Source organism: Mauremys reevesii, linkage group 3 (genome assembly GCF_016161935.1).
Source record: "Mauremys reevesii isolate NIE-2019 linkage group 3, ASM1616193v1, whole genome shotgun sequence".
Classification (NCBI taxonomy): Eukaryota; Metazoa; Chordata; order Testudines; family Geoemydidae; genus Mauremys; species Mauremys reevesii.
The window spans coordinates 7,443,528-7,504,475 of NC_052625.1; the positions used below are offsets into that span (position 1 = coordinate 7,443,528).

General features: G+C 44.5%; 1 protein-coding gene across 2 annotated transcripts; it reads left to right on the plus strand.

Moving 5' to 3' along the window:
• The first annotated feature begins 38,385 nt into the window (after positions 1-38,385).
• Positions 38,386-60,528, plus strand: LOC120402080 (GDNF-inducible zinc finger protein 1-like). 2 transcript variants are annotated; one of them, XM_039532461.1, is made up of 8 exons: positions 38,386-38,607; positions 44,809-44,910; positions 45,879-47,192; positions 51,320-52,249; positions 54,275-54,369; positions 56,338-56,505; positions 57,322-57,479; positions 59,548-60,528. In XM_039532461.1, the coding sequence occupies exons 1-8, from the start codon at positions 38,570-38,572 to the stop codon at positions 59,788-59,790; spliced, it is 3,048 nt and encodes a 1,015-aa protein (XP_039388395.1). In that variant the 5' UTR covers positions 38,386-38,569; the 3' UTR covers positions 59,791-60,528. The 2 variants fall into 2 exon arrangements, with proteins under 2 accessions (XP_039388395.1, XP_039388396.1); XM_039532462.1 differs by lacking the exon at positions 44,809-44,910.
• Positions 60,529-60,948: the final 420 nt, after the last annotated feature.

Consider the following 60,948-nt stretch of genomic DNA (forward strand, 5'->3'; position numbering starts at 1 on the left):
GGCCAAAAGTATAACTGCATTCAAAAAAGAACTAGATAAGTTCATCAATGGCTATTAGTCAAGATGGTCAGGGATGCAACCCCATGCTCAAGATGACCCTAAATTTCTGCCAAAAGCCAGGAAGGGAAGACAGGTTTCTTTCTCCAAAATTATTCTGTTCAGTACACTCCCCCTGAAGCTCTAGTAGAGGCCTCTGTCGGAGACAGGTTACTCGACTAGATGGACCATTGCTGTGACCCAGTATGGCCATTCTTATGTTCTGTTCACACAAGTAAGTGTATCAGAATCTGACCCTAAGTTAGTTTAACCTAGTCAGAGTTTTATAGGCTGCTTATTTGCATTTTATATTGATCAGTTTAAGCGCCACGTAAACATCACATGGTCCAAACAAACCAGACTACAGAAGTTGTAGTCCCACATCCTGCTACGTGGAAGCACATCTGCATTTATTGGTGAGATATGAGATGAAGAGAAAGTACGTGGTCTGAACAATCTATAGTGTGGCCATTAGGAGTGTGTTTAAATAAATTATTTTATTTTCAAAACAGTAAGAAAACCTGGACATTCACCGAAAACTCAAACTGGACTTTATCCATTGTTTAAAATATGGTAGACAAACTTATTTTCATTTTCCTACATCTCTGCATTTGTTGACTCTGGCCAGGATTGGAAGAGAAACTGATGAAAGGCTGTTGCAGTGTGTGAGGGGGCTCGACTCACTGCTGTGGTACCTCCTGCAGGCTGTCTTGGGAACTAGCTCAGTGCGCCAGTGCGCCGTCATCTAGTGACATCTCACCGCCATCACGTCTGCTCCAGGAAGCGCATTGTCACAACAAACACAGTCTCCTCTTCAGGACACAGTCCTCCGGCAGTGTCACCCTATTTTCTCCTCCTTTTGGGGGGAACCGTAGTCCATTGTCCATCCACTTCCTCGGCAGCAAAGGTGAGGGGGAGAACCAGGCCCATCCATTACTCCAGGTCCCGGCCCAGGGATCCTGTAGATGGCAGCTACGTTCTGCGTCCCCTCCAATCCCACAGTCTACTTCCCTGGGCCTTTTCCCCGTAGCCTCAGCACCTTCTCCGCCCTTGGCGCAGGGCCCCAGCATGTCAGCAGTCGACCGGGAGCTCGCCCTCGCTCCCCTGATCCTGCCCAGCATGGCTCTAGCCAAGGTGCTGGCTGCCCTCTGCCTGCAAGGCACCCAGTCCTCCTCCTCCCTCCCCAAGCTAAGCTGACTGACCTGACCTAAGGAGTGACTGACCTGCTTTGCCCTGTGGCTCTTCTTATATGGGCCTGCCCGGCCCTGAATGGCTGCTCCTCATAGCCCTCTCCAATTGGTTGTCTCCTACACAGCCTCCCTAGGGTCCTCTTCAATTGGCTGATTGTTGCACAGCCTCCCTAGGGTTCTATTAACCCTTTATGGGCTAGTAATGGTGATCTGAAATGTCCAGAAACACAAAGTACCAGAAGTTATTATTAATATTATAGGAATTCCTACAGACCTAGCCAAGATGGGAGCTTCACTGTACTACACACTGTACAAAGATTTAATGACACATCCTCCTTGCCCCAAGGAGCTTATAGGTTAAATAGACCAGACAGACAAAGGGTGCAAGAAAGGAAGGATTATTATCCCCATGTCACAGACGGGGGAATGTGGCTTAGAAAGATTACGTGAGTTCGCCATTTTAATGTTGTTATTTATAGTGCCTAGGATTAGGGGTCCCATTGTGGTAGGCACTGTACAAATGTACAGCAAAAGATGGTCCCTGCCCAAAATAGGCTATGACCTAGGTCAAGGGGCAACAGGTGGTAACACCAGATGTGGGAGCACAAGGTAATTATGCAAAGTGTGGGCCATTAATGGTGGTTTAGAATCTTGGTGGCTCCCATTGACTAGGACAATTGGTTGTAAATGGTTTTATTTACCTGCAAGCCTTCCTGTATATGTGCCAGCCAGCCCTGGAAGAATGAGGTCTTACAGTAACATGTGATCATATCACCTGAACTGGAATCCATCTTCTCCTGGTGCTTCTCCATTTAGAAGGAGGGGTAGGGACCCGGAGAAACAAAAAATTCCTGTCTTGTGCCAAAGATATAAAATGGGGTCGAACAGAACAAAGGGGGTGGCCAGTCATGAGAAAACCCCTAGTTACCACCTAAGATGTCTGTTGGAACTAACAAGGACTGTACCAGGGGATAGGATTGGGCCCAGACTAGGAAAGAGTCTAGTCTGTGAAAGAAGCTTATTGGAACATCTCTGAGGGTGAGATTTACCCGTAATCAGTTTCTTAGTATTAGGCTTTGACTTGTGTGTTTTGTTTTATTTTGCTTGGTAACTTGCTTTTTACAGTCTGTTATTACTTGGAACCACTTAAATCCTACTTTTTATACTTAATAAAATCACTTTTGTTTTTTGATAAATCCAGAGTAAGTGATTAATACCTGGAGGAGCAAACAGATGTGCATATCTCTCTATCAGCTTATAGAGGGCAGACAATTTATGAGTTTACCCTGTGTGAGCTTTATACAGAGTAAAATGGATTTATTTGGGGTTTGGATCCCACTGGGTGCTGCAGCTAGGTGACCTGCTGAGCAATTTTTGGGTAAAGTCTGCAGATTTGGGGGCGTGGACCAGACCTGGGTCTGTTTGCAGCAGGCTAGTGTGCCTGGCTCAACAAGGCCAGGTTCTGGGAAAATGAGCTCTGAGGTAATCTCAGCACATCAGGGGACAGTCTCTGTGTCCAAACCTGTCACAACATTTTCCAGAGGAGTGAATTTCTCACCCTTAATTATAATGATTGATGGCAATTAGCAGCATGGCTGCCATGCGGCTTTATACATCTGTGCACCTTGTCCTAGTCCTTAATGTGCTCATGAGAATGAAAGGGAGCCAGAAAATGTTAGTTCTGCCTAAATAAGGGCATTTCCTAGCAGAGGCTTCTTAGCCTATTAATGGGCATTGGTTATTCCCCAGCTCCAGGTGAGTGTCTTGAACTCAAATCCTTTTAGTCTAAAAAAAGGTGAAGCTAGTCAGTCGAGCCATAGTCACATAGATTCAGATAGCTATAAACTTTTCCATTGCCTCTCCCTACCAATGCAGCTTCTTCTTCAGTGGTTGTTTAAATAGCATGGTTCACATTTTCAGCATCTCCTAACAATACGGGGAGAAGAAATGCTACATTATGTCTAGACACTGTGCTTCCTTCTGGAGCTGTGGGGGCACTGCCTCCTTTTTAAGTGCTCCACCCCCCTGACCTCCAGCTGCAAAGGGCTTTATGTGGTTAGAGTGAATTTCACCAACAGGGAATAGAGCAGGGCCGATTCACCCCATGGGTGTCTTACAGAAAGGACTCGGTGTCCTTTCTGTACTTAACACATGAATGTTCCGGAGCAAAGGGGAATGTCCCACTTGTGAGTCAGCTGTCTGAGGTTTTGTGCCTTACCCAAATCATAGACACTGTATTAACTCGGCTAAGCATCTGCTGCTCTCAATTTTTTCTGACCCTTCAAAGTTCCCCCCAACCTGCCTTTACATGGCTATGAGTCTCAGTATTGCAAGCCCCAGCTGTTCAAAAGTCAGGAGTCAGCCCCCCAAAAATCATGAGACTGGCTTAAAAATAAAGAAATTGAAAAAAAAAATAGGGTGCTCTGTCTTTTGCCTTCTGGTTTCTCAGCCTTTAAGAGAAGCTCAGGTCACATTTTCAAGGTTTTCTCCACCACTGCGAGGGCTAGAAACTTACTTTTTTTTTTTAAGTGAAAGCTGAGATTTCCACTCCAAGAGCTGGGACTTCCAGGAAAAAAACCAACCACCAAATATCAGAAGACTCACATAATTGTGAGAGTTGACAACACTGCCATCTTAAGGACAGAATACCAGGCAAACTACACAGAACTTTGACCACCAAGGAGTTGCTATAAGCAAATGAAGCACCTAGGTGCCTCAAGTAAGCAAACCTCCTATCTCAATGCAGCCTTCTCTGAAATCACACAGGAAGGCAGTAGCTAATAGATCCAGGATTGAAGCCAGATCTACTGAGTCCCCATCCCCTGCTATAACCAGGACACCAGCTTCCCTCTTGTATTGTTGAGGTTTCTTTATTATTTAATATATTTACATTAAAACAGGCTCTTGCTGATGTGCTCATCTGATCCTGCAACTTTTTCTTCACCCAGAGCTGCAATTAGGTGTGAGCTTGAGCAACAGCATTAGGAGTTCAGGAGCAGGAGCTGAACTTTTCCAATGGCTTGAGGGGCAGAATCAGGAAGCAAATGAATTTCTAAGGAACAGACTTTTTTTTAAACAATCAAATGTGAAGGAGGGGAAAAATATGCAGCAAATGATATATGAGCAGAACAATTCTGTATTTATGGTTACATTTTCAAACAAGGGAGGTGCACAATTATGTGTGCAACTGCACTCCTAGGACATTCAGTGACTGCAGTTGTGCATGCAAAATGGGCAAATGAATGCACAAATAACGAGAATTGCATGTGCAGTGAGCCAGTTTGCACTTGCAAATGCAGCACTTGAGCCCAGGAGCTGTACCATGTTAAGACAGCAGAGAATATGTGCATGTTACACACCTAATTGGTTTGAAAATCAGGACCCTGTTTTCCTAAATGTTCAGTGAAGCAACAGCAGTTCTTCAGAGCATGTTCTGGCCTTACTCATGATCTAAGCTATAGGGTGGAAGCGAACTTCCATTTGAGGGTCACGTATCCAAATGAAAAAGAGGAAATTCGGGTAGAGCTAAATGAAATTCTATCTAGCATATGTACTTATCTGGTCCCCATTACCATAGTATCTGAGCACTTGATCTTTAATGCATTTACACTTGCACAGCCCTGTGAGGTAGCAAAGTGATATTATTCCCATTTTGCAGATAGGGAACTGAGACACAGAGACACTAAGTGATTTGCACAAGGTCAGGGACTTGAAGGGGGGGCACGTATCAGTGTCCACATCGCACTCCCCATCAGTACCCAGCCTGGCCCAGGGAAGCTAATGATCCAAGCAGTGGACCAAATTTGGTGATGAATCCTGGTCACGTGCCAACTGAGGCACGTTGCACATGTGCTAAGAAGGAGGAACTTGAAGTGGCATATCAGACTGGCACTTTAACCACTGCGTCACCCTTCCTCGCTCAGGTTTTGTTCGACGTAATGCCATCGTTTTTCCTCTGCATTGTTCTGGCCACCCTGAAATAACACCAGTGTCCCTGATTAAGCAAGGCCATCTGATGTCTGAACAAAAATCACTGTGGTCAGTGAAACAATGGAGGAAGTTCAAGAGTAGAGTCATCCAGCAACATTCCTATTTCCTCCATTATACACCCCACCTCGCCTGTCTGGGCAGGAGAATCATCTATGCTCCCATTTCAATAAAGAAGTCCCCACAACTTATGATTCGCAGAGAACCTCTGCTGAATCAGCAGGAAGAGGGTGATAGGGGAAAGATTCTGGCTCAAGCTGTAGCTCACGAAAGCTCATGCTTAAATAAATTTGTTAGTCTTTAAGGTGCCACAAGTACTCCTGTTTTTTTTGAGCAATGTGTATGTCTATGGCCATATCACCCTGAATGGCCCTAATTTTGGAAGCTAAGCAGGGTCAGGCCTGATTAGTACCTGGATGAGAAACTACCTGCTGGGAATACCACGTGCAACCACCTGCCCAGACTCGCCATCTTCTCCAATGTTTTTTTTTTTTGCTTAAACCATGTATAAGAATTTGAAAAGGGCAGAGCTTACACTTACCTTGCACAGAGTTACATTGGTCCCCAAGATGCTTCATCATAGACCATTTACTTCCAGTTAGTTTTGACCTGCTATTATTTTCTCATGTGTAACACAATAATACTTTCCACTTATGTAGTATCTTTCTTATGAGAACCCAATAATAATAATAATTATTATTAATAATAATAATAACAGTACCTACCTCTTATGTAGTGTTTTTTATCTGGAGAGCTCAAAAGCACTTTACAAAGGAGGGAAATATCATTATCTCCATTGCACAAATGAGGGAACTGAGGCACAGGAAGTGAAGTGGCTTCCCCAAGGTTATCCAGCAGCAGAGCGAGGCAGAGAAGCCATGTCTCAGTTCAGTGCTTAATCCACTAGACCATAAGCACTTTGCAAATATTAATTAAACCTCTCATTGCTATATGAATGCAGTATTATCCCACCCATTTCATGGATGGGTAGATGGAGGCCCAGTGAGATGTAATTTGCCCAAGAACACAGCATGTGAGAGCCAGAACTGAGAACAGAAACAGGTTTTGACTCCACCTCCCTTGTTTAATTACTAAACCACGTGGCCTCCTGGCTATTCATTAACTGGAAAAAGTCAGCAGCCTACTAGTAATTTTGCCCCTCATCGTAGTAAATAAGAGTGGTCCCTTTAGAGACACCAGGGATGAGAGGAAGCCCTGTGATGTATTTAAATTGAAGATTGCCAGTTAAAAGTCGTATCTTATCCTCAACAAGCAAAATGTGATTGGGGTTTTCATTAGTAGTTGTCTCATTTAAACAGATGGAGAAAGAGAGAAACCATGGCAGTGAAAGTGTAATCGGCTCGCTCATCTCTCGGCAGCTTACAAATCATACCACATCTGTCTTTGAGATAGTATAACTCACTGCTAAAGGGCGTTATGTGTTATTTCAACTGGTAACAGCCCATAATTGCTTTCGCTATGTGGAAAACTTGTGATACGACAGCATTTTTGCAATTCAGTCACACAGGAAGGTGACAAAACTTCCTTTCTGTTCCGGGCAGTCAGGATTTTGAAAGGAATATCCCAGTTTGCCAAGGAGTGGGTTCCCCCCACCCCTTCCAAAAAAGAAGCACTACATCAGGCTGAAAAGTTACAGTTCAAAGCAGATACAGGTATATTTCTGTCTGTAAAGGAGCAATTTTTCCTCTCTACTGCCTGAAAGAGTAATTGTTGCAACATTGTATTGATAAAGAAGTTAGTCATGGATATGAACATTGCTAAAACATGCTCTGTTTTACTATGTATACTTACATGGCTGCTGTCCCGGCCCTGGCTGGGTGAGCTCCGATTTGTGTATCTCACCAGGCAGCTGTGTTTGGACCCTCAAGCTGGATCCATGTGCTTCTAAGCTTGCTGGGTCTGTGCAGCTCCAGACACAGTCTCTGGTCTCACAGATACACTTCCCAAACACGGAGTGTTCGTCCGGTACCAGTTCTAGGAAATAGGAGCCAGCGGCCCTGGGCCTCCAGCACATGTGCTGACTCCCCAGTTGCTCAAGCCCACCGTCCCCAGAGCTCCACCCTTGTGGGTACTCCGGTTTATAGTTTAACCCTTCAGGGGCGTGTGATAGTTGAAACAAATACCCCACAGACTTTGTAGAGGACTTTCTACACAAATCACACTTTACTCCTAGACAAAGCACAAGAATGGCACGAATCTAGGCAAAATAATGAACACTTGTGTGCCATTCCCTCCCTTAGAGTACTCACCACTCTTGAGCGTTCTTTGGGTTTGGGACAGTGGCCTCAGGGGTCTCAGGTCCTCCCTTCTGCACCCCATTCCTCCACTTCAGTCTTCTCTTCCTGGTTATGGACTCTCCTCTCCTGCAACAATCTTCCCTTCATTTGTTCAAGTCCAGCAGTACAAAGTTTCCCCCTCTTAGCTCAGCGAGCATGTCCCTTTTTAACAGCAGCTTCTAGCTTTTGTCTTTGTCCTTCTTTTCTGATGGTGATTTTCCATTGCTCCCACCCACTGCAGACAACCCAGGGACATCTTTTTTCCCCTAGGCTGCAGCCTTCCTATTGTTCGGGTTAGTGACTCTTCATTGTTCCTGTCGCACCTCCCAGGCCCACATCTGCAAGGTACATGGCACAAGCCCTGATAGCAAAGGGCTGACTCACTACACACTGAGGCATTCAAAGATACAGTTGTTGCATAAAATTAACCAGAATTCATAAGCTTTACATAAGCACATTCCCCAAACCATGACAGCTGCCATTATAATAGTATCAGAGCACCACACAGTCCGTAATGTATTTGTCCAGCCAGCACCCCTATGAAGTATTATCATCATCCCCATTTTACAGGTGGAGAACTGAGACACAGACCATAAGTAGCTCACCTGAGGTCTCACAAGAGGTCTGTGGCAGAGCAGGGAATTAATCCTGGGCCTCCTAAATCCTAGGCTAACACCCAAGCATTGGAGCACCCTTCCTCAAAAACTACCTCTAGCCCAGGGATGGGCAAACTTTTTGGCCTGAGGGCCACATCAGGTTTCAGAAATTGTATGGAGGGCTGGTTAGGGAAGGTTGTGCCTCCCCAGACAGGCAGGCATGGTCCAGCCCCCTATCTGACCTCCCCCCTGCTTCTCGCACCTGATGGCCCCCCAGAACTCCTGCCCCATCCAACCCCCCCATTCCATGATGGCCCCCCTGGACCCTGCCCCATCCACCCCTCCTGCTCTCTGCCCCCTGACTGCCTCCAGATCCCCTGCCCCTAACTGCCCCCCGCCACCCCATCCAATCACCCCTCTCCTTCCTGACTGCTCCCCAGGACCCCTGCCCCATCCAACCACCCCTTCTCCCTGACCACCCCTGGACCCCCGCCCCTAGCTTCCCCACACCCCTAACTGCCCCCACCACCCTATCCAACACTCCCTCTCCTTCCTGACTGCCCACCTGGGACCCCTGCCCCATCCAACCCCGGAATCCCCATCCCTGACTGCCACCAGCCACCCCATCCAACCCCTCCTCTCATTCCTGACGGCCCGGCCCAGGACCCCTGCCCCATCCACCACCACCCCCACCCCCCCCCGTCCGGACCCGCCCCCGAACCACTGCCCCTGACTGCCTCCCGCTGCCCCATCCAACCCCTCCTCTCATTCCTGACGGCCCTCCCAGGGCTGAGTCAATAGTTCAATAGCAGCCCAGGCCCTGGGTCAGGGCAGGGCAGCAAGCAAACAGTCAGGGACTCAGGCCTTTAAGCAGGGGCTGAGTCAATAGTCAAATTGTCCTAGCCTCTCCAGGCCAGGGAAAAGGGGGGAAGCCTGTCACCCAAGGAGTGGGTGGCAGAGGGGACGCAGGCCCTCCCACTCCACTGCGTCCCAGCCCGGGGCCCTAGCAGCGGCAGAAACTCGCTGCTGTCAGTGGGGATCCTGGCCGCAACACACTGACATAGGTTCAGGCAGTGCTGCAGCCAGACTGGGGTCGGCTGCCCCCGGGCTACTTCCACACTCCCCCTCGTAGGGTACCTGGGTCGTGCTGGCGTCCTCGGCGGTCTCGAGCACCATCGGTTCCTCGGGGTACGCAGCGAAGGGCAGGCTCGGCTGTTCCTCGGGGTACCGAGCGAGGGGCAGGCTCGGCTGTTCCTCGGGGTACGCAGCGAAGGGCAGGCTCGGCTGTTCCTCGGGGTACGCAGCGAAGGGCAGGCTTGGCTGTTCCTTAGGGTAGCTGGGAAGGGGCAGGCTCGGCTGTTCCTCGGGGTAGCTGGGAAGGGGCAGGCTCAGCTGTTCCTCGGGGTACCGAGCGAGGGGTAGGCTCGGCTGGCCCGGTGCGACCTCCGGCCAGCGGGAGCCTGCTGCTGTCTCCCAAGAGGGAGCTCAGTCACAGACGTCTGGTCTCTCCGGCGGCTGGTTCTCCACTGAGCTCTGCCGGTGAGCTTTTATACTTCTGGGTTGGCACTGTGACCTCTGAGGGGCGGGCGCAGGATCCAGTGGCTCCGCCCACCTTGGTGTTAGGGCCGGTTCGTCCCTCAGCGGGGCTGTGGGGTATCCCACCGCCTCGCTACAGACCTGCTGCCAAATTGCTGCCGACGCTTCATTCATTCTTTGGCGCCAATTTGGCGGTGGGTCCTTCTCTCCGAGAGGGACTCAGGGACCTGCCTCTGAGTTGCTGCCAAAGAATGAATGAAGCGGCAGCAGCAATTCAGCAGCAGGTCCTTCCCTCCAACAGGGACTCAAGGACCCACCGCTGAAGAGCGTGGAGCCAGCCCTTGCCTCAGGTGCAAAAATTCCTTGTTACGGCTCTGCCCAGTGTGGTTGGGCAGAATTTTCCTACTCTTGCGTCCTCAACTTAAAAGTTTCTTGCTCTGAATAAATACAGCCTATCCTAAAATAACAACCTCTCAGCCACGAATGGAGGCTGATCTTTTGTTATATAGAGATGATGGTGGTATTGTTTTCTACCCCTCCATTATCCTCATGACAGCAGCCTAAAGTTTCAGGCATACAGGGCCAGATCCTCTGCTGGTGTAAATCAGCATAGCTCCATTAATGTCAGTGGAGTTATACTACACTTCTACCCCGATATAACGCTGTCCTAGGGAGCCAAAAAATTTTACTGCGTTATAGGTGAAACCATGTTATATTGAACTTGCTTTGATCTGCCAGAGCGTGCAGCCCTCCCGGAGCGCTGCTTTACCACGTTATATCCGAATTGTTGTTATATTGGGTCGCGTTATATCAGGGTAGAGGTGTATTCAACAATTTCTGGACAAGAAAAAAATCTACATTTCAACCAGCCATTATCTCACTTTTTATTGCTGTTGTCCAAGGATTACTTTCCAGATGAAGAACTAACTAACTTTTTTCCCCCATATATAAGTGTCTTCTATCAGGCATGTGTTCTGCAGAAAGCCATTGTAAAGCATCTTTCTTTTCTATCCACAGCCATTTTACTAACTTCTTTAGCGGTCCAAATTCTTGCATTTCTTACAGCTATGAAACAGTGAGATACTTACCCGCCCTGAGGCTGTGTGACAATGAAAGAAGCAGCCTTTTAAAAGATGACTGGATTGTTTACAAAGCCAACCATTAATGTCATCTTAACGGTTGATTGCTTAGATGACTATAACATTAAGGCCACGGTTAGCTGTTTTAAAAACAAACACCGTCATCAGAATCATCTGTACTTTCCCCAGCACTAAATGAACTAACAGCAGGAAGCCTAAAGTCACCCTGTGACAATGCACAGCTGGTTCTGTTCAAGAATGACATAACTGGTAAGTGGTAGAACCAGTGCTTAATTTGAAATGAAAGAGGTGCTGGCACTCAAGCACTTTTTTTGCATTCATAACTGATGCAGCCAGCCCAGAGGTCCCAGGGCTATGAGCTGCCAAGCTCAGCCCTGGCACAAATTAAGCACTGTGTATAACATAAAGCGTGAGTGCTATATGGATGGGGTCAGATATACATGTTATAAATCCAAATATACTTTATGGGCTTGGCTTGCTCCTCATCATGCTGAAGTCAATTGTTTTGCCGTCGTTTTCAGTGGGACTGGCTCCTTTATGTGCACAGGATCGATCTGTTTTAAAAACTGGATTCTCTACAACTTGACACCTAATCATACAGGGACCCTGAACGTTTCGGGCCGGGTTCTCTGCTGCACTACGGGGTGAAATGCAAATTGAGAGGTGGGGTGGCACAAAGGAGCTGGTTGCAGCTCTTGAATTGGGGGCCCAAATATCAGCATATTTTAGAGTCGCATTGGGTAGGTAGACTATGGTAGGTAGTAGAGGACCATTTGCCAGCTGGGAATTGCAAATTCTCAGTACAATTTGGCCACATCCCCTCTCCTTCCTGCCATTTCCCTTGAGCCATGGCTGCTTGAGGGGTGACGTAGAAGCCAGCTGCGATGGCTCCAGAGTCCAGACCAGTTGGGGACTACTCCACTGAGGGGGAATAGTCAGCTGGGGAGATCCATCCAGTTGACAGCCCATTTGCACCAGCAGAGCAACAGAAAGGGGCCATGGTGCAGGGAGAGAAACGGATTCATTTATTTTCTTGTAGCATTTTACGTAGCTCTATGTAGACACACACTCAGAAGTGTAATTTCACTGCCATCCAGAACCGCTTTGGTCAGCACTTTGGGTCCATGCAGAAGACTCAAGTTCAGCATCCCTAGGTCTGCTGCTGGCCAGCTCAGTGCAATCTTGAAAGCAAGGTCTGCTGACTTGCATAATCACCTCCACCCTCCTCTGGTTTATATGGAATGATTTTTTAAGAAAAGAAACTGAATTAAACGTATTTATATTTTTTCTAATGGAAGTGAAACCACCCGACACATAAAATAAATAAAATAGATGGGAAGGCAATTGTAACATCCAAGGTTTTTTCTCTTGTATATTAAGAAAATAAGCAGTGCCATGTGATCATGAACTGAGTGCAGAACCCAGGGGAAATAAAAGAAATAGCTTGTTGAAGCATATTTTAATTATTGGTTGATTGCAGATTGGATACAGCTTTTTGTTTTCATTTACTGAGCCAGATCCTCAGCTGCTGTGAACTGGTGTCGCTCCATTGGAGCTCAGAATTAGCCTAGATGAGCCCAATTCCTTGCTCATTTATACCTGTGTAAATCCAGAGTAATCCCCTTATAGTCAATCAATTTCCAGTGCTGTCAAATCATTATGAGATCAGAATCAGGGGCCAGATTTTCAGGCTGGTGTCCATCAGTGAGTCTCCATAGGTTTCAGTTGATCTATGCCAGTTTATACAAGGTGAGGATCTGGCCCCAGGTCTTTGAATTTTCAAGCACTTTCTTAAGATTCCCTATGAGTATATGTAGCATGTTAGTTAAAGAAGGTAGATACCAAAATGAGTGGACAAATCGCCATGGTTTTAGATAATAAATGAGGGTGTTAGTTTGATTCATTATATAGCTTAGTTTCTGGCAAGGTTTTTTCTTTTTAATTTGTAGAAGCAACATAGAGAAATGGAATAATACACAGCCACGAACGTGCATAAAACTACTTTGCCTTTCAGAAAAGGGAGTTCTTCCCACCAGGCCTGTTATTATATAAGGAATCTCCCTCCGTGAAATCCATCATCTTTGTGGGAATAGTTCCATCCCGATGTTTTCTGTGTATCTAGCATGAATCACACACTCTCGCTGTGCCTTTACACTAATGTTTTGAAACAAGTTGTCCTAATGCGTCAACACACCCAGAAAGTCTGATCTGTATTTTGGGTTGAAGTTACAGCATGTTTTCCCAGCATCATTTTCCAGCATTTAGAATAGGCTGCAGTGCTAACTAGCATCACTGGCTCATGTACAGCTGTCATATTCTGGTACCCAACAGGTAACATCAGGCTTCTGTGTATTTATTCTGAATGTGACCTCTTCATGACATTCCAAGGAGAAGCTTCCACTAGAGGAGACACATCCCTGGCTGTCATCATTCACAGGGTTACAGGAACACGGGCCTCTCATTCTTGCCCTGTTTACAGAACATTTCCTCAAAGGTCAGCAGCTCAGTGCAAGCGAAACAAAATAGTCTTCCAAGGAATTGTTTGATATTTATTAGAACAACTTGTTTGCCAGCCACAAACCGCAACATGGAAACAACCCACCCCAAAACACGTGCATACATTTACACTTTCCTTCTAGAATATAGATTATTATTCAGATGAGTTCACTGACGAATGAAGGCTGTGGCCACAAATTATTTCATTTTGCATTAGTCACCTTGGGTTCTGTTCCATTCCCCGGCTTTATGTACAATAAATAGGCTACTGGGTGGCTTTTTTTTAAATATAAATGAAAGAGCTCTGGTACCTTACAGGTATCAGAACCAACTCCTCAACTGGTGTGTATCAGCTTAGCTCCACTGTGCTGACTTACACCAACTGAAAGGTGGCCCACCAGTGTTTTGCTTTTATCTCTTGAAAAGCCGTTGGATCCCAGTTCAGGCACAGGGCATTTTTTGGCTTGAACGCGTGGCTGGGACTGGGAGGTGTTTGTCCTCTCTGCTGTGTGACCTCTTATGCGCTGTAAGTGGGGGTGTGCATCATACAGAAAACTGGTAGCAGAGATGGAGCCAGATTGTGATCTAATGGGCAAAGCCTGCCCAAATTGAGGGATTCTGTGATCCGGGGCTTTTGGCTCTGCCCCTTATAGAAATAAAGGCCAACAGTAAAACTGAAGTGCGCATCTAGGTTCAGATTCCAGCTCTCCCATCACTAAAGCTGTGAGGTTTCGGTTCAGGCCCATCTTTGGCCAACAGAGTTCACTAGTTGGCTGAGTCCAGGCAGGTAATACAACATGCACTGCCAAAGGAATAGCAAGATGAAGAATGTATTATAAGGTGCTCATTATTAGTGGCATAATTATGCCATACAGATTGTCCTGGAACTATCTGTTGAGCAATCGGAAAGGATTTCTGTATTAAAAAGGTAAATGTTTCTTACAGGAATAACTGATTTCCACTTATCACCATGACTGCTGCCCTTCTTTGTTCACTCAATGGCACATGTACACACACACACACACACACGTGTGTGCATGCACACACAGAAAAAAGTTATTAACTTAATTCATTTAATAAAAATTCAACTGGCACTAGGGTGACCAGATGTCCTAATATTGGGGGGCTTTGTCCTATATATACAACTATTCCTCTCCCCCTCCAGCCCTCTGCAAAAAAAAAAAAAAGTGTCCTGATTTTTCACACTTGCTATCTGGTCACCCTAGCTGTAGGGTTTTTAAGAGCCAACAACTGTTTTTGTTCTTCAGCTTTTTTGCTTTTAAAGTGGTGGCATAAGTAATTTTGTAGGCATTTATGTACTTGGGGATCTTGTAGAGGGACCCTGAATGGACCCAAACAACATAGAATGTGGGCAGGGCTGTCTGGTGAAGGAGGTGGCCAGGGCACCAAGGAGAGGTGCCAATTTGGGGCCAGAGTCCAACATCCTTACTCACCTTAAATAGGTTTCAGAGTAGCAGCCGTGTTAGTCTGTATCCGCAAAAAGAACAGGAGTACTTGTGGCACCTTAAAGACTAACAAATTTATTTTAGCATGAGCTTTCATGAGCTACAGCTCACTTCTTTGGATGCGTAGAATGGAACACACAGACAGGAGTTATTTATACATACAGAGAACATGAAAAGGTGGAAGTATGCATACCAAAAGGAAAAGTCTAATCAATTGAGATGAGCTATCATCAGCAGGAGGAAAAAAAACTTTTTGAAGTGATAATTAAGATGGCCCATAGAAGGTGTGAGGAGAACTTAACATAGGGAAATAGATTCAATTAGTGTAATGACCCAACCATTCCCAGTCTCTGTTTAGGCCAGTGTTAACTGTATCTAATTTGCATATTAATTCGAGTTCAGCAGTTTCTCTTTGGAGTCTGTTTTTGAAGTTTTTTTGTTGCAAAATTGCCACCTTCAAGTCTGTCACTGAGTGGTTAGAGAGGTTGAAGTGTTCTCCCACTGGTTTTTGAATGTTATGATTCCTGATGTCAGATTTGTGTCCATTTATTCTTTTGCGTAGAGACTGTCCGGTTTGGCCAATGTACATGGCAGAGGGGCATTGCTGGCACATGATGGCATATATCACGTTGGTAGATGTGCAGGTGTACGAGCCCCTGATGGCGTGTCTGATGTGATTAGGTCCTATGATGGTGTCACTTGAATGGATATGTGGACAGAGCTGGCATCGGGCTTTGTTGCAAGGATAGGTTCCTGGGTTAGTGTTTATGTTGTATGGTGTGCGGTTGCAGATGAGTATTTGCTTCAGGTTGGGAGGCTGTCTATAAGCGAGGACTGGCCTGTCCCCCAAGATCTCTGAGAGTGAGGGATCATCTTTAAGGATAGGTTGTAAATCTTTGATGATGCGCTGGAGAGGTTTTAGTTGGGGGCTGTAGGTGATGGCTAGTGGCGTTCTGTTATTTTCTTTTTTAGGCCTGTCCTGTAGTAGGTGGCTTCTGGGTATTCTTCTGGCTCTGTCAATCTGTTTTTTCACTTCAGCAGGTGGGTATTGTAGTTTTAAGAATGCTTGATAGAGATCTTGTAGGTGTTTATCTCTGTCTGAGGGATTGGAGCAAATACGGTTGTATCTTAGAGCTTGGCTGTAGACAATGGATCGTGTGGTGTGTCTGGGATGGAAGCTGGAGGCATGTAAGTAAGTATAGCGGTCAGTGGGTTTCCGGTATAGGGTGGTATTTATGTGACTATCGTTTATTAGCACAGTAGTGTCTAGGAAATGGACCGCTTGTGTGGATTGGTCTAGGCTGAGGTTGATGGTGGGATGGAAATTGTTAAAATCACGGTGGAATTCCTCGAGGGCTTCTTTTCCATGAGTCCAGATGATGAAAATGGCATCAATGTAGCGCAAGTAGAGTAGGGGCGTTAGGGAACGAGAGCTAAGGAAGCGTTGTTCTAAGTCAGCCATAAAGATGTTGGCGTACTGAGGGGCCATGCAGGTACCCATAGCAGTGCCACTGACTTGAAGATATATATTGTCACCAAATGTGAAATAGTTGTGGGTGAGGACAAAGTCACAAAGTTCAGCCACCAGGTTAGCCGTGATATTATCGGGGATACTGTTCCTGATGGCTTGTAGTCCATCTTTGTGTGGAATGTTGGTGTAGAGGGCTTCCACATCCATAGTGGCCAGAATGGTGTTTTCTGGAAGATCACCGACGGATTGTAGTTTCCTCAGGAAGTCAGTGGTGTCTCGAAGATAGCTGGGAGTGCTGGTAGCATAGGGCCTGAGGAGAGAGTCCACATAGCCAGACAATCCTGCTGTTAAGGTGCCAATGCTTGAGATGATGGGGTGTCCAGGATTTCCAGGTTTATGGATCTTGGGTAGCAAATAGAATACATCTGGTCGGGGTTCTAGGCATGTGTCTGTACAGATCTGTTCCTGTGCTTTCTCAGGGAGTTTTTTGAGCAGATGGTGTAGTTTCTTTTCCTTAAATAGTATCTTATTCAATCAGGGGTACAAAGTCAATGGCACCATTTGTAGAGAAAGATGGTACTCTTTCGCAGATGGGGTATCAGACTTTGGCCAGGACCCCATCTCCTGGGCTTTGTCAGCAGTGCACATGTCCAGTCACAGTTCAAGGGCCAGATTGTGACTTTACACAATGCCTTGAACAAACAGTGGTGCACAAGCTGGCCTGTCCCAGGAGTAGCTCTGGGAGGTAATGTACTTCCAGGCCACCCTGATGAGTCACAATTCCTCCCTGCTTCCTCCTTGCTTCAAGGGAGTAGTCATTTGCTGCTACCCTATACCAGCAGCAAACGACAACACTTCCCGTGCCAGCTCAGCTATTCTGCCCAGCATGGAGGGGGATGGAACCAAAGTTCTACCCATTCCCCACCCACTTCCCTACCACCTGCTCGAGGATCCCAAGCTGTCAGCTCCCTCTTACTCCTGCACACCCAGACCCAATGTCCCACATTGAAACACCTTAAAGTGGCCTGATTTTCAGAGAGTGCTGAGCATCTGCCCTTTGAAAATCAGGTACCTTTAAGATGTCTCATGCTGCTGAGAGACCCAAAATCACAAGTCACTTTTGAAGATCTTGGTTGTAGCCTTCAGAACTCAGAGCATCCAGTGCATCAAACCAAACTAGTACATAGAAGGCCAGATCCTCAGCATGAAGCAATATGGATTTACACCAGCTAAAAATCCGGACTCTACCTTTATCATTGGGGAGTCTACGCATCTGTTGAATGTTTTGTATTTTCCTTTTTCAATCCATGATTTCAACATTTCTGAAGTTGTTGTTATGACATAAGCATATCCTTGTTGATGGATGATGGGCAGCTACACAAGGGCAAAGTTAATATAAAGCAAATTCTTGGCAAAACTAGTGCCATTTGCTGACTTGTAAGATAAGCTATTTTCCAGCCAAGGATACGAGCTGTAACAACAATGGGAAAAGTGGCAAAATAAAAGCAGAACTTTGTACAGCCAAACAATTAAAGTTCCTTTGGTAACATACTCTTTTAACCATAGAGTTGACATAATTTTTTTCTGGGTTACAAAGGGATGCACCATTTGCAAGTTACAGATGGAAAATGCTGGTCAAAATTGTTATTCTTTCATTGTTAGCAAGTGTTTCAGTAGTAGAACTGTATCAGAGTTCAGGCTCTGGCAACAAATAGCTGCTATCAAATTTGTAAAAAGGTCCACATTTGGCCCAAAATGCAGCTTGGTTTGGAATTTTTAAAGTATATAAGATCTCTTGGTTGCAATTTTCAAAGCTGACATGGGGACTTACACCACTCCCATTAATTTCAGTGGTTCAGTGCTCAAATCTCCTGGCTGGCTTGGAATATCTCAACTGATATAAACAGAAACGTTCTCTTAAATATTGGTATTATTATTATTATTTTATATGAAAGCAGTTCTTTATTGGGTCTAAACATTTATCCACTCCAATGAGGTGCTGAGCATTGTCAGTTCCTATATTGAGACTGGTCAGCACCTTGCAGGAACTGTAACATTATTAGGAATAGTCAGGTAGGGTTGTTATAAAATGTTGCTTGTTCTGTTTATCTAAATGTACAAGAGTTAGATCTTGGGGAAATGCATATTGTCAGCTGTAATATAATTCTTTTCAGTTGCTGATCATATCCTTAGTAAAGTCCATTCTGCCTCAACATATGTTTGATTCATTTACTGGTTACACATAACCTTGCTGCCCATATATTATATCCACACATGCAAACAAAAATGTTGTAGTGTGCCAAACCGTTACCGAATTGAGCCTGGACACTGCAGCATTCTACTTTGCAGACAAGCTGGAAAATTAAACTGACTAGAAAGAGACCATTCTATCATCACCATGTTGATGGCCTCCCTGTCTGAACTACATTTCCCATTAGGCACTGTGGCAGTGGTGGGCAACCAATAGCTAGATCTGTCTCACTCCAGGTTTGAGTCCTCTAATGTTCTTGTTTATTTTCTTTTTCTCTTTAACTTTACTAAGCAAGTTCATTCACTTAGTAAGAATTCATTATTTGCTATCCAAATGTGGAGTCTTTAGAATACGTTTTCTAAAAGAAAATAATAGAAACATCATTCCAAGAATACCCAGTTTGCTGATTTTTAGCAGAAAACTTGTTTCCTTAATTTCTGGATTTAATGAACAGGCACACTAGAAACAAATCTTGACTGTTAAAAAATGATTAATCCTGTCTTTGATGATCTTGCACATTCCAAGTGCACAAGAACAAATGCATGCTTGGGACTAAACAGAGATTAGAATGATCTTGCACAGTTCCCATAGCTATTACAAATATACATTCCTCTGTAGTGATTTGTGATCGTTGAACAGCACAGCTGGATTGGAGCGATTGCCAACAGAAATTGAATTTCCGCTCATTCCTGAGGAAAGTTAGCAGAGCTCAATCTAATTCACAGAGTAGAAGCAACTGGCCAAGAACCTAAATGTCACTGTATTTATGGTGGTGAAAGGAAAAATTAGTTTGAAACAGGAAAAATAAATAAAGCAAAGACCCATTTTTAAAAATTGCTGGAGAAAATAATCACAGAGAGGAAGAATTGTCTTGCAGTTAAGGTACCTCAGAAGACCTTGGTTCAGTTTTTGGCTCTCTCATGGACTCCCTGTTTGACTTGGGGTAAGATCCCTTAAAAGGGAGTTGTACCACTGACTTCAGTGGGAGCAGAGTTAAGATAACACTAAGCACTTTTCAAAGTCCCACTGGGTTGGGGTGAGTTGCCCTTTAAGATTTTGGGAGGTCTGAGGTGTGTAAGGACCTAGGGCCAGATCCACAAAGGGATTTCAGTGCCTAAACCTCATATTTAGGTGCCAAAGTCCCAGTTTTAGGCACCACTGCGATCCACAAAATCCCTGCTTGTCTGCCACCAAACCCTGCAGGCACCTAAACCCACTCAGTGCCTATGTTTCTGCTTCTAACCATGTGCACTGCTGCCTCAGGCAGGTGCCCACATGCTTAGCTCACCCCTAAGCCCCAGCACAATCCACACACTGGGGGAAGATAGATGTTCCTCCACCCAAGGGGCCCTATCTGGTAGGCATGATCTCGCACCCAGGTTGTGAGAGACCTGGTTCAATTCCTGCTTCTGCCTGACAAGGAGAAGGGGGGCTCCTTACCCCTCAGGTGAGTCCCAAAGCTACTGGCCAACAGGATATTCAGATGTGGACCTCTCTTGTTGCAGTTACTTTAGTTACTCCATAGTCCAGTGGTGAGGCCAGTCACCTAAGAGGTAGGGGAGCCCTGTTCACATCCCTTCTCATCAGGTAGAGGGGGGAACTGAACCAGGGAGGGTCTCCCACATCCCCAGTGAGTGCTGTAATCACGAGGCTAAAGATTATAAGGGAGGCTGTTACCACCTCTCACTCTTTTCTGTTGGGTTAGGCAAGTTCCAAAGTCCCCTGACTCCAGGAGAGGAGTCCCCGGTTGGGATCACTGGTAGAGCTAGGTGTCTCACTCCTGAGGGGTGGGGCTTAGGGCACACACCTCTCAATGGCATCTCCCCTGGGCTAGCTTAGGCAGCTCCCCGGCTAGCATGCTGGCTTGTGGAGATCCCATTCAGAGGTGCCTTGTGCATTGCACAGGGAGCCTAGACAACGAACTCAGGCTTTATGGATCCCGTTGTTGTTCCAGCAATTTCTTTGGTGCCTAAAAGATAAGCATTGCAATGCTGGGCACAGCAACACCTGGTACATCCCTTTGTGGGTCTGAGCCTGAGGAAATACCAGAAGAGAGGAAGCAATCCTGCGAATAAGTAGTCTTCTTTGGGAAGAAAACCCATTACAGTCTCTTTGAAAGGTCCTGGACCAGGAGCCTTGGAAAGTAGGTGGGGCAAGTCTACCCTTTCTCCCAGCCATTCGGGATGAGCTCTGGGAAGGGGACCAGCCCATCTGCCGCCTCCTCCATCTTAGCAGGGAGACACCGTCAGGAGAAGGTCTGCCTGCTGAAACTCTAAGCTGGAGGCTCAGTTGGGGAAGAGGGCCCAGCTGAAGGAGAAGCCGGCTAACGTACAACCCTAGCTCCAGGAGCAGGGCTGGGGGGACTCCTGTCCTAGGGATAGAGAGTGTTGACTGACTGTCTGAAGTATGACCCAACGGCTCTCTTAGCTGCTGGGAGAGCCTTGAGGAAGCTCCTCAGTAGCCAGATGGGAGGGAGGCTGCCTGAGGAGGCAGAACTCCGGGGTGGGAATAGCAGAGGACATCGAGGAGCAGGAAAATGTCGGAGCAGCCCAGGGAAGTGACGAGGGATTGGAAGGAATGGTTCCTAGCTGCCTAACACAGGGTCTGTGGGCTGGAACCAGAGGAGAGCGTGGGCCTGGGTTCCCCTCCTCTTCCCCAGCAAGAGGGGAAGTACGAAACTCTGGACGTAAAGAGGCAGAGACAGATAAGTCTCACAGGTGGCTGAAGGCCTAGCATAAAGGCTGTTAGATTCTGGGTTTTCTGATTGTACCTTTTCTGTTACCTCAGAAGGGGTCGGTCTCCTTTTGAATTCATGAAAAGCTGACAAAATTGGAGCAGTTATATGACAATTCAACATTGTCCTGTGAATCTCTTTAGAGATTTGCAAATGCACTGCCTTTCAGACACATTGTGAGACTCTCTAACAAATGGAAAGTAATCAGAACACTTACATCTGGGTGTGATCAGACACAGAACTGTGAGCCTCAGCCAATGTCAATTAAACATAACTGAGGCATTATTGAAGACTCACGGAGCAATGGCTGTGAACACACCTCATAATCTGAGGCTTTGACTGCCTCTCTAAACTCCAGATGTGACCTGAGACCTTCTAACTCAGGGGTTCTCAAACTTGGGGTCGGGACCCCTCAGGGGGTCATGAGGTTATTACTGGGGGTCGCAAGCTGTCAGCCTCCACTCCAAACCCCGCTTTGCCTCCAGCATTTATAATGGTGTTAAATATATTAAAAAGTGTTTTTAATTTATAAGGGGGGTTGCATGCAGAGGATTGCTATGTGAAAGGGGTCACTAGTACAAAAGTTTGAGAACCACTGTTCTAACTGAATTCATTACTCAGATCTGCTTTAGTATAGAGAGGACTGCATTTCTGGTGCAAAGGCCAGCTCCGATGCCTGAACCTTACAGAGGATCCAGAACCTGAGGGGGAGAAACATGCACTTACCATCAGGAAGTTTCTGCCTGGAGTAAATCTTCTGAAGTAGACTTTCATTTCAACGAGGCACTGGAGCTATACCAAATATTCCCACATTCCCATTTTGTATCTTTCTATCATCTAATAATCCTACTTCACGCATAAAGCTATTGTTATGTAAATAGCCTAAATGAGTTTCAGTGGCTACTCTTGTCTTTTCTGTTTGGTAGCTGTTAGATAATTATGCCCCAAGAAGCAGTGTGTATTCCTGGTGTTGTCAGAGGGGAATGCAAATCACCAAAGCCATCAAGTCACTGGACAAATTTTGAGCTTTAGATTCAATGTGTAGTTGAAAACGTTAAAAAACAAATGTCTGGAAACCTGTTAACTGAAAATGTTTTGTTTGTGTGACTCACATGTACTTAAGTGACATGCTTACTTTCAAAGCGTGTGCTGGTGAAAATTACATGTTTCGTGAACAGCCACCATAGCAATTGCTGTAGGCAATCTCTATTTTCTTCTTTGCAGGCTGACAGCTACTTTCTCTGAAGTGAGAGTCAGTGCCATGGTTTACAATGGGGGGGATCGATCTAAGTTACGCAACCTCAGCTATGTGAATAACGTAGCTGAAGTCAATGTACTTAGATTGACTTACCGTGATGTCTTCACCGCGGTGAATCGACTGCTGCTGCTCCCCCATCGACTCTGCTTGTGCCTCTCGTGGCGTTGGAGTACAGGAGTCGACGGGAGAGGGCTCAGGGGTCATTTTATTGTGTCTAGACTAGACATGATAAATCGACCCCCGCTGGATCGATCTCTGCCCGCCGATCCAGCGAGTAGTGTAGACATACCCAGTGTTAGGACTGAATTCACTGGAGGCTCACAGTGAGAGCTAGCCTCTAATTGACAGCATGCATTTCTGATCTCCAAAGTCAGGTGTGAGACCACAGGTTTACCTCACTCTATGAACATCTGTCTCTCAAAATCAGAGCAGGCCTGATTTCCAGATTCTGGATTCCACTGGTAGCTGTGCAACTATAACCCACGGATCAGTGTGATTTACAATTCCCTTGCTTCAAGCCTGGCACTTCAGCTCAAGCTATCAAGATTTTCAAATCTTTTTAACTCTGGTGGTCTCCAGTCCCCAGTACCAGTCAAGATTGTGGCTGTCACACAACTTCATGCACATTGGCATGTATGTCCTTTTGAGGCACCAGCACCCAATTGTTTTTAGGGCCCGTGTGCAAATTCTATTGAGTTAAATTTGGTTACTGTCCGCTTTCATCTGTGTGCAGGTATTAGTGTCCCAACAATATGTGTGAATGTGGTGGCCTGTATGAGGGCCTATTGAAAATCAGACCTGATGCTTACTGCTTGCAACACATGGCATAGCTGCATCAAAGAACTTGACTAGGATTCTCAGGGTGGCTCCAGGTACAAGTAGCCTATGATTAGGGCCTTGAGAAATTCTTTTTATTTTTGTTTTATTTTTCAGGGACTTGCACATGATGTTTCTTCTGATCCACCTCTTGAATACAATTGAAACAATTGTAGAAAAATCTACAATTACTTTCTATCATTCGCGCTACTTCCTTTTTGCAGTTCACCAAGCTTGGAACAGATTATTTAACATTATGAAAAACAATGAGGAGTCCTTGTGGCACTTTAGAGACTAACACATTTATTTGGGCATAAGCTTTTGTGGGCTAGAACCCACTTCATCAGATGCATGAAGTGAAAAATATAGCAGCAGGTATAAATACATAAAAGGATGGGGGTTGCTTTACCAAGTGCATCTGATGAAGTGGGTTCTAGCCCATGAAAGCTTATGCCCAAATAAATTTGTTAGTCTCTAAGGGCTTGGCCACACTTACAAATTTGCAGCGCTGCAGCAGGGTGTGAAAACACACCCTCTGCAGCGCTGCTAAGGTGCCACAAGGACTCCTCATTGTTTTTGCTGATACAGACTAACATGGCTACCACTCTGAAAGCTGTTAACATGAGGAAACACCCATTTCTTATCTTAGTCACCTGTTAATCACTCTGATTATAAACAAAATTCTGACTCCCTGCCTCACTGGGAGAAAATACCAGGTATTAAAAGGCTCTTTAATCTTGCAGTGGAAGGCAGAACAACCCCCAAGAGCTGGAAGTTAAAGACAGACACATTCAAATTAGAAATAAGGCACAGTGTTGTTGTTTTTTTAACAGTGAGGGTGATTACCCATTGGAACAAACTACCAAGAGAAGCGGTGAGTTCTCCATCCATTGGACCTTCAGATCAAGATTGGACTCAACACAGGAGTAAGTGGATGAAACTTTATGGTCACTGTAATACGGGAGGTCCATTCTGGCCCCCAAATCTATAACTATGTGGGCAGTGTATGATTTGTAACATCCTTAGCTATTTATTCTTTGCGTCCAAGGGTTTGAGTTTTTTACATGATGGGCTTGGTAGCTGCAGTGTTGCCACTTAGCAAACTGAACTGGGTCTGAAACCAAGCATTTTGGAGTATAGAATAGATTGTACAGCCAGCCAGGGTCACTGTGGGCATCTCAGGGAGGAAGATTTGGGTGCATGAAAGGCGCTACCACAGCTTTATGACAGTGATCCTGCAAAGGAAGGGCTGGTTGTGAGGAAGTGGTGGGGAAAGCTCAATACCTGCCCCTTGTTCTATTGAAATAATAATTTTGATATTTATATGTGGATATTGAATTAGGGTCTGATCCAAAGCCCATTGAAGTCAATGGAAAGGCTCCCACTGACTCTAAGGAGCTTTGGATCAGGCCTTTAGGACAAGCGCTTTTAGAATGAACTTGGATCAATTACAGACATTACCTGATAGGTTTGGGGGGTAGAGGGCATGGAGCACTGTCTCTAACCTGTGTGAGTTACTGACGCAGCTCAGCATTTTCCCATACCATTTTCCTTTTGAGAGCATTCCTTTCTGACACTAAATATCCCCAAAGCTGTAGAGAGAGCATTGCGCTTGACTTAATTCACTACAATCTTGACACCGGTTTGATAAGTGGGGTGGAACGTGGACGGAAAATGAAATGTAACAAATGCATCAGGGAGTGATTTCCTTTTGTGACCAAATAAATCCTCTGAACAGCCCAGCTGCTGCAAGCCATTGTTTATTGTACATATTACACTGTTGTCATGTTGCAAACTTCTGTTTCCCTCTGTATTTTAGAGTAGCAAACTCTTTTAACCCTTACCAGGCCATGCATGAAAATCGTTAGTCAGCTTTGAAAATGGAGGCCCGAATGCTTTCTATCATATGCTGTGAAGCGCTTGAGGTTACGATATTATTTCACATATGTGAAGCATATTTCCCCTTTCTGCGCAAATGTCTCTTTTTCCACCAGGGAAACACTGGCTGCTGAGAACAATGTCATAAAGAGAACTGAAAGTTTTAACAAAAAAAGTAAACAGTTTTAGATATGCCAAGAACATAATGTTTGTTGAGACACCTGGGTCCTAAAGCAACGTTTGAATATATTTGAACAGGCATCGTTTTCTGAATGGTTGCCAAAAAGGACAGCCATTTTTTTTTCAAAGAGCTTCACCCACTGCAATAATAAATGATATCTCAGAAGGCAGGCTGGATTGTTCATTTTGGACGTTGCTTTATTTTAAATTGAGTGATGCTACAGGGGGGAAAAAAAGTCAGGCTGAGTCAAATCACAGCTGGATGTATCTTTGGCTAATCACTTTTAATTTTAATGGATTATTAGGAAGTCATGAATTCAGCTGATTTCAAAACTTCCAGAGCTGCATGGGCAGGAATATGTATTAATACCTAGATCTTACACAGTAGATCTCACAGCACTTTACAAAGGAGAACAGTACCATTATCCCCATTTTACAGAAGGGGAAATAGAGACACAGAGAGGGTGAAGTGACTTGCTGAAGGTCACTCCACAGGGTGCTGGCAGAGCAAGGAATAGAAGCCAGGTCTCCTAATGCCCAGTCCAGTGCTCTATCCACTAGGAAACCTTGCCCCCAATAGCAGAAAGAACACACTGTATTCTATAAATCAGGAAAATTGTCAAACTATGATAATTATTGAAATTCAGGTCATAGGGCACGTTGGCACATAGTGATACCCTCTTGGTGTGCATGTTAGATTGCCACTAATGGAAGTTTTGCATACATAGCAATTCCAGAATTCATTCCTTGCAAACTGCAAGGAGAAGCCATTCCAAGTCTGATTTCTACCATTCAGGCAGCTTGGGCCCCATTCTTACTGGGACACGGAGGCCCTAATTAAAAATGGGGGGAGGGGGCAGGGCGGCAAAAATCCAGTCACTTATTCAAGCATCTAAATAAGATTCTAGGAGTCTCACTTTAGGCTCCCCTTTCTGAAAGCCTCACCTGGCATTTTCAAAGGAGCTTATGACAGTTTGGCACCAAAATCCCATTGAGTTTCATTAGGCATGTGGGTGCCTAACTCTCCTGGGTTCCTTTGAAAATCTCAGCTTCGGCTTTAAACTCTACATTCCCTCAAGGGTTGGTGTCCCCACTTGATGTAGTAGAATGGAGCAAGCTATTTGTCATTTATATGTTCAGTTAGGTCTTGATCCAGCAAAGCACTTGAGCATGTTCTTAACTTTAAAGCATATGAGCAAACCCACAGAATGCCCTGGGGCACTTGGTGATTACATTTAAGCACATGCTTATGTGCTCTGCTGAGGGATGGAGAGGTCTTTATTTCTGTTTTAAACATTTTGTGGGAAGGGAAGGGTTATTTAGGGTTTGACAGCCGGATAGCATTGAAACCGAAGGTCTCCATTTATCATCATGGTTGGCACGTGTTCCTTGTAGGAAATGATGCCTTTCCTGCTCAGTTACACTTGCTAAAATAAATGTAATGCAATCAGGAGTGAAAAAGGTTATTTTCCCCCTTTTCTTGTATATATAAAGCCAAATCAGCTGCAAAGAGCAAATTAACATTAGCACATTATCTCAGCCAAAAGAAATAAGACGAAAATCATAGCTATTCTTAACAAAAGTGGAAATCTAATTGCCTGCCAATCGTACAGCTCTGGCCTGTATTACTAGTAAGAATCACAGCTACGTAGGGCAGGAAGGGATCTTGAGAGGTCGTCTAATCCCATCCCCCCCGTGCTGAGGCAAGACCAAGTCTACCTAGTCCATCCCTCACAGGTAGATGTCTAACCTGTTCTTAACCGCCAGTGATGGGGATTCTTCAGTTTTGGGTAAGAAATTTATTAAAACAACCAATCATTTGGGGACAGTGGTGCCAGACCTGCTCCACCTGAGCCCAGCTGTTGTCTAAAGGAAACAGATGTAAAAAGACAAGCTAAATCATTAAGGCAGTTTGTGATTTAGGCCCAGACCCTGGAAACCATTACTCACTTGGGTACCCCTTTAATGGATGAGTACCACTGGCTTCACTGGGACCGCCCACACGAGGAAGGACTGCTCGCACAAGTCTCTGGCTATGTCTACACTGCGACTAAAAACCACCCCTGGCTGGCCCATGCCAGCTGTCTCGGGCTTGCAGGTCTTGGGCTAATGGACTGCTTAACTGCAGTGTAGCTGTGAAGACTCAGGTTGGTGCCCTGGCACTAGGACCCTGCAAGGTAAGAGGGTGCCAGAGCCCAGGCTGCAGCCCAAGCCGGAATGTCTATACTGCAGTTCAACAGCCCCTTAGCCTGAGCTCTGTGAGCCTGAGTCAGCTGGCCCGGGCCAGCTGTGGGTTTCCAGTTGCAGTGTAGACGTGCCCTCTAGCTCTAAATGCATTAGTCTGCAGACTGTGCTTACAGGGACGGCTGAACTTTCTGTGGATACCCAGAAGGTGGCATTGTACCACATAATCCAAAACCCATTGAAATTCAAGGAAAGTCTCCTGTGGAGTTCACTGGGTTTTGGATGGATCCTGAATGAGAGGTCAGCACTTACAGTGGGCCTGTACCGTCCCCTCATGGAGATCCTTCTGCCACAGTCCCATTGCAGGGGCTAGGCTGGCTCTCCTGTGGAGACAGATGCATATCTCCAGGGATAAGTGTGGATCTTTGAGGGAGGACAAGACCAAACACATGGAGACCCTGTGCCTCCGCACAAGACCTGGCTGCCAAAATCTCCTGTGCTGTGGCAGCGTGCTTTCATACGAACCCTGCTACCATTGGTTTCCATGGCTGCAGCAGCTCCCAGAACCTCCAGTGGGAGTCACTGTGGAAAAGATAATACAGCCTGGGACTATACAGTCGACTCAGGAATCTTCACAGGGCCAGACATGTGGGGGACAGTGTGATTTCCCCAGGCCCACCGCGCTTTCACCATTCCTTCCATTCATGGACCTGGCCCCGGGGAGCACCTGCCACAGACAAGGAGGGGTAATAAACACTCACAGGGACCGCTCCATGCACAGATCTAAGAACCATGATCCAGGCCAAGGGTCAGCTTTAAAGCTGATCTGAGTATACGACTCATTACTATGATCCCAGTAACTTGGCAAAGGTTAGTAGCTTCTCTCTTGAGCAAAAGGAGGATGTCTATTTCCAGGGTAAGTAGACACTGCTGCTTTCTTTGCTATTCGGTGGCAAAATATAATATATATTAACGGACAGCTGCATCTCCAATTTGATCAGTCCAACAAACTGAAAGGTCCCAGGTGAGGCAGTACAGGGTGAAATACATACTTTAATTATGATTTTAATGACCATTGATATTTCTGATCCTCCTATGGGGGTGCAAAGATACTCTAGACCTGAATTCATTAGCTGAAAACTGTAAGTCCTGACTCTTCCCCACAGCTCATTAAACCTAATTCCAGCGACAGACACCACTTCCTTAAATACATTATAATGCTGAGGACTGGGTTAGTGAGACTTTGGTCATTGCAGCAGCTCTGAATGAGTGTCTGTGCAATGTGGTAGAAGATCTCTTCTTTAAGTTATCTAGCGGCCTTTCAGAATTGAAATATTTCAGTTTTGGGCTGGAAAATTTCCCAAACCACTAGGTCTGAATAACTGGAGGTTGGGGAAATATGGATCAAAATCCAAATCTGGATCCAGAATCTGCAGCTGGTCTCTCTCTATGTAATGGGTGAACCCTAAATCCTGGATTCAAATACCCTTGAGCTGTAGGTAAATTGGGATCTGGATCCAAACTTTGTGTCTTGGGCTCATCTTTACCTCCAGCACAGGGGCGGCTCTAGAAAATAGGCTGCCCCAGGCAGCGCGGTGTGCTGCGCCGCCCTTCCTCGGTCCCGCGGCGGGTCCCCTCTTCCCACGGCTCCGGTTGAGCTCCCGGGACGAGCGGACCTGCCGCAGGCATGACTGCGGGAGCTCCACCGAAGCCGCGGGAACCTCCCGCGGGCACGGCTGCGGACGGTTCACGGGTCCGGCGGCTCCGCTTGAGCTTCCGCAGTCATGCCTGCGGTAGGTCCGGTCGTCCGCGGCTCCGGTGGACCTCCCGCGGGCATGACTGCGGCAGGTCCACCGGCCCAGCCTGCCGCCCCCTAGATTTGGCCGCCCCAGGCAACAGCTTGGTTTGCTGCTGCCTAGAGCCGCCCCTGCTCCAGCAGCACTTGCCCAGATTTAGTGTATTACGAGAAAATGCCCTCACATCACCAAAAGTCTTGTATGTGACATAAATAAATATACAAAAGCAGCTGCCTTTAGATGTAAGCACCTGGCAAAATATTTTTGAAACTTGGTCATTAATCAATGTCTGTGTGTTTTATGAAGGTCACATCCCAGCTGTTTAATTATTATTATGGAGAATATTTCTGGAGCTACATCTTTATTCAACAATTCTTATTTAGAAACGTGCCTTTATTTTCCCCATGTATGGAGTCTGGCTTAATCAAATCCCTTGGTTGCATTATGTGGCCAAAGCCTCAGAGGACAACTCAGGATAGGCTGAACTCTGGTTAGATCTGATAGAATAACTACATCAGTTTGAACAATGTTTTCTATGGCTTGCAGCACACTCAGCTGTTGAACGCTTTAAGGCTTGATCCTGTAAGGCGCTGAGCACACTGGCTTGATCCAGCAAAGCACTCAAGCATGTGCTTAATATTAAATAGGTAAGTAGTCCCTTTGGCTTCAAAGTGCCTACTCATGTGCTTAAAGTTAAGCATATTCTTAAACACTTTGCTGAATCAAGCCAGGGTGTCCAGCACCTGGCAGGACTGAGCCCTCAAGGCTGACAAATATTTGAATCATGATGTGAAGAGATCAGGGAACTGTTGTAGGCCAGGATCTGCTCCCACTGAAACCGATGGTAACCCCCCCATTGACTTCAGTCATGCAGAATTCTGGCTCCACCACCCAGTGTGTATCTCTGAAGTCAATGGAATTTCACCAGCACAAGTGAGATAAATATCAGCGCCTCGGACCCTGTTGATTGGTTGTGCTGTGTGATCCTCAGCCACAACTTATGCAGCTCTTGAAATGATCTTTAAATTACCTTTCTAAAGGTATCATTGTTTTTAGAGTCTCTGGGCCAGATCTTCAGCTGGTGCGAATAAGCACAGCTCCACTGACTTCCGCCTACTTACACTAGCTGAGGATCTGGTAAGTGGAGGGTGGCTGACAGATATGATGACCTGTATTTGTTATTACACCCTAACTCTCAAACTAAGACAAAACTACATCACAAAGCCCCAAAATAAGGACTCGTGAAAGGCTTTAAATGAATGTCAGATTCATATCTTGAGCATAGAGAACATCTGCATTTCTAATGTGAATCACTCACAGTACTAAATAACATGGGACGGCGGGTTTATACGGCACAGGGGACAGAGGGTGGGTAACAGTGAGTCTAACACAAGGCAAGGCGAAGGCCAGTTGTGCTGAGTGTCAGACAGCTGAGATAATTCCTAGCCTAATAAATATTCACATGAGCAAGCAGGTAAAGTCCCTGCATCAGAAAAGATCCCAACTGACTTGAGAGTTGTTGTAGTAAATGCCCCAACAAAGATTGGTGCCCCATTGTGGTAGGTGCTGTACAAACACAAGGTGAAAGAAGTTCCCTGTTCCAAAGAGTGTTCAGTCTAAATAGACAAGAAAGACAAAAGGTGGGAGAAATTGAAGGTTATTATCCCCATTTCACAGATAGGAAACTGAAGCACAAAGTGACTTGTCTGGATCACACAGGAAGCCTGTGGCAGAGTGAACTCAGCTGGGACTTGAAGGCCAATATCTTGAGTTCAAATCCAGTGCTTTAAGCACAAGACCATTCTTCTTCTTTGGCCCTGAGGGCATGGTCCTGGAAATATACCAGCTATATGTGCAATCAAAATGCACAGGCACTGACTGTTAGGAGCAGAGACGCTGAGGTGTGTATAGACTAGGGTAGGGAATTTCAAAGGGGTCTAGGAGAGTTAGGCACTGAAATCCCATGCCATTCCAATGAGATTTGGGTGTCTAATTCCCTTACGGTCCTTTGACTCATATTAGGATCCTATTGTCGCCAACTCTCACCTCGATAGGACAGTTCTTTGTGCTGGGTTAAAGTCAGCACAAGCAGCTGCATGTGGTACACTGGGATTTTGTTCAAGAGACCTGACATGTATCCTTTGAAATAAACAATCTGGCATGCAAATAGATAGCCGGGAACATTAAAGAAGGTTAAACACGAGAAAGGGAAGAAAAGTCAGAGGGAAAGATATAAAGGGAGAAAGAGATGATAGAGGAGGGACAAAGTACTATTTCATAGTGCAATATGAAAAAAGGAAAGGCATCTCATTTCAGTGTGAGAAAAGGGCTGGCATTGTAACACCCCACTTCTCAATTACTTCCACTGTAATCAAGGAAAAATCAAAGAGTCTGCTCAAGGTCCTTTATACCATTCATTGTTACCATTCATTGATACCTCCACCATGTCCCTCTTTATTAATCTCCTCTCTAAACACAATTGGCTGGATTGAGAGACACTGCACAGTACCTCACTCCTGAGCACTTGCTATTTCATTTGAGCTAAGGCTCTTCCAGGATGTTCCCTAAGAGGTATATGACCAGTAAAATACCTGACACGTTTGGTGTTTGGTAAACCTGCAGCAGTTCCTGACCTTAAACTAGATCCTAAAGCTATAGCAGTACTCTGCAAGCAACCAGTGCCTACCAGTGAACAACAAATTATTGTATGCCTGCCTTACCTACCAAACACCTATACCAGTGGTCCCCAACCTTTTCGTCTGGCAGGCGCCAGACGAAGGACCATGGCGGCGGTGGAGCACCCGCCGAAATGCCGCTGAATCTCTGCGGCATTTCGGCGGCGACGCCTCTCGATGACGTCACTTGTCGGCGGCAGGCAGCATCGTCAAGAGGCGTCGCCACCGAAATGCTGCAGAAATTCTCCACCCTCGGCCAGGATGTGGGCGCATTGGGGACCCTGACCTATACCTATAGGTAGGGTGACCAGATGTCCCGATTTTATAGGGACAGTCCCAATTTGGGGGTCTTTTTCTTATATAGGCTCCTATTACCCCCCACTCCCGTCCCGATTTTTCACATTTGCTGTCTGCTCACCCTACCTATAGGCCATAGGTGGAGATCATAGGTAGAGTTTGCAGAGGGCAAGGGGGGCATTGCCCCCCCAAACCGTAAGCCACAGGCAGGCAGCCTGAGTGTGCAATGCAATGAGTTCTGCAGAGGAGATAGGAGATCTGCTGTTCCCAGCTTTATACCTCTTAAAAAAAAAACATTAACAGATTGAGCCAGATCTTCAGCTGGTGTAAATCAGCAAAGATCCAGATAATTCAATGGGGCATTGCCAATTTACACCATCTGATGATGTGGCTTATTATCAAGTACAAAGAAACAGATGTTTCATCCCAACATAATACTGTAACCCTAACTTTGACACTTAGACTGATGAAGTCTGTTAATGTATGTTTGTTGTCTTGATGTTGGTATCTTCGTATCTTCTTTTAAGGAATGCTGTTAACATTTCTCTTTTATCAGTTAATATATTTACCAAATGGCAGCTGACTTGTTTTATTTTTTTGCCAAAATACATGTAACTGCTTTTTCCTGAGAATAATGTATATGTAGCATGATAGGAAAAGGGTAGAGCATTGTTGATGTATGGTAAAATTATACATACTTTTATGTATTATGTAGACTTGCATTTCAGGCAGATCAATATGTAGTTAAATAATTTTATTGGGTTTATTTCATTGGGGTTTTGTGTTGAATATATATTTTAAGACTGCTGCTGAAAGAGTAGTATTTATTTTGGGGTCAGAGTTAAGGTTGCTCTGTTGTCATTCCAGCCCTGGTTCTGGGAAGCATCCCTGTTCAGGAGAGCATTTAAGCACATGCTGAACTTTAAGCACATGCTTAAATCCCATCAATTCCAATTCTTTGAAAAATGCATTTTAAAGCCCTTTACTATTCAAAGGCACTACAAATGCATAGGGTCACATTTCTCCATGGTGTAATGTCAGTAGCTTCAGTGGAGTTATACCAGGGATAAATTTAGTCCATAAGGGTACTATTACAACTGACTCTCTATTAACTTTCTGGGATATTTCGCCCCCTGGCTGCTTAACCATTTAATTAATCTACTGCCTTAGCATCCTTCCTTACTTGACTAGCCTCACACACTGCATCCCGCCTGAGAATTGGACAGCGGAGGATAAATTCTTACTGATCTCCTCCATTCTCCTCGCTACACTATGAATTTGGCACTCTCTCTATCCTGCCTGTCTAGGGGTCTAGCAAGCCATGAGAGCACCTGTGTGTCAGCGAGCTGCCAACAAAGATAAAACTCCCAACTCACTGGGAAATAGATGATGTCTGAAAATTCTCTGTGAAACCGAAGAGAGAAATCCCCTGCCATACAGCACAGTCTGGAGCAGGTATCCTTTCATCTCTTATATAGTTCAGTCTCACGTGTGAGGAGTCTAGGATTATACTGTGCAGTTGAGAAACCTGCTTATAACCCCAAAATGATTATATATAGAACAGCACAACTATATTACACTGCTCATTGGCTGTTTCCAAAGTCTACAGCTCCCACTTGTGGAGGATCAAGGAAGTGCTTACTAATTAATGAGACCAGCACAAATATTAACAGTGATTATAAGTGCAAGGTTTGGAAAGATTTAGAAAAGAGAGTGTGTTTGTCCAAAATTTATCCAGACTTAACTGAGCTGGAAGACTTTTGCGGGCAAACCTTATTTATGAGATATTCAGAATATCCTGGTTATTGTCCAGCAGGAAGTACATCAGAATAGCCCCTCCCATAGCATTTCAGTGCCCTGTTGTCCTCTCAGAGGTGAAAGCCTGGATTCTGGAAAGATTGAAGAATGTGCTTAACTTGACAGGATTACTCACAGAGCATAGGCTTCAGAGAGTGAGCATGGTCTGATGGTTACGGTGCTAGTCTGAGATTTGGGATACCGGGATTCATTTCCCTGCTCTGCCACAGACTTTCTGTGTGACCTTGGGCAACTCACTTGGTCTCTGTGTGGCTCCATTCCCCATTTGTAAAATGGAGAGAATACCTCTGCCCTACCCCACAGGGGTGTTAGCAGGCTCTCATATGCAAAAGTGATGTACCCTTAGAGAGATAAAACAGGACTGCCCACAGTGTGTAAAGTGAAGCGAGCGCTTAAGTCTTTGCCTGAATCAGAAAGTGAACGTAACAAACAAAACTCTTCCAACTTCAGAAATGGCCAGATTCAGTTTGAGATTCAGACCACCAGTTCTAATAGTATCCAAATCAGTTTTCAACCCCCTGCTAATTTCCTCCCTTATATAAACATTAGGGTTTTTTTCTGCCATCTTTTAAATGTTTACAGACTTTGTATTAAAACAGATAACAGAAATATATTTTGAGTATTGACTGTAAATAACATTTTACATGAACTGGTTTCTAAAAGTGATCAACATTACTCATACTACATTGTTACTTTGTATAGGCTCTGCATGGTCTCTGCATTGAAACAGTATTGAGTGTGTGGTAATTCTAAATGAAATTTGATAAGCACCTGCAGCTTCAGATAGCAGCTCTATAAACCTAAATACATACATTTAGGCCAGTGTCGCTCCACTGATGTCAGACTTCGGTGGAACCGTGTTGATTTACAGCAGCTGAGGATCCGGCCCATTTTTGGCTAACTGCTATTTAATTAATGAAGGGCCAGATTTGCATTTGGTGTAAATCTGTATTGTTCAACTGGAATCAGAGCTAACAACTAACCTCTTCATTGAAATCAAGGGCACATTAGCTGAGAACCTGGCTGCTGTCTTGAACCTGTACATCTCAAATCAGTTGAGTTCGGTTGTGGGGGTTGCATGATAATTGTCTCTGGGATATATAGCATTGCTCAGACTTTTCTGGGACTAGCCTGGAGGCCTAATACTTTGCATTCCTATTCAGGACACATGGGTTTAGTTTATAGCTCTTGCTTTAAGCCGGAGCTGACAGCACGCTGAGTCCCTAAAGAGAAATGAAGAGCTTCATATTGCTCAACACAGATCATTCCAGCCAAGTGAGGAGCAGAGCCACTGAGCTACAAGCTCTTGTCTCAGCAAGGCAGAGGTGACTGTTACCTAGGGTGACCAGAGGGCAAGTGTGAAAAATCAGGAGAGGGGGTGGGGGTAATAGGAGCCTATATAAGAAAAAGCCCCCAAAATCGAGACTGTCCCTATAAAATCAGAACATCTGGTAACCCTAATGTTACCAGCCAGGCAGGGGATGGACAATGGGGATGGGGAGAGAATGAAGGTAAGTAACAATTTCTGTCCCAGTGAGCAAAGCTGTCATTTAAACATTCATGTTGTAAGCTGTCATTTATTATGTGAAGTGAGTTTAAAAAGTGTATTGAGGCTATAATGTATTACATGGCTGTCAAATATACACATACACAAGTTTATCCAGACTTTAAAAAACAATCACCGGTAAAGCCCTACTTTCTGTGCATAGTGAAAATCTCATTTTGCAGTCAACCTTTGTATAATGCAAGGGGCTAGTGATACTCATTCATCGTTATTAATACCAGCAGGGTACATCACTTTCGCATGTGCACAACTCTGCCATGTACATTGGCCAAAGTGGACAGTCTCTACATAAAAGAATAAATGGACACAAATCAGACATCAGGAATGGTAACATACAAAAGCCAGTAGGAGAACACTTCAATCTCCCTGGACATTCTATGGCTGTGGCTACACTTAGCACTTCAAAGCGCTGCCGCGGCAGCGCTTTGAAGCGCTAAGTGTAGTCAAAGCCCCAGCGCTGGGAGAGAGCTCTCCCAGCGCTGTCTGTACTCCACCTCCCTGTGGGGAATAACGGACAGCGCTGGGAGCCACGCTCCCAGCGCTGGGGCTTTGACCACACTGGCGCTTTGCAGCGCCGCAATTTGCAGCGCTGGAGAGGGTGTGTTTTCACACCCTGCTGCAGCGCTGCAAATTTGTAAGTGTAGCCAAGCCCTATAACAGATTTAAAAGTAACCATACTTCAACAAAAAAAAAAAACCCTTCAAAAACAGACTTCAAAGAGAAACTGCAGATCTACAATTCATTTTCAAATTTAACACCATTAATTTGGGCTTGACTAGGGACTGGGAGTGGCTGGCTCACTACAAAAGCAATTTTCCCTCTTTTGGTATTGACACCTGCTCATCAATTATTGGGAGTGGACCACATCCACCCTGACTGAATTGGCCTTGTCAACACTGGTTCTCCACTTGTAAGGTAACTCCCTTCTCTTCATGTGCCAGTATATTTATGCCTGTATCTGTAATTTTCACTCCATGCATCTGAAGAAGTGAGGGTTTTTACCCATGAAAGCTTATGCCCAAATAAATCTGTTAGTTAGTCTTTAAGGTCCCACCGGACTCCTCATTGTTTTTTTAATGTACAGTCACTGTCAAAACCCCTGCAGATGCATCACCTGTGCATATCAGAGTTTCTCCTGCTGTGAAGCTCTTAGACACCTTTAGCCTCTGCACTGCTGGAGCGAGGGCTCTGATGTGAGGGGTTGATGAAAAGCAAGAACTTCCTCCTGCTGCTTGCAGTTTTACTCTAGCTGAGTTACCTAGGGAGTTGGCGGAATCTCCACCCTTAGAGATTTTTATGGCCTGGCTTGACAAAGCCCTGGCTGGGATGATTTAGTTGGGGTTGGTCCTGCTTTGAGCAGGGGGTTGGATGACCTCCTGAGATCTCTTCCAACCCTAATTTTCTATTATTCTAACTCAACAGCATTTTAAATGCATGCAAGAAGTCAATATCTGCTGTTGCTACATGCCTCTAGCCCAGAAAAACAAAACAGCCTCCGTTAGGAACTGAAAGCATGGGGGTTTCAATCAGGTAAGTTAGCAGAATAAAGATGCTTCTTTTTTGTAAGCAAGTGCTTTCTGTACTCACTTGCACTATATGTAACTTCATCTAAGCTTTCCTAGAATTCACAGTCAGCTATAGCTTGCCAATTTTGGCTGGACATATTCCTGCAGGTTTCATCACATGACATAATCTTTAATTAAAGACTAATCTTTACTTCCTGGAGACTCCAGGGCAATCCTGGAGGGTTGTCAACCCTAGTCAGATACTCCTAGAGGCACAGAGAGACAAGGTGGGTGAAGTATTGCACAGACAGGGGTTACACATTTTCATTTTGTAAAGGTGCAGTGTCAGTGATAAGAGGCACGAAAGAATAATCCTTCCTAAGGACACAAGTAAGTTATCCTTCAGCTGGCAGAAAGTGATGATGCTATGAGGCCATTGGGTTGGACCCTGAGATTCTTTGTAAAAATGTAAGGTCATGTATTCCTGTTGATCCCACTAACATCAATAAAGGGCCTATGTGAGCACTGGTCACCGTGCTGCATTGCAACACGAGCCTGCATGGGAGAGGGCGCGGAAGGCGGTTGGCTGGGCACCTCCCTGCCCAGGAGTCGGGGGAGGTGAGGGGCCCTGGCCCAGGGGCCGTGAGGGGGAGCAGCTTTCTGGGCGCTGATGCTGAATGGGGCTGTCTGTAAGTCACCTAACGCACTGGGGGGAGGAAGGTGGGGATGGGGCTTAAGTCTGTTTGTTTCCGTGTCACCGAGGGCAGACGGGTTGCGAACACCACCAAACTGTGGGGGCTAGTTCACGTCCAGCCCCACGGGCTGCAGCCCCATAGACAGGACTCCCGGCCATGAGCCTTGTGTGGATGCTGTGGGGGAGTTGGGGGGAGGGGGAGTTAAGCCAATCTCATGCTGGGGGGCCTGACCCAATGCAGGGAGGGCAGAGCTGTGGGGGGGTCCCCATGGCAGGGAGGGGTGGAGGGCTGGGGGCTGGAGGGGCTCCTGGCAATTGCAGCCTTTTACGGCCCACCCCCAGCCCACACAGGGGCTGCTGTTCTGTGCCCTCATCCAAGATGGCCGACTCGTTGGGGTCCTTCTGAGGGAAAGGGGTCTCGCTGCCCATACTCAAGATGGCCGACAAGTAGCGCCCGGCAGCTCCCTGCGGGGATAGCTTTGCTGCCCACACCCAAGATGGCCGTGGAGGGCGGGGTGACGCTTCTGATGTGCACTGGGCGGCCATCTTGCGTTTGGGCAGCAGGCCCGCGGCAGCGTCGGTGGAGCGGCCCCCGCGGCGCAGCTATGGTGGCCGTGGCGGGAGGCGGAGCGCTCGGCGCGCGGTCCCCCGGGCTGTACCATCGCGCGGGCAGAGGGGGAGAGACCTGCGCTGCTGAGTCCGGCGGTGCGGAGGGCAGCGCAGCGCGGGCAGGAGCCGAGCCCCATGAGACTGCGCGAGAGCAGCGCGCTCCGCCTGGCAGGGTAAGGCTGGGCTGCCCCATGGCTCCCCCCCCTGTAGCCTATAGCGACACCCTCCCCGCCCCTATAGCACTACGGCCCCTATAGCGGCACCCTCCCCGCCCCTATAGCACTACGGCCCCTATAGCTACACCCTGCCAACACTTATAGCACTACGGCCCCTATAGCGACACCCTCCCCGCCCCTATAGCACTACGGCCCCTATAGCTACACCCTGCCAACACTTATAGCACTACGGCCCCTATAGCGACACCCTCCCCGCCCCTATAGCACTACGGCCCCTATAGCGACACCCTTCCCGCCCCTATAGCGACATCCTCCCCGCCCCTATAGCACTACGGCCCCTACAGCGTCACCCTGTCCTCCCCTATAGCACTACAGGCCCTATAGCACTACGGCCCCTATAGCGACACCCTCCCCGCCCCATAGCACTACGGCCCCTATAGCGACACCCTGCCAACCCTTATAGCATTACGGCCCCTATAGCGACACCCTCCCGCCCCTATAGCACTACGGCCCCTATAGCTACACCCTGCCAACCCTTATAGCATTACGGCCCCTATAGCGGCACCCTCCCCACCCCTATAGCACTACGGCCCCTATAGCGACACCCTCCCCGCCCCTATAGCACTACGGCCCCTATAGCTACGCCCTGTCAACCCTTATAGCACTACGGCCCCTATAGCAACACCCTCCCCGCCCCTATAGCACTGCGGCCCCTATAGCTACATCCTGCCTGCCCCATAGCACTACAGCCCCTATAGCCACATCCTGTCTGCCCCTATAGCAGTACAGCCCCTATAGTTACTCCCACCCAACCCCCTATAGCACTACAGCTCCTATAACTACACCCTCCCCACCCCTATAGCACTACAGCCCCTATAACTACACCCTGCCTGCCCCATAGCACTACAGCCCCCATAGCACTACAGACCCTATAACTACACCTTGCCTGCCCCTATAGCACTACAGCCCCTGTAGCTATACCCTGCCCGCCCCATAGCTGTACAGCCCCTATAGCTACACTCTGCCAGCCCCTATAGCTACACCCTGCCCACCCCATAGCACTACAGCCCCTATAACTACACCCTCCCCACTCCTATAGCACTACAGCCGCTATAGTTATGCTCTTCCCACCCCATAGCAGCACAGCCCCCTATAGCTATGCTCTGCCCGCCCCGTAGCTCTGCAGCCCCTATAGCTCTATAACCCATATAGTTAAATCCTGTCTATCCCATAGCTTTGCGGACCTGTATAGGTATACACTGCCCAACTCCTGAAGGCAGAAACGGTGCTGATTAGTAAAGACTGGGGACTGCCCCTGTATCTATACCCTGCCCAACCCCATAGCTATATCCTGACCAGCCATGATAGACAGCCATTGTGCCATTGGATAATATGGCTGGAGCTGCTCCTATAGCTATATATCCTGCCTGGCCCCTATAGACAGACACTGGGCTGATGGGTAATTTGGCTAGGGCTGCCCTTGTAGCTATACCTGGCCTGCCCCTTACCTGTGCTAATGGGTAAGGTTGGGGGCTGCTCCTATAGCTATATATCCTGCCTGCTCCTCCTGTAGACAGACACTGGGCTGATGGGTGAGGCTGGGGGCTTGCTCGGGGACCCTGTCCCCTACAGCTAATCCCTGTGCGGAAGGGTAAGACTTGGGTAACACACTGGCTGCTACCGTCCTGCCTCCCACAACTGAATCCTGTGCTGAAGGGTTTGCATGATAGTTGCCCCACTCCCGTTAGCTCCCTGGCCCCCTCTAACTAAGCCCTGCTCTGCTGACGGCCCCTGCCATTGTAGCTCAAATTGCTGCTGTACTAGCCACATGTCATCGCCGGCACCTGCCCTCAGCTACACATCTTTGCTCAGTTAAAACTAGTACATGTGGCAACCTGAGGTTGAGCACTCTGTGGGTTTAATAGTGTTAGGGTTGCTGTCCCAGTCCCTGCCATGCTTGTGACTCCTCACACTGTACTGGCTTGTGCCCCGATCCTGCAAGCACATGCTTCATGTGATGCATATGAATAGTCCCATTGACTTCAGTGGCACTGGTCACATACTGAAAATTAAGCACATGCTTAATAATTTGCAGGATCGGGAACTAATTTTTAAAATTCCTGTCTGTGTTACACCAGCACCTTTAAACAATGGAGAGTAAGAGTATTTCAGTATGGTACCTTCTTTTTTAAAGCCTGACGTTGACTTGTAGGGAAAACAGTGAAACAGACTGACTAAACTGCTGTAGTGTGCAAAGTAAGCGGACTGAGAAAAGGGAGGCAAATAACGTTTTTCTCTAATCTCTTTTAATTAGTCATTTTAGGATATGACTTGTAACTTGAATGAGCACAAAGCTTTCAGATAGAACTCTGATTTATTTGTTTTGCCAGAGGACAGTGTCCCTTTATAATGCTGCTGTCATCAATTAGATGTGCAGGCCTGCCACGTTTCATACTTTTGGAGGGAGTCACCCCCATATGGGATACATTTTAAAGCAGTTTAATTTTACTGCCTCTACTTTTGCTCTTAAAGTTGCCTTTTAACAAGACCCAGACAAATCAACCGTTTTTCAGTAAAATATATTTTCCCTAAATGGTCCAAGTTTTACAGTCCAAAACTGTGATGGCCCAAAAATTATGGAAGGGAGGTGCATTTGTTGTTGTTTTTTTTTCTTTTTAAAGTTTGTGTGAAAGATCATGCATTTGTTTTTATTCTACTAATCAGAGCCCCAATTCTGCATGCACTTACGCATGTGCCCAATTTTACACATGTAAACTCAATCGGACCCTTCAGGCAAATATACTTAATCAATTGCTTAAGTGTCTGTAGGATCAAGGCCTTCTAGCTGTACTTTAATGGTCCTTTTCAGCAGGGCCGGCTCCAGGTTTTCTGCTGCCCCAAGCAGCAAAAAAACCCCAAAAATAGAAACCCCAAAATCTCAGCAGCGCGATCGTGCCGCTCCACTCTTCGGTGGCAATTCAGCGGTGGGTCCTTCACTCTGAGAGGGACTGAGGGACCCACTGCCAAATTGCCGCCGAAGACCCAGACCTGCCGCCCCTTGGTATTGGCTTTTCAGCATAGTATTAATGCAAATTCCCTTATCCAAAAGTCCTAGTCATCCAAGTCCAGAGTGTGTCCCCCCTATGTTAGTTAATCGTCCATTTATAACTTCTCCATTAGCCTCTTAGTGCTAAGATAATCTATGGCAATACATCTGTTGCACTGCTGAAGGGTGAATTAATGTATACATTCACAATGTGGTTCTGTGGCTGCAACACTGTGTTCAGTTCAGAATGCAGCATGTGTAATTATTGTGGTTGTATCTACAGCAGCATCTCTGGTCAGCGCTCCCCTCCTATCTCGGAGCCCTGCAGCCGAAACATGGCCCCTCCCAGTGATCAGTGGCGCAGTCATCACTGAGAGACTGTGGTCAGGCAGCCTGAGCACTGGGACATACACAAGATAGGCAAGGTGTGCAGGGGAGAGGTTGGTGCATACAGCACCACCATTCATTGGCTCATAGTCTGGAATGGCAAGAGCAGGAGCCAACTGAGTAAAGCAACATCCCTGAGTGACTCTTCAGCCTGCCACATCCAGCTGTTCTCGGACCTATGGGGTACATCTGCATGGCAGCTGGGAGCAAACCTCCCAGGCCAGGTAGCTGCTAGCAGGGCTTGAGCTAGTGTGGATATTGCGGCTCAGGCTGGAGGTCGGGCTCTCCAGCCTAGGAAGTCGGGTGGGTTTGAGAGCCCGAGCAACAGTGTCCACACGGCTATTTTTAGTGTGTTAGCTTGTGCCTTTTGCTGTGTTGTTTACTGAACATTTCTAGAAATCTGTGTATGAACAATCTTGTGCTGGTAGGACTAAGATTAAGCTAACAAATGGGTCAATGTCTGCCTTGGGTGACATATTCCAATATACACGCACATCTTTTTACTCTTCTGAAAAGTACTTTCCTTTAACAAAGGTATTTTGCTTCCCTCTTCTCTAAATAAACCTTCTTTAAAATTCACTGGTATGGAGTAGCATATTTCTTCTGTTTCAAATCAGGTTAATGAATAAGGATCCAGTCCTACAGACATGCACAGCTTGTAGCTTTCCCAGCAGCTGTAATTCCATTGATTTTGATGGGACTGTTCACATGAGTAAAGTTACTCATACATAAGTGCTAGCAGGGTTGAGCCCTAAATTAAATCAAAATTAATGGCATGGAGTGTTCGGAAGTATTCCAGGTTGCTTATTATCATTGTCTTTCTAACAGAAATCCTGAATAAAATCCTATCCCATCCTTAAAAATGTGTTCCCTGGAAAAATATAGTTGGTCACGAGTTGCTAAGAAATCCTGGAATACATAGCAGCCAGGAAATACGTACAGTGCATTAACATTATTTTAGAAGTCACAAATCATGAATTATTTATGCCTTGCAGATTTAAAATGTGTTTTAATTATTGCTGTTTTTATTGGATTAGCTTTGAGAATATTGCTACTGCAACAAGTGATCTTATTAAGCTCGTTATTCAAAGCCATTCATTATGGTGTATATCGATGGTTATGCATCATGGGACAGTATGTTGAAGGCAAGTTTGCCCTCTTATTTGCACATTTTATATACACTAGTAATGTACTTCATGTCATGTCAAACGTAATTCACATAAAGAACAAAAGTAAAACTTCATGTAAATTGTTACTACTGGGCTGAGAAGCAAATACTCCAGCATCAAGGTTAAAGTAACTGCACCACCTACCTTTTGCATCCTGTAAAACGGAGCCAACAAACAAGAGAGCCACTCCAGCTATTTGCTTTGGCCTAGTGCTCCTCTCTAGGTTCTAAAATTTATTTGTAAATAAGTTATACGGTTCAGGTAAATGCACACTAAATAATAAGACTTTTTAATCTTCTACTAGACCAGGACTGTCAAACTCAGTTTTGGAGTGGGCCAAATACCTTTTAGTTATGGTTGGGGCATTCATTTAGGATTCCATACTGCCCTCAATCTGCAGTGGATCTCCCAGTGCTGTCAGTGGAAGATCCCCACAAAGATCAAGGGTGGAATCAGGCCTTGATTTAGTAACTAAATTTTTAGTTTATTCTTATTAAAGCCACGTTCATCAATTGCTCAGTGTGAAAACGAACTTACTCTTAGGACACCCACTGTATCTGCCTTGCTTCTTTTCCTTCTCTCTCTTTTTTTCTTTCTCTCAACTTTTCCCTCTTGTTTTTCCCTCCTGTCTTTTTTCTGCGTATCCTTCCCTACAGCAAAAGCCGGTTCCTTCCTATTGGCTTTCACTTCCACCCTTTTCCCCATATCATACGATAAAATTATCAGTGATTATGAACCATTAACTATTTAATGTGTCGCTGTTATGCTCTCAAGTTAACATCACTATGAGATGAATTGGAGAAAAGGAGTTCACACCTCCAAGTCGTTGTTTCAGGCTGTCTGCAGACTCAGGCAGACAGCAGTGCATCACTGATTTCCAATTGTTTTGCATTTGGGAGGTTAATTTTATATCCAGGAGGGCTAGAAACTTACTCTAAAGCCACATAAGTACATCCAATAGGTTAGATCAGGCCCTCCAGCTGGGTGTTTAACATCACCGTACTACATTATAGTACTAAGATCCCCTGGACTAACTAAAATGTACCCGGGTAAAGAATTTGGAGTCTATCTACTCTGTATGGGTAGGACTTGTAGCAAGGGGAAGACCTGTACCTGTCACGAGACAGCAACCTAAAGCCATTGTTTTCCTAGCACTATAAGGGAAGATATGCCAAACAAACTGGAGCAGTTTAATTTACTCCATAAATTATATTGAATCTCAGCATACCATAGTAGGCTAAAGGTTATGAGGAATAGTGAGTAACTACCCACTCTATAGATATTTTGGTTCATACACAAAGGTTTGCCAGTTTCGGGGTAGATTCTGAAACCCTTACTTACACTGAACAGTTCCTTACTCCAGGAATAGTCCTAATGACTGCATTGGCACTAGTAGTGGAGTACAGCACGGCTCAGTGTGAGTAAGTATATCAGAATTGGGACATTACTGTGTGCTACCAGAGTTGTTCAAAGCTATGGGATATACCTTGGAGATACTAAATGGATAATATAGTGATCAAAATCAGTTCCTAGCTACGAATCCCTTACTAATGTCCTAGGTAATGTAGTGACTGTTTTCGTATTTTCATCATTTAGTTTTGAAATGACTTGGCATGAGCCGTCTGGACCTATATCTAAATCTGCCTCAAAGATCGGAGAACCCCATCTTATCACACCTCTCAGACTGGGCACCAGTAGGTGGGTGTCTATAACTTCCTATGAATAAAACTCTTCAGGGTGAGGAGTACTAATCAGGTCATATGGGGCTAGTGGAATTGACATAACTTATTAGATCAATAATTTATTCCAGAGTAATAATGATATCCAGTACTATAATTGATGCATTTGTATGATATTAGTAAACATTTATGGTGTCTTCCAAAGGCCCAAATCAGTATCATGACACCATTGTGCTGGGACCTGTACAAACACACACAAAAAGACTGTCTTTGCCCCTCAGGGTTCGTAGTTTAAGATGCAGTGTTAGTGTCTTGTGCATCTAGAGGCAGAAAAGCCACAGAGCCATCAAGCTTCTGTCTTATTGTAATATTTAGACGTGCCTAGAGATAGTTGGCAAAATGCAGAATTTTTTTGTGAAAAACGTTTGAAATTTTTCATCACAAAATTTCAGTCGCTTTAGGCTGAAAGAAAACCAGCAAGAAGTTCTCAATATTTTTTTTGGCCAAAATACTGTCAACATTTCCAAAATTTTAAACCAGATCTGTGTGTCTATTTCCTTCCATGTTCTATATATTTCTGTAAGTAACATCCATACAATTTAAGTGTTGCAAACAATAGAACCTCACAAACTTGCACCATTAATCTACAAGCCTGGGTATGCTCATTAAAAACCCGTTAGACTCTCTGCTCAACAAAGATTTAACCATCTGTTGCTGTCATGCAGGTAGTGTGGCCTACTGGGTAGAACACTGGATTGGGACTCAGTTCCCAACTTGCCACTGGCCTGCTAGGTGACCTTTGGCAAATTACTTCTCTCTGTGCCTCAGTTTGTCCATCTGTGAAATAGGGATAATGCCAATGAGTCTCTCAATGACTAGTGTGAGTAAGCGTGATGGCCTACTTTGCAGTTAAGATGAATGTGAAGATGATTGGTGCAGGTGGATGAGATGTGCTCTAATGGACTCTCTTGGTTTTTTTTCTGGCAGGATGGAGAAGAAGAAAATTCTAATGAAATCCAAAGTTGCTGCTTCAAACCTTCTGAGTGCGCTGCATTCGCTCTATCAGTTTGGTCACCTCTGTGATGTGACAGTTCATACTGAGCACCTAGGGATCCAGGAGGAGTTTCTGGTTCATAAGGCTGTCTTGGCTGCTTCCAGCAATTACTTTAAAGGGCTTTTTCTTCACAGTGAGATGTTGGATGCTAAGAATTGCACTGTGACTCTACAGGACATTTATACAGAAGAATTTACTTCCTTTCTGGAATTTGTCTACACTGCAGAAGTAGAGATTGACGCAGAAAAGTTGCATCGGATGAAGGAGGTAGCCGAGAGACTCGAGTGCAAGGATTTGCTTGACATTTGTGAAGAAATGAAGGCAGAGGGTAGAAACGCCTTAGATTTGAGTGTCCATTTGAAAGGTCAGATATGTGAAAATGGTGGGTCCCAGTGGGCTCATGTCCAGCAAGCAGAAGACAATGAAGTGAATGATTCTTCCCAAATTGGGGTGACATCCATGAAGAGAAAATTTTGGGACAGCCAGGAATGCAGAAAATTACTACCAGACTACGAGATTTTTGATGGACAACCTGCAAATCCCAGTAAAGGTGGGACAGATCTTCCAGAGTCAAAAGCTGGGATGGTAAAGTCAGACAAACGGAACAAAATAGAGACCGGTGAGATGATTAGCATGGATACAGTCAACCCAGAGGAAAATAAGACAAGCCATTGTGCCCTAAACTGGTCAGACTCAAAGGAAACCTGCACAGGGATTAAAAGCGTGCTTCCTGGCCAGGAGGAGGATGAAAATAGTTCAATTTCTGAGCTCCCCAGTAAAACCGAACGTAGGAAATCACCTCGCAACGTATCAAAAGTCTTGCCAAAAATGTACACGTGTGAGAAGTGTAACCAGTCATTCCATTTCATCAAACACTATCAGTCACACATGGAGCTGGAGCACGACATCAACATAGTCCTCAAACACAGCTGCAATATGTGCGACCAGCTCTTCTCGAATCGCCAGAACCTCAGGCAGCACCGCCTCACGGTTCACAATGACGAGCGACGCTTCCCCTGCGTGTTTTGTGAGAAGAGGTTCAAGCGCCGGAAGGATATAAATGACCATATCCGGAGGGTGCATGAAAAGAAAAGGAATCCCCAGGCGTGTCCATACTGCAACAAGGTTATCAGCTCCAAATGCGGCCTGACAGTTCACATTCGAACCCACACTGGAGAGAAACCTTATAAGTGTGAACGCTGCCCAGCCAGCTTTGCTCAGAGGTCTGCTTACAATACCCATGTAAGGTACAGCATTTTGTGTGCGTGTGTGTGTCTGGGCATTGAGAGAGGGGTATTTTCAAGATCCTGATCGCTTCAGAGCTAGGTTCTTTGGGCCCTTGGAAGGCTGCAACAGTGCTGAGCTGACGTTTTCAAAGCCATGCAGGGGATTTAAATGCATTGAAATTATTGGGGGTTGTGCAGCAAAATCCCCTTATAGTGGCTTTGAATGTCTCAGCCTTTGGGTTTTAAACATGAGCCTGGGAGAACTGTGATGTGTTAAAAATGAACAAGACCCAGCTAACAGGGTGATCACAAATCTATTTTTATTTGATCCTGTGCCCTGCCGGCTGTGTCTAGGTAGTGTGGGCATTCACACAGGCCTTTTCCGCACTGACTGACTAGAAACGAATCAGTAACATTTCACAGGAGTCTCCAGATCTGCAAACAGAGACAGAATTTGATTTTTATGACAGCATAAATATAGAATTCCCATTGGCTCAGGACAAAATTCCTGACTTTCAGCTGTTACAGCCCTCCTGAGTCCTGAACTAATTCCAGGACCCTCTTCAGACTTTTTCAGCGATTCAGTCCTCCTGTTATGACCCTCATACCTTTATCCTCTTTTCTGGCTTCCTCTGGAGTCCTCTGCTTCCCCAGCCGTGGAAAAGGCCAAGTCAAATAAGTGACGTACATGTTTTGGGAGGTCCTGAGATATTGGCACTATTAAATATGGAGAAGAAATGTTAGGTCATATGAGAGGTATTTAAATATATAAGTTTTTATTTTTCTCTCCTCCTGAGTCCTGTACAGTTGAAATCATGGGCCCAGATCTGCTGTGTTGGAGTCAACTCAAAGCAGCCCTAAAACTGTAATAGTTGCCAATAAGAGGATGGCTCCAGTATGGAGGAATCCTTTGTTGAGACCATGCCATTGTAATGGCTCCTACTTCACCGTGCCCCCTGTGGATGTATAGGGGGTATATCCCTATACTCCCATTATCTGACTGCCATAACCCATATTGGAGCCACAGGCAGCTGGCATAGAGTAGCCTCCAGGTAGGAAACTGGTCTGATGATTAGCCTGTTGAATTGGAGATAGTTCACCTCCCCATGACTTCATAAATATCTGCTTCAATTACCTTTGGTAAATGAAATAACCAAACATTCATTTTCTGATATAGCTGTGTCATAAATAGTTAAGGGTTAATGTCTCTTTTACCTGTAAAGGGTTAAGAAGCTCAGTAAACCTGGCTGACACCTGACCAGAGGACCAATAAGGGGACAAGATACTTTCAAATCTTGGTGGAGGGAAGTCTTTTTGTTTGTGCTCTTTGTTTGGGGGTTGTTCGCTCTTGGGACTAAGAGGGACCAGACATCAATCCAGGCTCTCCAAATCTTTCTGAATCAGTGTCTCATGTTTCAAACTTGTAATAGCCAGGCAAGGCGTGTTAGTCTTATTTTTGTTTTCTCAACTTGTAAATGTTCCTTTTTGCTGAGAGGATTTTACCTCTGTTTGCTGTAACTTTGAACCTAAGGCTAGAGGGGGTTCCTCTGGGCTATATAAATCTGATTACCCTGTAAAGTATTTTCCATCCTGATTTTACAGAGATAATTTTTACCTTTCTTTCTTTAATTAAAAGCTTTCTTTTTAAGAACCTGATTGATTTTTTCCTTGTATTAAGATCCAAGGGGATTGGATCTGGACTCCCCAGGAATTGGTGGGGGAAGGGAGAGGGGGATGGTTAAATTCTCCTTGTGTTAAGATCCAACGGGTTGGATCAGTGTTCACCAGGAACTTGGTGAAAAAGCCTCTCAAGGTTGCCCAGGGAGGGGAAGGTTTTGGGGGGAAAGTGATCCAGACACTGAAATTTCTGGATGATGGCAGTGTTACCAGATCTAAGCTAGTAATTAAGCGTAGAAGTGTCCATGCAGGTCCCCACGTCTGTACCCTAAAGTTCAGAGTGGGGGAGGAACCTTGACAAGCTGTAAAACTAATCTGAAATTTTTTCAAAATAAATCACTTCAAAAATGCGTAGTGTATACCTTCTAAAAATGAAACCTACATCTGTCTCTGAGTTGTGAAGAATATGTATTAAGGTTATAACAACCAACAAGAATGCACTTTTATGTAGACAGCCATGATTAAATCGAGTCTTCCTGACTAGTGATTTAAATCAAATCCACCCTGCTATATTATTTTCCCCACCGGGAACTAGGAAATTGCCCATGATGGCACAGGAAGCCTGTAGTAGATCTAGGAATTGAACCCAGATCTTCTGAGTCAAATCCAGCACCTTCTCCACAAGTCCATGCTTCCACTCAAGCACGAGGATTATTGGCCCCTTTAACTTTCTCCTAGCTAATGCAACTACAGAGAATAGTTTTATCCCTATATATATAATTATTTCTTAAATTTTATTAATGCATTTAATAAATCGATAACACTGATGCTTTAAAGAATCCCTCAGGAGATTCCATATATAAAAAGATACCATCCGTCTGTTTCTAAAGAAAATCTGCATGCAAAGACTTTTGTGTGACACTGATGTGTATAATGAGAAAGAAACAAGAGGTACTCAGGGAGAGAAGTGTGATTGACGAAAAGAATTAGGTTCTGTATAGTATAGACAATGAGCTCAAAGAGGAGGGTTGAGTGAGGCTAAATTTTAGGAAAATGCAGACTGAACAGATAGAAGTAGAAAAATAAATGAAGTAGTACAGTAGGAGGGAAATCCACAATAGCAGGATGAGCAGATAATTCCAGACTCTTAAAGCATTTGCAGTTACACAGTATCAGTCGTTCGTGTGCCCAGCACACAAACTGTAATCTTTCAAAACAATGCAGTGTGGCTCTCTGTTCCATTTTCTTTGTTATCTTATTGTCACATGTAGAGGGAAAGCAGATCGATCCTATGCAGAAATCTCCCAGACAATTTGTTTTAAATTTGTGGTTATTAACAGTTCAAACATAAATAGGTAATCCTGCACAGTCTCTTTGAGACAGATGTTGATACCCTTATGAACACTGAGATAAGTGTATCTTTATCTGGCCCTAAATTAATAAGAAAACTGTTGGTGCTGCAGTTTATTCAAACAGAGATGTTGCAACCTGCTAGTATTTTTTATAAGAAAATGTTTGTGTTATGGTCTTGTTTGTTTGTATTACGATAGTGCCTAAGGGTTCTAGTTAAGTATTGGGATTCTCTTGTGTTAAGTACTGTAGTAACTCTATTAAAAAGACAGATTACCATAATCGACTATCTGCACAAACAGTCAGCAGATTTGCTTTGTCTAATTTCATGCACAAAGCAGGCATGTGGTTGCATAAAATTTGCCCATTCAATGACATTTCTAACTTGTTTAAAAACCAAACACTACATATCTTTCCATAGTCACTGTATTGTAACAGGGAACTCAAGATTACAGTGAAGTGATGAATCCCAGTTCTGCCTTCTTATCCACCTACCCATGCACATGTCCCGTGTGAAAACATTGGGAATTTCTTCCATGTATCTTAGAGCTGAATAGTGCCTTTGCATTATGGGGAAATCATATATGGCCTACAATGAAATTCTTAACCTTTCAATTAAAGCAAAATATCAGTTTTGTTGTTTAAGAATCACACAGTGTTACAGGGTCAAATATTATGTGCTTCTTTAAGGAGGTGCTAAGGGTAAGATGCAGTAGATATTTAAAAGTATGCCATTTTGTATTCTTAATTTAATTAAAAGTAAAGCAAGAGGTTCTCAAGTTGTATTTGTAAGAACCCATTTGTTAGACTGCATTTACAATCTCTCATGATATTAATTAGGTAACACACAAGTTCGCTTTAGAGGGGGTCCTTTCCTGAGGACCTACTGGTTTTAAACTTCTGCCAGGCCGACAGTGTAATAGCCATTGCTAGCTGTGAAAGCAAGGATACCCAACAGTTTAAGTAATGCTTCTACAGAATAACTTGCATAAGACACTTCAGTTATCGTTAATTATCTGGTCTCACCTTTCTGCAATATTTCCCTGCTCTCTTGTTCTAGATGTTCTACTAGTTTGTGAAAGGCAACATTAAAATGAATATGAGAAACCTGATTTCTTCAGTGTGCATGCATATAAAACCAGGTGTTTAACTCTACTATGGTTGTGTTCTGTTTTTAACAGAAAAATACATGAATCTGGGCAAGACAGGAAGCTTATGCCAGTATACTGGATGGTAGTTCCACCTGCAGATAGACCAGATGCAACATACTGTGAAACAGATATTAGCAAAGAAAGATGGGATGGGGCATCAGATACTGCGTTGCGAAAAGCTGCCAGGAGCAAAGAAGCCATGGACTACGAGGAAGAACCAGGGAGCTCATCTAATGCACAAGTGGATTGCAGCAGTGAAGGGGAAGAAAGGAAGGGGCAATACGATGAATCCGAAGCTAACAGAGAAGATGAAAATGAAGACAGGGATGAGGATGAAGAAGAAACAGATGTGAAGGGGGAAGAGGAGGGAGATTACGATGCAGTTTATTCTGAAGCAGATGGTGGTAAAGATAACGAGGATGTTAGTACAGATGACGACGATGATTCCTCTAATGATAAAGATGCTGAAGAAAATGAATCAGGTGAAGACTTTAAAATAAAGAAGGTAAATAAGGCCCGGGTAACTAAGAAGTCTGCCTATGTTATAACATGCGATAAATGTGATGAGCAGTTTGTATCTCGGAAAAAATATGTGGATCACTGCAAAGATGTCCATCAGTCCTTGCCCGGTAAAGTCTATCAGTGTGATATCTGTAGCAAGTCATTTGCTAGCTACAACAGCTGGAAAGAGCACAGAGCGTGTGTCCATACTGAAGAAAGGCAATTTGCCTGCACCCTCTGCAATGCTACGTTTAAAAGAAAGAGAGACGTGAGGACGCATTATATGCGGAAGCATGAAGGGAGAGTGAAGCGCCCACTGTGTTCGGTCTGTGGGAAGATTCTGAGCTCTCGAACTGCATTGGTGTTTCACATGCGGACACACACAGGGGAAAAACCCTACGAATGTAGCATTTGTCATTCAAAATTTGCACAGCCGTCACAGCTTAAGATCCACACCAGGTCAGCCTACAGTCCCGTTTCTCCCGTTCCTGAACCCTGCATGCACCCTGCCTCGGCACTCCTTCCCTTGGACGACCTACTTCCCCCAGTCGTTTTTCTGCAGTATCCATGTAACAGAGGAATGCTGGGATTTATGTTGGCCTGTAATATCAATGATTAACCAAGTTTATGTAAAGTTGTTTGTCTACTCCAGGTCACTACCTTACCTTTGGGAAAGACTTAAAACATAGCAGTACCATTCATACATAGGCAAGCAAAGAGTGATTCCTTCCAAATAAGACTGAGCCAGATCCTCAGCTAATGTAAAAAATGGCAAGAGAGGAAGGATTACCCAGTGGTTAGGGTACTGGTCTCAGATTTAGGAGACCCAGATTCAATCCCCTTCTCTGTCAGACTTTGTATGTGACCTTGGGCATGTCATTTAATCTCTCTGTGCCTCAGTTCCCTACCTGAAAATGGGGACAATAGCACTGCCCTACCTCACAGCTGGTGCAAATCAGTTTGTGTGATTTATAGACGTTGAGAATGGTAGCCCAGGACACACTGTAGAAGCCTGGAGAGATCTGCTGCTAGCCTAAGGAAAGAAAACACATCCACATTGTCATCACCACCACCAAAGCAGCAGCCGCCAGTCTTTTGTGAGTTCTGGCTCTTCTCCGCTGTTTGGAAATAGCAGACCCATCAATGAGGCCCAAGATAACTAAAACTAAAGTAGAATTTTTGAAAAGCCAGTATTTAAATTGAGATTGATGGGACTAAGTCTTTCTTCAGTGGAGTGGTGCCAGTTTACACCAATGGAGTATCTGCTCCAGTATGTTTGTCACACTTATAAATAGTGAGGTCATCGATACCTGCTACACTTGAGGTTTTTTTCCTTCCAAAGACAAATACAGTCTTGATGATAAAATAAAGTCATAAATTTGTGTAAATGTCTAGGAACCACATGTTGTCTACAATTACACTACATACATGTTGGCCTCAGGATATTAGAAAGTCAGGTGGATGAGGCAATATTTTACTGGACCAGCTTCTGTGGGGGTGAGAGAAAAGCTTTCAAGCCACACAGAGCTCTTCGTCAGGTCACCTGCTCTTGTCTGTCTGCACTCACTGTTGTTCTCTCTTCTTTGCCTCATTCACCTGCTAAGCTGGGCAAGCAGCCCTTTTATTTGAAATAACCCCTGGCTTTATCAGTTCCTGGCTGGATCACAGCAAGAGCATACATATACTCACACAAGGAGTTTATCAGTATCAGGAGCTTCTCAGAGGAGTAGGATATTGGGTTCATCACTCTGGTGTATCGTCTAGCAGCCAGTATAGGACAATATAGTTGGACTGTCAGTCCTTTTGGCCACAGAGCTTTAGGACTGATGCTGCTGTTGAGGCACGAAGGAAGAAAAAGAAAGGAACAGCCAGAGGAAAATCTTGCATGCTCCTCTTTAAGGCATTGTAAGAGAATGATCCTGAGCTGGTGTGAGTCAGCCGAGCTCCTTCAGATTAATGAAGCTACACTGATTTACTCAATCTGAGAAGTATAAATGTCTTTGCCAAGAATTCTCTAGGCTCTCCTCCCACCCCACCCCCCCCCATTCATGCAAAATCCAAAGTATCAGATAGGGTCATTCATTGCAACATTACATCTTGGGGTCTGCATGCACCTTTGATGTAATATGCATGCAAACCTTTAATTTCCTTGCTGAGCTGAGCACATTTATGCCAACTCCCACATAGAAAATCTAGGTAAACTCTCCAGGACCGTAACATCCACAGTACAGGAAATTAATTTCAAGAGGAAATGCTATTTTAAACCCCACTGACTTATTTATTTATTTATTTAGTGCTTAATTTGTGCTGGGGCTTGCCAGGACTGAGCCCTATCACATCTAAGCTTGGGGGTTCATAGCCCTAGCACCTCAGTTATGAAAGGGAAAAAAATTGCTCGTGCCCTGACACCTCTTTCATTACAAATTAGGCACTGCCTGTCTAGCTGTGTTTTCTCAGTATCTCTCTGTGTTTCACTGCCTGTAGGTCTCATACAGGAGAAAAGCCATATATTTGTGAGGACTGCGGAGCTTGCTTTGCTGACAAAGGCAAACTAAATGGTCACAAGAGGACACATACAGGTAGGAATTAAATACCGTGGGCCTCCCCCTGTACCATTCTCACCCCTTTATTTGGTCAGATTGAATACAAGTTGTCTGCAGGACATCTCAGTAGAAAATAAATCATCCAAATTCCCTCTCGGCAGCAGGGAATAGGTGGGGGCAGAGAATTGCACATTATATTTTTAACTCACAGGAGGTACTCAGATGATGAGGGCCATTTGGGTACCTGGATAGGCAGACATCAGAAAGCCTGTCTGAGATGCAAGACCGAAGAGAAAGATTGGGATAGAGAGATGGATTTTGGGAGTCATCTGCATAGAAAAGGCAGCAGAGGCCAAGTGAGTAAATAGTTAAGTCCAAAGCACACCGCGAAGAGTTGCAAAGGGATCTCACAAAACTGGGTGACTGGGCAACAAAATTACATTTATCAACACTGAATTTCATCTGCCAAGTAATGCATACTAGAAAACATAATGCCAACTATACAGTAGAGCCTCAGAGTTACGAACACCAGAGTTACAAACTGACCAGTCAACCACACACCTCATTTGGAACCAGAAGTACTGCAGCAGCATCAGACACAGATAAACAAATACAATACAGTACTGTGATAAATGTAAACTTAAAAAAAAAAAGGGAGTTTCCAAAAAAAAAAGATTTGGCAAGGTAAGGAAACTGTTTCTGTGCTTGTTTCGTTTAAATTAAGATGGTTAAAAGCATTTTTCTTCTGCATAATAAAGTTTCAAAGCTTCATTAAGTCAATGTTCAGTTGTAAACTTTTGATAGAACCATAACATTTTGTTCAGCGTTACGAACAAACTCCATTCCCAAGGTGCTCATAACTCTGAGGTTCTACTGTACATACAAAATGATGGGATCTAAATTAGCTGTTACCTCTCAAGAAAGAGATCTTGGAGTCATTGTGGATAGTTCTCTGAAAATATTCACTCAATGTGCAATGAAGTAAAAAAAGCCAACAGAATGTTAGGAACCATTAGAAAAGCGATAGATAATAAGACAGAAAATATCATCTATTTAAATCCATGGTATGCCCACACCTTGAATACTGCATGCAGATCTGGTCGCCCCATCTCAAAAAAGATATATTGGAATTGGAAAAGGTACAGAGAAGGACAGCAAAAATGATTAGGGGTATGGAACAACTTCCATATGAGAAGAGATTGAAAAGAGTGGGATTTTTCAGTTTGGAAAAGAGACAACTAAGGGGGATGTGGCAGAGGCCTATGAAATCTTGACTGGTGTGGAAAAAGTGAACAAGGAAATGTTACTTTCTCCTTTGCATAAGGCAAGACCTAGGGGTCACACAATGAAATTAATAGGCAGCAAGTTTAAAACAAACAAAGGGAAGAATTTCTTCACACAACACTCAGTCAACCTATGGAACTCTTTGTCAGGGGATGTTATGAAGGCCAAAATCATAACAGGGTTCAAAAAAGAATTAGATAAATTCATGGAAGATAGGTCCATCAAGGGCTATTAGACAGAATGGGCAGGGATGGTGTCCCTAGCTTCTGTTTGCCAGGAGCTGGGCATGGACAATGGGATGGATCACTCAATGATTCCCCTGTTCTGTTCATTCCCTCTGAAGCACTTGGCATTGGCCACTGTCGGAAGACAGGATACTGGGCTAGATGGGCCATTGGTCTGACCCAGTACGGCCGTTCTTATTTTCTTAATGAACTCATATACGGATACAGTGAAGAGGGAAAAAAGGAGTCAGAGCCCTGAGACATGCCAACAAAGCATGCTGGATGGGAAGCCAGTTGAAAACCAAGAGAGCACAGACTCATGGAAATCAAAAGGTTAATGATAGTCCAGGAGAAGGGACTGATCAAATGTGTCAAAGGGAGAAGGAGGATAAGCATGGACAAAAAACAACAAAACATTGGACTTGGCCAGGAAGAGGTTATGGAAGTAACTGGTAAGAGAATTCAGAATGTCTTTTGTTTTTTTGTTTTTTTACAGGAGAGCGTCTCTTTAAATGTGATGTGTGTGGAAAACATTTTGCCACCAATGAATACTTAAAATGCCATAAGCGATGCCACATGGGAGCTAAGCCCTATAAATGTGATGTTTGTGGGAAAACGTTTGGACTGAGAGCCTCGCTAGCCCAACACAGTAATGTTCATGCAGGTAACAAAGAAAACAGATGTTATTTTTGGCAACAGATGAGTAGATACCGATGGAAGTTTGGATCTGAAATTGTACGCAAAAGTGATGTTAGCCTTTAACTCAACAATCTTTTTGATGGGCTACATAAGTATAGTGAGGGGGGAGTGATTTGGAGCCAGGGTTCATACTTACTCATATTTTTTGTAAAGGAAAAATAATTCATACAGTATTTAAAAAATTAAAAATATACCCTGCATTGCCTCCTTGATACAACGTACGATAGTTAGTTACATTGGGCCAAATGCAGTTTGACTCATTGTTTGGAAATTATTTCTCAAAGACCTTTGTTCTGCAAACACTTATGCACATTCTTAACTTTAATTATTTGCAGAGCCTGATTAAAGCAATCCAGAGCCCTGGACACCCCCCACAAATGCCCATTCTCCGTGGCCATCACCTTAGCAGAGGGTGGGCTGGTGGCAGGAGCCAGTAGCAGGGTAGCATTCCCCAGAAGAAGGGCCTGATCTGCTTTGGTAGGGAGGATTGGGCCGGGTAGCTACCTCCCTGGTTCTGTTGGATGTTGCACCTCCACAGGCAGACCCTGCTGGATCAATTTCACTTGGTCACATTTTCAAGCTTTTCTTCACAACCAGTGGGGCTAGAAATATTCACGTGATTGTGGGAACCAGGGCTGTTGTGCAAGTGCTTTAATCCAGCATTGCTCACATAAATAGTCCTGTTACTCTCATAAGTAAAGTGAAGCATGTACCGATGCGCTTGCAGGATCAGGCCCAAAAGGACTGATGTTCAGCGGTTTTGGGTTTTGTTCATTTGCAGAGACGCGTCCATATTTTTGCGAACAGTGCGGAAAAACATTTACTCAGCAAGGAGCTCTCAGGCGTCACCAGCGTATTCACACCGGTGAAAAACCATACAAGTGCAGGGCTTGTGAGAGAACCTTCACAGACATGTCCACCTTACGGAGACACGTATCGGTACGTTGCCTCTCTTTTGCCTTTGTAGCAATTAAACTGCGATACAGAGGTTTAATTAGGGGTGAAGGGGCGGGGAGCTACATTTCTGCAGCTGATTTTTTTTTTTTAATTTATTAGGGATTAGAGTTGATGCTTCAGTTTTGATTCCTTAAGAAAAATAAATTCTGTTGGGATGAGGGGGAGGATTAGGGTGCTGATTTACAATTACATCAGGCTTTTAATATTATTTATTAGGGTTATCAAACGATTACAAAAAATAATCACAGTTAATTGCAAGATTTAAAAAAAAGTTGAGATTTATTGCAGTTTTAATTGCATTGTTAAACAATAATTCAATACCAATTTAAATGTGTTATAAATATTTTGGATGTTCTACATTTTCAAATATATTGATTTCAACTACAACACACAATACAAAGTGTACAGTGCTCACTTTATATTATTATTTTTATTACAAATATTTGCACTGTAAAAAAGATAAAAGAAATAGTATTTCTTGTAACTTACAAATAGATAATTTTTTTTGTTACATAACTACACTCAAAACCAAAACAATGTAAAGGTTTAGCGCCTACAAGTCCATTCAGTCCTACTTCTTGTTCACCCAGTTGCTAAGACGAACAAGTTTGTTTACATTTACGGGAGATAATGCTGCCCACTTCTTATTTACAATGGCACCTGAAAGTGAGAACAGATGTTTGCATGGCAATCCTGCAGCTGGCATTGCAAGGTATTTACATGCCAGATATGCTAAATGTTCGTATGCCCCTTCATGCTTCAACCACCATTCCAGAGGAAATGATTTGCGTTAATTGCTTGAGTTAACTGCGATTAATTGACAGACCTATTATTTATAGAGTTGTAGCACCTAGGTGCCACAGTCATGCACCAGAACCCTGTTGTGATAGGTACTGTACAAAGTCCCTGCCCCAATGAGTTTGCAATATAAAGATGTATTTCTGGAGCTGTTAGATTGAGGAAGAGAAACGCTAATTCCCAGATGATGTACCAATTCCCAGGCCTGTCAGCCAAACTGGTCTTAAAATCCAGTTATATCCAGTTATTTTTAAACCGCAAAGTCTGATCATACAGGAAATGAAACATGAGGAAAGACAAGAACGTAGCTAATGTAAAGAGGATGCTGCTATAGCTGGGTTGTTTTTTTAAAAAAATCACAAGTAGAGGTCTGCTCGGGCCTAATTTTTAGGCCCAACCTGGACCTGAACCAGACCCAAGCCCACCCAACCCGAGCCTGAGATCCAAACTGACCCCAATCCTTCCTGCGAACCTGAGTCAGCGTCTCCATCACCTCCTGCCTGCGGGGCTGGCACAGTGGCAGCTGCGTGTGCTGCATGGCTGCTTCCCTCCACTGTGCTGTGTGTTCTATGAAATGAGTCACTGCCACTCTGGCACACTCTCTCTGTGACTGTAGCACACACAGCGCAGCGAGGTGGCAGTGGCCGGCAGGAGCAGGGGGCACAGCTGCCACAGGCAGGAGGAGGGGAGCCCACCCCAGCCATAGACCATCTGATTGTTTTCCCACCTGATTCAGACCCAGCCCTTGTAATCAGGTTCCGTTGGGATTAGGTCAGGTTGCAGGGCTCTGATCACAAATGCTGTGGAAAGTGGCTTAGCCCGCATACTGTAGTTACAAGATACAGTATCTTACCATTTCTTGAAACTTCAGACTCATTCTCAGAGTTTTGATAGGACACACAGCTCCAGGTGATAAATTGGACTGCGAGCAAGATCGCTAGAATGCCTTTTGGGTCCTTGAAGTGACCTCTTTGGGGAGGAAATCAGGACTTTCCCAGTTTCCTTTGGTCAAGTCTAGTTCCAGGTCCACTGTGTCATAGCAGTGGACCTGGAACAGAGTTAGTAATGTAGAATCATTCTCACATTTCAGAGCCTAGCTAATCCCTTCGCTCATCCCAGTGCAGCATTGGAATGTTAAAATCAACCCTATTCCATTTCGAACATGGTTAATGAAAGTAAAATCTTCGATTGTTTAAAATTATTATTCAGAAACTTTTCTTTCCTCTATAATCTTTGTTTTTTTCCCCCCTAGATCCATGACCGGAATGCTCACTGGAGAAGTTTCTTAATAGATCTTACTACCAAAAAAGACCATAATTGGTCCAAAATAGAAACCTTATCAGATGTCTGTATGGGTGAGGACTCAGCACCTGAAATTTGGTCAGTTGACCAAGGTAAACTTTATAAACCAGAAAGTATTAGCGTAAAAAAAGCAGAACAGAGGCCATCTAGTGTTAACATGCGAGACGCTGATCACTCCCTTTTATACTTGTAACTTTTATTGCTCTAACCAGAAAATTATAAAATCTCTTGATACATTATGAACGAAAACATTTCAAATCTTTTTTCAATATAGCTGCTTCATTTTTAAGCTATGTGAGATACTCTTATCTTTTTGCAATTGATACAAGATGTTACATTGAAGTCTTTTATCTTGTTATAGTAAACTATTTATGCTAATTAGGTGTTAGACCTATGCACAGAGTTTTATTTTTAAAATATATCTTGAATATATCACACAGTAAAATACCCATTTAATTAAAATATACATGGTTTTTTTTGTGTGTATCTATATATACATGCACATGCATAATAGTGTTCTTGTAAATTATTGTCTTTATAATAAAGATATTATGTTTAGAACAATCCACATAAAATGATAATCTATGCTGTATCTAATTTATTTGTACATATTTTATTGTAAAATATTTTTAACTTTCTTGATCAATACAAAAATGTTCAAATATTTGCTGTGTAATGTTATAAACCAACTAGAACATAGCTGGTTAATGATAGAAGTCAGTGGTATATGCTGTTTCCCAGCTTTCGATGGTTCATTTTGTCTTAATACTGTGATATTTGCTTTTAACCCCTAAATATAATTTCTTTGTATACTGTAAAAATAAACTTCAAAATTATTTCTTTAAGAGTGATGGGACACCTCTTAGGTCCATATGTAAAATAAATAATAAGCTGTGAATTATGGGCCCAATTTTATAATTCAAAGGTTTGACTGCACAACCCTAGATTAAAATAAATCGGCTTTTGCATGGGATGTAGTTTTATTGGCCTCCTGAGAGTTTGAGCATTCAAATCCCCAATGGCTTTCATAAGAGTTGTAGATTCTAAACACCTCTGAAGATTACCATCCTTTTATTATTCAAAAAACTGCATATAATATTATTATTGAGATCTTAGATGTGCCGAAGTCAGGACGTTCAGAGCTTTGTTTCTGAGACTAATTGTAACACCGAGCACCATTGCACATATTTAGTATTTTGTATTACTGAGAATGGCGTTAAATGCATGTCTTATTACACGGTGTGTTCAGCGTGGGGGATTGAAGGTTATGCTGAAAACAGTACTTTTGAATTACGTGATTATGGGCCAGATTCATCACTGATGTAATTCCAAAACCAATGGAATAGCACCA

Excerpts from the sequence above, each read along its gene's own strand:
- LOC120402080 (XM_039532461.1), top strand. The coding sequence starts at position 38,570 with ATGAGACTGCGCGAGAGCAGCGCGCTCCGCCTGGCAGG. Across the intron at positions 38,608-44,808 it reads AGCGCGCTCCGCCTGGCAGG|TTTTGAAATGACTTGGCATG; the intron begins GTAAGGCTGGGC and ends TTCATCATTTAG. Across the intron at positions 47,193-51,319 it reads GCTTACAATACCCATGTAAG|AAAAATACATGAATCTGGGC; the intron begins GTACAGCATTTT and ends TGTTTTTAACAG.